Consider the following 72,089-nt stretch of genomic DNA (forward strand, 5'->3'; position numbering starts at 1 on the left):
TTTAAAACTTCTAAATAATATGACCAGGTTTATTTTAAATTTTTAAGTATGAAGCTTGTGTATGCTTTATAAAACTTCAAAATAAATATGACCAGAGTTCTGTTTCCACCATATGTGACTTCCTTCTATGCAGATAAAGAATGGAAAACAATCCAGAGACAGAGAAGCATTGATCAGACTGTCAAACCTCAGAGGGAAGGTAGGGGAGGGTGAGGATAAGGGGGAGAGATCAACCAAAGGACTTGTATGCATGCTTATAAGACTAACCAATGGACACAGACAACAGGGGGGTGAGAGCATGAGTGGGAGGGTCGGGGGGTAATGGGGAAAAAGGACACATATGTAATACCTTAATCAATAAAGAAATTATAAAAATAAAAAAGAATGGAAGGCATGGGGTCAATCAAATGAGTTGGCACTAATTAGGAAAATAGTGACATGTACTTATTCAGTAACTATAGTTGAATTCAGACTATGCTTTCAGGAGTATGAGACCTACACATTATTTCAATGTAGCATGAAAGATTAAGAAAACCTTAAATACACACATAATCTCATAAATCAACTTGTCTTCATGCATGCACACATAGCTATAGTCATTGTGAATCTTCATGTTTGTGTTTTTGCAGTTTCTCTTAATATTGTGCCATGAGCATTTGTCATTTGTAATGCCCATGTAATATTCCACTGGGGAGATATTTCTATAGATAAGGCATGTGGGTGGTGTTGGGTGTTTTTTTTTTTCCACTCTTTCACTATAGCATATGACACTTCATCTTCATTCATCAGATTTTTTTTCATTATTTCTTTAAGAATAAATTCCAAAGATTATAATTAAAGGATCAAAAGGTATGATAGTAGAAAAAACAGTAGCTCTCCAGCCCGGCTGGGTCACAGTTCAATTCCCAGTCAGGGCACATGCTTGTGGACTCGATCCCCAAGTGTTCAGGAGGCAGCCGATCAATGATCCTCTTTCATCATTGATGTTTCTATCTCTCTCTTCCTCTCTGAAATCAATAATTATATTTTTATAAAAAGAGAAAGAAATATAAAATAGAATAGCAAAGTGAGGTCAAATTCACTTATTCGGATTTCCCTTACTTATAACACTGGCCCTGGTAGAAGGATGAAACACGGAAGTCACATTTTAAAAATGTTCAAATTAAATTGCTACACAGAACCTGTAGTCTTTACAGCATTCATGAATCGCCTTATGCTAGAGGTTACCAAATTTTTATATTCCTGGTAAACTTCTGAACACTAAAAATCATGGCTGGACATTTGAAAGCCTTAACTAAGTCATTGGTGGGGATGATCACAGTGCTGGTAAACATATGCATGGTTACCACACACTTCACTTGCTCTTGCTTCCACTCATCATTGCTCTTTAAATGAAGTCTGCTCTCAAGGACTCAAGAAGAAAAACCAAAATGTATTCCAGTAAACATGGGATCTTTTATCCTGAACACTTTTTCTTCCTCTTACCTTACAATCAACCATGTCACAGGACTCGGTCGGTTGAGTCTGGCAGCCATTGTCTTAAAATATTCAAGCATAGAAAAAGTCAATGCTGCCCAGTGGCTCTGACTGGTGGCATGCCCATGATGAATTTGAGGAACAGTGGTGTGCCGTAGCACACTGCTTGAGAACCACAGACCTATAACTCATATATAATTCAGACATTTGAGAAAAAATAATCTAAAGCATAATGACACATGGTAAAGTTATCTCATATTTCACCAGGCTGGTGTATTAATTCTGCTGCATCTACTGAATTTAGGGCATTGCTAGTCCCTCCACAGATGTGGTTCGGATACAGTGAGTCACAGAAATACATTCCCATCCCACTAAGACTACAGTTTCAGTTTTAGAATAACTTGTGCTCTAGAACTACTGGTAACAAACTAAACGGGTTCCATTCAGTGGTTATGTTTGCTATTATGCAAATTAAGTATATAACTGTAACTAACTGATGGATTTTCTTACTTTATTTAAAAGAAAAAGATGGAATATGAAATATCTACTTCTTTACTTCTGCTTAGAAAGATCTACCAGTAAATACCTCTTAAGGTGTTGAAAATACACCACAAAACTCATCCACAGGGGTGAAGCAGAAGAGTGGTTGCTTGGAGCCAGGCTGGGGTGGGGGTGGAGCGTGTTGGACTGCAGAGGGGTACAGGGAACTTCTGGGGGGTTAGAAGTATTCTATATCTTGATGGTAGTGGTTACATGGATATATATAATTGTCAAAATTCAGTGATGCATACACTTAATAACATTTTTTTAAATGTGTCCTACCAGTTGTCAACTTCTTTTTTCCAGGACAGTCAAGAAAGCAACAACTCGTTTTGTCAGTGGCTGCCTTCTTTGTTGGGAATTACAGTCCTTGCCCCTCCAAATCGAACACGATGCCAGTGCTGATCTTTGTCTATATGTCCATCCACCAACACTCCTCTCTAATGCAGGTGACATTCACTCCTGCTTGAGTAAATGATACGGGTTCAACAACCAATAATGTTCATGGTTTAGGTATAGAAGGAAAGAAGAGGCTGAAGGCCCGAACCGGTTTGGCTCAATGGATGGAGCATCGGCCTGCAGACTGAAGGGTCCCAGGTTCAATTCAGGTCAAGGGCATGTATCTTGGTTGCGGGCACATCCCCAGTAGGGGGCGTGCAGGAGGCAGCTGATCAATGTTTCTCTCTCATCAATGTTTCTAACTCTCTATCCCTATCCCCTCCTCTCTATAAAAAATCAATAAAATATATATATTAAAAAAAAGAAGAGGCTGAAGAACATACTCTTGGTTTAGAGGTAAAGCATAAACAGTATATAATGTTCTTTAATACGAAGATTCAATTGGAATGGTGATCATTGATATAATGCTAAAGGCTTAATTTTTAAGGACTTGAATCAGAATGGTGAATGGAAGTTTGGTTTTCAGTAACACCCTGGTCAAATTGTGAGTGGGAAGAGCTCAACCAAAGAACTTGTATACATGTATGCATAACCCATGGACACAGACAATAGGGTGGTGAAGGCCTGGGGTGGGGTGGGAGGAGCAGGCTAGAAGGGGTTCATGGGGGAAAAAAAGGGAGACATATGTAATACTTTCAACCATAAAGGTTTAAAATAAAGTAAAAATTCTGCCCTAACCAGTTTGGCTTAGTGGATAGAGCGTCGGCCTGCGGACTCAAGGGTCCCAGGTTCGATTCTGGTCAAGGGCATGTACCTTGGTTGCAGTCACATCCCCAGTGGGGAGTGTGCAGGAGGCAGCTGATCGATGTTTTTCTCTCATTGATGTTTCTGATTCTCTATCCCTCTCCCTTTCTCTCTGTAAAAAATCAATAAAATATATTTTAAAAAAATAAAAATAAAATAAAGTAAAAATTCAGAAAGTCCCTGGTCTGTGCCTAGCCCACAGTATGCTCAGCTGTCCAAAAATTTAGAAGCAGTTTCATTTATCAAAATAAGGTGAAAACATACTTCTTAGATTCTTATGCTGTTTCTTTTTGTTTGTTTGTTTTTACTACTAAAATTCAAAGGCAATTTTAACCACGGATGTAGGCATAGACTTCAATGTCCAGTTCAATGGTAACATATTTATGTAGAAAGGGGATCTAAGTTCCTCATTAGACCTAAAGAGTAATGCTATTTCATGTGACAGTTTAGGAGGACCTAGAGAGTAAATGCTTCCCTGCTCTACTCCAACACCATTCCTTCCCTCACCCTTGACAATTCCAACTAAAGTTTAGCAAAGCAATTTCATTTCCTGGATGCTGACTCTTTTAGCTGGTTCTTGACAAGAGTAAGGGTTACTTGATGAAATAAGACTGTAGGTCTGCAGTCTCCAAGGTCAAAACATGGAAAATAAAGTCAGTAATGGGGAAAGCATTAAGCTGTCAGAATAGAGGCACTGAGTCAGGGTTTCTTTGAATTTCACTCTTTCCTTAAAATCAAAGGCCAGCTGACACTAGTACAAAACTAGAAGAGTTTAAGAAATCTGTCTCCCTTCAGTTCAATGAGAAAACTGTTCATGGGTGATGTAATGTGACAGGAACATATAAGGCATGGGATGTTGTGACTGGCCCACAGGAGGAAGTTATGGAATCCACATTTCCAGAGCAGGAATCTCCCGAAACATCCTTGACAGATAGCCAACCTACTTCAGCATGAACACCTCTGGGGATGGAAATTCACCAGCTTGGCAAGCCACCTGGTCCATGGCTGGAAGGTTTAACCTTTAGGAGGTTTTCCCTTATACGGAGCTGAAATAGATCCATCTTCCCTAGGTTCAATTTCTCTTCTGCACCAACACAAACACATTTCAATATCCTCCTATAAAAAATTGACCTTGAAATATTTAATATTATGATGCTATCCCCTAAGAGTTCTCCTTCGTAGGCCCAAAATATCTTCTAAAAACCAAATTCTTAACTTTCTGATGTCCCTCCACAAGACATGTCTTTTGCTCAGTGCTCAGTTGGATTCGAAAACCACAGGCAGTTACTGAGTTTAGGGACACTCAAACCCTTCTGCAAATGACCTGTTTTCAAGTCACAGTCCCTCTGTTCTCTGAGGAATTGATTCAGCCCTGTGAAATTCTCATTTTGTGAGTTTCTTCCCATCAGTGTAGCTCACTCATATTTTCTCTGACTCATTCTGTAAGCCAATGATTGAGATGAAGCTTTCTGTAATACACCGACCTAAAAGCCATTACTTTAGCTTTCTTCTCTCAAGTCACTGATATAAATGATAAAGAGGAGAAAGCCAAAAACAGAGCAAGTCTGATAGGTCAAAGGGTAGAGAAAAAGACCACTGAAGACAGGTTAGGAGAATAGGAATTGAAGTTGGTAACTCTGTCACTTATCAACTCTGTAATCCTGGGAAAATTAATTACCTTCTCTGAGCCTACTTCTTCACCTATACAATGACATTAATTCCATCTAGTAGGATAGAGCTCATTGAAAATATGTCCTACATATAGTATATGTCCAATAAATGTGTGTTGAGCAAATGGTAAGAATTCTGGAAAGGATGAAAGGTTATAAAAAATATAATGCAATTAATAATTAATTGTCTCTAGTTTTTACATCCAAAATGTATCAATGTATGTCAATTGCTTAAAGACACTCTTAGAAGCTTCATTTCAGATTACTACAATAACAATTAGTAAAACAATATTGTTATTATAGTGCTTCTTCTCTTTAATTACCTTTTGACTTTAAAAAAAACTTTTAAAAAATATGTATTTTTATTGATTTTAGAGAGGAAGGGAGAGGGAGAGAGAGATAGAAACATCAATGATGATCGGCTGCCTCCTGCATGCCCCACACTGGGATTTGAGCCCACAACTCAACCATGTGCCCTGACTGAGAATCGAACTATGACCTCCTGGTTCATAGGTCGATGCTCAACCACTGAGCCACACTGGCCGGGCACCTTTTGACTTTTTTATAGGCTAAATAATCCCACTTATAAATTTTTTTATAGCTCCTATTTTGTCATTTATCTTAATTAGCACTTTTCTCTGCCTTCTCTCCAAGGCCTCCATATGTTCCAAGATGTGAAACTTAGATTTTGCTCTCTCCCAAGTAGGGAACCATTCTGATTTGGTCTCATTTGTTCTGACATCCAGGCCTTTTCCCATCTGGCCCTAGCCACCACCTCTGCACATCCCTCCTGCATCTCTCCTGCTCACCTGCAAAGACGACAACCTACTTCCAGGGCCCCTGGTGCCAACTCCCCTGACCTGGAGGAGTCATCTTCCACCCAGACTCCTGCATAGCCTCGCAGGCTCCTCCAGTCCTGTCCTCCTGGAAGCCTTGCACACCCATGTTTTCCCCAGCAGAGCCCTAGTCACATTACGTCCCAATGTTCCAGGAGAACCCATTTTTATCCATGTTACAAGATGCTCAGCACATGGCCTGTTTCCCGGGGTGGGCTGAATGAACAGCCCAGAGCTAGAGACACAGGGAAGTTAGGGCATTAGGGTCTCTGAACAGGGTGGAAGGATGCCTTCCTTATGTGGACATCCTGCTCCTACCTTATTCCTGCCGGTATCACTCAGAGCTGGGATCCTCTGTGCAGAGCAGACACTTGACACTGACTCTTTTTTATAGCCATTCACATTTCTTGAAAGGTCTGAGTGCTCCTCCCACCCAAACTTTTTCAAGAAGCCTTGAGTTAGCATTAGTTACCCAGTTAGCATCAGTCTGTCTGGCTACCAGAACAAAAAAGTTGGGTGGGTCTTAATTAACATAAAGAAAACAATTTAAGAAAAAAACCGATTTCTACTGTATGCAGTATTCCCACCTCCCCTTAACCTAGCCAAAGGTAAAAACAAAGATCCTGTTTATTTTTTACTGCTTCCCTAATTATTCATAGAAATAACAATGCCTCGACCTGCTTGACCCCTCCTACCCAGCCGCTACTTCTTTTCACTGGCCTCTGATTTCCACCAACCGAACCACTGTGACCTTAGGAAGGAAATCCGGGTGGCTGGAAAGTGCTACATATAGTATCTGCTTGTCCCCACTGCCCCCCAGGAGCTGCCCAGTGCTGGTCTTGGCGCGCAAGGACACGTCCAAGACAGCAATCACAACATCGAATAAGGTCAAGATGACCTCCCCTCTGTCCCCCGACGTCCCAATCCGTCACCACTTTCCCAAAGGAAAACAATCGGGTCCCTGCACGTGCAGCGCCCTAAGCCTGCCGGGCGGGGGGCGCCTCCGGCGTGTCCCCGCCGCTGGCCCCGACGGGGTCCCATTATCACGCGCGCCCACAGCGCCCATCCAGGTGGCTCTGCGTACCTGGCGGCGGTGCCCTCCGCAGCAGGAGGCCTCCGAGGCGCGGCGGGCTGGGCGGCGGGTGGGCGCGATCGCTCCGGGCTCGGCCAGCGGCAGCTGCGCCCCCTCCGCGGCCGCCGGGCTCCGATCACCGCCCTCCTGCCCGGGTGGGGCTGCGGCGTCAGCGGCCCGGGCTCGGGGCCCTGCCTCGGAGCCAAAGGGTCAGATTTGGTTTCACAACAAAGTCTCCTCGTCACCGCAATCCGAGCGAAGGCCAGCGCCGCCGGCAGCCCGGGCAGGGCGGGAGCTGGGCCGGGACGAAGGTGGCGAGAGCGCGCGCCAGGGGAGGGTGGCCGGCGGCCGGCCCGGCAGCTGGACGCACGGGTGTCCCAACTAGGCGACGCGGGGTTGAGGAACCGGTTCTTCCCAAAAACAAACGGAAAATGGGTAACGGCCAGGGCAGCGCTAAAAGGGGGTCTGTCTCGTGTTTAGGGCAAAAACTGCTCTGGCTTCCAGAAATGCGAGCCAGCGGCGGCTTTCGCTCCTTCTTAAATGCGTCCTTGCCTCCGGGTTGAGGGGCGCCCTTCACGTGGCTCTGAGAGCGCAGCCACACCAGGGCAGGCGCCGGCGGCCAGAGCCTTCTTCCCAGGACCCCTTCCCCGGGCTCCTCCGCGCAGAGCTGAGCCCCACCAGCTGCCCAGGCCCGGGGGTGGCTGGGACCCCGGGGCCACGCGGCGTTTAAAGCGGAGGGAGCCTGGGGGTTTGCTCAGTTAACTGCGAGCTGGGTGCGCAGGAGGTGGACCTGAAGGGAAGGATGGGTGGAGTGACAGGGTGATTTTTTTTTTCTGGCGGGGTGGAGAATATAAAGGAATAAGCAACCCGGCTGAAATTTATTAAAACAACCAGGATTCAAATGTTTTATAAGCGGTTTTAAAGCTATGTAATCCAACTTCTTATATTTAGAGAAACTGAGGCAAAGAGGGGTAAATGGATTACACCAAATCGTACAAGGAAGCTGGGACTAAATGTCCTGTATCCTTTCTCCTAGTTTTTCTTTTTTCTTTTTGCCTTTCTTTGCACCCGGGAACTCCTTGGGGAGGGGAGGGGAAAGTTTCTGTAACCCCCAGGTCCTGCTGCATCTGACTTAATGGGGTCTAGAGAGAATCTTGATTGGGCCTGGGAAGTATTTCAGCATCGGACCCAGCATCCATTACAGGCCAGTAATCTGAGCTGCCCCTGCTTTGGGAACTTCCTCGTACTCCATTTAGGGAATCCAATCACAAGCAGTGACAGATATGCAAATACCTTGATGATTTGCTCTTATAAGGACTCATCACTTCTCAGTGAGCATTCAAAAATTTGCACTTGTCTCCCCCTCTCACATGAAATCCTGTCCCCACCTCCTCTCACGTATTCACATCAAATGAGATAATGTAAGCAAAAGGGCCTCAGAGAGCATAAAGCATGGCATGAATATGGGTATTATCCTACACACTCTTTCAAAATGGGCCAGATTCACACGCTTTGCTGTTGTCTTTATCAGTCATCAAGTATCTGTGGATTTGTGCTAGATACCACGAAGTTAGAGTCAGAACAATGAGACCTAATCCCTCACCTTCAAAGACCACCGATTATAGATTTGGGGATAAGACCAGTTCACAGGAAATAGGCAGAAATCTACACAAAGACTGATTTTTTTTAATCCTAAACTGTTGGATGCATGCAGACCCAGACGCTTTTCAAAATAGACCATGTATATCCTGTGAAGAGAACTTCTTATAAAAGTCAATGTACTGATAAATTATGTTACCAAGGAAGACCACATTACCTTGTCCAAAGAGAAATAGTAACCAAATTAGCCAGTTGATGAGGATGGCTTACCCTTCTTGAACCCGCTGCTTACCCTTCCTACCCATTCACAAATATTTTTTAAGAAGTCTAAACCCAGAGTCTCTTAAAGCATAGGTGATCAAAAAGTTTCATTTAAGGAGGGAGCAACAATAACCCAAAACTACCAAATATGTGTCTGCTAAGAACACCGAAGGCAATGGAAGTTTTCTCTTGTCAAAGACTACAGGCATGGTATTTATTTGAAAATCATATTTTAAGTCAATTTTTATAATTCAGAAATAACTTATAATCTAAAAATTTTTTATGTACTAATACAAGGAGTCTTTTGATCCTTGATCCTGGTATTTCCTTAAAAAAATATGTAGAACAACGCTCAACCCAAATATCCTGCCATTTTATTTTTTTAACCTCTTAAAATCCAGATTCAGATGGCCTTTAGATAAAATTCTAGATTTTGAACCAGCCTCTGAATTTGAAGGGGTGGAGAATTTATTTCATTATTGCTCTTTCAGAAATGCCACGTGTTTAAAATATGGGCAGTATAAGATTCAGAAGATAGAGGCATATTCAGAATGTTTTTATGAAGGGAAATTGTTATTTGGGCAAAGTACATTTATTTTAGCACAGTATACAAATTCTTCATCTTCTCCAAAACAGGAGTAGCAGGAGCCAATTTATCGAGTATAATGTATCCCAGACACTTGCTGGAATAAACATGCTCTTGAGCCCCTCAGATGCACAGCCAATAGGGAGCTGTTGACTACTTGAGGTTTTTACACATCTCTCAGCCAAATCAGAAATCCAAGTCCCAAATCAGTTACAGGCATACAGGGTGGATTTGCAGTCGTGCCTGGCCATAGGATCACAATCTGAAAATGCACTGTACCACCCAAGACAGGTTTATTTTTGACATAAAATATACTTAATTTTTTTATTGGCTGTGAATGCAAGTATGAAGAAATTTTCAATAAAAACTTAAATGTCCCTTGCAACACCAAACCAAAACTCAATAAAACATATATTCATAATAATCCATTTGAGAATATATATAGGAGTTCATATTCATCTATTGGTGTGTGTATATATAGAGAGAGAGATATTTGCAGCATTTCCATGTGAGTAACTAGGAAATGCCATAAGGACTCAATTATGTATCTGTTAGTTTAAACTGGACTTAGAACAGTTAGCCACTTAGATGTCATAAAATGCTAATCTTAACTGCTCTCCTAACCTGCGTTATGTACAATAAAGAAATGACTAAGTTTTTGCACAGGAAGGAACAAAAAAATTTGCTTAAGTGTAGAGTTATACTCTGGTTTATGACATAAACACAGGACATGCGAAAGAAACATGTGTTTAAATGTGGGTCCTATTCAGACTCTCAAAAGAGACCCACAGAAGGCAGAGGGCAAAACTCAACAGTTCTGCAGATCTTTGAGCATTTGTATTCTGCCTACACTGACAGGTTAGGTATGTGGGACCAATCCTGATTCAAAAGAAATGTTTGCTTGCTCTCTCGCTCTTTTAAAAATTCCTTTATTATTTAGTTTGGCAATGTAATTTCCTATAGAAACACTTTCAAATGCACCCAGTGGGAGTTTTCCTTAAGAAGGAGGAGGAAGGTCTGGCCCACCAGCTTAGGTGGAGATTTACTCCTGAGCATCCGTGGGAGGGGGCCAGACCATATGGAACAGTCAAGAATAAAGCCAAGTCCCCAGATCTGAGTTAGGAACTTTCTTATGTATGGGAACAATTTAAAGAAACTTTAAAAGGACCAGTCACTTTTCCCCAACACTGGCCTTTCTTCTTTCACTTAGCTAAATCACTTCATACTGTTAGGAACCACGTTAACTCCTTTGGTGTTGAGTGCATGTGACTGGAGAGCATTAATTGAAGCCACTGGAATAATAATTCCAAGAAAAGCTATGCACAAGACTAAAGACACAGTCCCTATAGCCTAGGATCTTTATATTATAAAAAGTACATGTGCTTTTTAGTCTATGGGACTATCATATCCTCTGAGAGTTAAGTTCATTGCCTATTGCTTCCCTAAAAAAAATGTATGAGGTAAACCAGGGAGAAGTTTACTCACTGAACAGAAACTTATTACATGAGCCATCAATTTTAACTTTTACATCCAATTTCTTGTTACATTAGGACTGGTTTTTAAAACCATCTATTGTTGACTAATGTTAGGAAATACATTTCCCCCTATCAAGACTTCTAAAGAGCATCATCACATTCTTTTATCAAACCAGGAATTTTGGAGGTATGTAGTAAGAGGACCTGAGGTAAAACAAACATGGTTACCTATATCTTCATGCATGTATAGCTTAAGAGACCAGGTGAGGTGTGCAACACGAGGGTTCCTGGCCAGATTTCTATTAAAGAATTCAGGTGAATTTTCAAGCAAGGATTTACCCATCACCTATGTGTAACGAATAATTACGATGGTAAATTTTATTGTATATTTGATTAATTTTTTTAAATTCACCTGTGCTATTGATCTTTTCCTTTTAGGTGAACTTCCCAAAGTTACTGAGATACAATGTTTCCGCATATTTAGTCTAATTTGTACAATTTTTCTTTTATCACTTTCTCTCTTGGCATATATATGCTTTTCATCATCAACTACTTTTATAGGTGGAGCTTTGAGCTTCCAATTTGCTTTTGTCCAGGTCATTCTACTTATTAACCTATCCATTTGTGAGTTGCCTTTACCTTTATAAAGAGATGATATCTAACAAGTACTTTGGGGAATATGATTCCTCAATGTGGCAGTCACTTGTCCCTGCCCCCACCCCCAAAGGCAATGGCTTGATTGTTCTTTTTACATTTCTTTAATATCATATGACAAAGAAGCATCAGATTTGTTCTTCTTTCTCACAAGTAGAGTAATTTAAAAAATAGCACCTTTTCCTCCAAGAATAAAATTGCAGGTGAATTTTTAAAAATATCAACTATCTGTTGGCCAACATAATTGCTCTTCCAATATAGTTTAGATCAGGACTGCATGCTCCTTAACTAACCTCAAATGGCCAGTAGAACAGAAATTTTGGGAATGTGACTCATGAATAATATGGAGTTGGACCTCAAGTTTATAACTTGTAGATTGTATTTCCCCAGACACAGTATTTCCTCATATCCAGGTTAAATCTCATTTACTATTTCCTGGCCATGTTTTTGGCAGATAGCTGATAGTACTTTTGTTGACTTTTGGTTTATAGTTGTAAATGACTATTAAACATTTTCTAAAATCCATTCCATGCCATGAGTTCTGTCATTATGCAAAATAGCACTAAACGGGTTTACCCTTGCTTCCGAAAGGATAGGTTCCAGGCTCCTTTGTCCAATGAAAAGCTTGGGTTCATTGAAAGAGTATTTACTATAAAAGCATAGGTTCTGGGTTGAGGTCCATTTAGACAAAACAATCAACTATCTGTCGGCCAAATAAACCTGAAGAATAAATAGTACCAGAGGTCACTGTGAAGGTAATTTTCAAACTTGCATGCCAAATCAAGCACCATTTAAGTGCCAAAATTAGTACCAAAGAGTAGTGGAAAGGAGAAAGCAAACGATGCATTGTTTGTTTGATAAGCATAAAATATTTAGAGTGAGGAAAATTATGTTTCCAACATGGTAATTGTCTTTATTTCTTAACATGTAACAAGAAGCACTGGAGAGCTGTTCTTGGTAATGAAAACCGAATGTGTCTTTGAATATTAGTCAGATATTCAGAGAGCTGAGTTGCTAAATAGGGCAGGCTTCTTTTGTTTCTGTTTTGTCTGTTTTATTTTCCCCTTGTTTCACTTTATTCTTCGCCTCCGTGTGGCTTCTCTTCTAACACCAGACATTTTGTTTGCTTGCTTTGTTTTGGTAGGGTATTCTATTTTATCCAGCAAATGTTTTATAGCTTATATTTTCATTTAAGGAATAAAACTTAGAATTGCTGTATGCATCATTTAAACCAGTGCTTTTAATATGATATTAAATGTATATATTAACTGAATCATAGCACCAAACTATAGGTAGGAAAGGGAGGAGTCCAACAGATAAATTGTATCATTCATTTTCAGAAGTCACAGCATGCTGACAGCTAAGAGCCTTACTCTGCAATCTTTGTCCCAGAATTTCATTTTTTAATTTCTTGTAGATCCTTAAGTAAATGGCTGGCTCAATAATTTGCCTAAATTTCCCTTCAAATCATAGTTTATTTATATAGGCAAAAGGAAAACTCAAATCACTTTACACTCAGCTAAGGAAACCACTGGTGATCAGCTGTGGAAAATGTTTGTTAGAGTGTAAAAGAAGTTATTCTTCCATATATAAGAAAACAAGATCCTTATGGCCACTGCAGTGAGACCACCTACAGACATTTTTAATTTGAAGTTATGCACAATTTCTTAGCAATCTCAAGTCCTTGATTCAATAGGTTTGGGTGTCCTTGCAGCAATGCGGGGAAGTCTTACATTCAGTCAGATGCAGTGACATCGTGCTGTTGGAAGTGGGTTTCCAGGGAGGCCAGACACAGAGGGTAATGAATGGAGGTTGAAAACTAACCGTGGGCTAGAAATGCTGATCAGACCGTTTGCTTCGGAGAGTGGTAATCCCTGTTCAAGAAATACTGTAAATGTGGCTGCAAGGGTCAATCATGGATAAATCATTTCATGTGGAAATTGATCTAGGAAGAGAAGAGAGAAGAGAAGAGAAGAGAAGAGAAGAGAAGAGAAGAGAAGAGAAGAGAAGAGAAGAGAAGAGAAGAGAAGAGAAGAGAAGAGAAGAGAAGAGGGAGACAGAGAGTATGGGGCTCGCGGGTCTGTGGTGAGATAGGAATTGCAGGACCACAGCCCATGAACGACTTAAGCCCGGTTGGGGTAGTTAAGTGAAATTCACTTCAGGTAGGAGGGTTCTCTTTGATGATATCACTCCCTCGGAGTGAGTTTGGCTTCTTTCCTAAAACTCCTCTTTTTCCTGAAGCCTGAGAAGCTGGCACCTTTGGGTGCCGTCTTGGAAAAGCCCCCGGAGACCCATGGCTGCTACTGTGCAGGCGCGACCGGCGCTCAGCCTGGTGGGTCTGCAGTTCGATTTCAGGCCTTCCCCCCTCGGCATTATTTTTCTGACTACTTGAGATGGGGAAAAAACCAAAACTATATAAGAAACTCGAGAAGTGACTGTGCGATGCAGAACCGAACACGTGGTCCTGCAAATTGGAGTGGAGGGTGGGGGAGGTGGGGAAGCGAGAAGTGAAACTAGAAATTATGGTACAGCTTTAGAATCCGAGAATCTCCCTTATTCGTTTCCAGTATAGATTGTTTTTGGTTCCTCACAGCTGCACTTATCCAATAAAAGTGGAAGAAGAGAAATAATGGGCTCAACAGTGACGTGTCCACGGACATAAACGCACAAACACTTGGGGGAGGGGAGATTTTTGCGGGAACCTCACGGAGGGCTGCTGTTCCCCAGGCTGTTTCATAGCAGGGGATTATTTCCCCCCAAAGATTCCGAACAGTTCCTTTGTCCAAATCCAAGGTACAGAAACACATAAGCTTCCTCCAACAGGACATTCAAATTTCATTTATTCAGAGACACCTGAAGGCCACAGGAGTCAGGCAGCTCTTCAGGACACGTTTGGGGGAGCTGCAGAGGTGGGCAGATACACAACACAGAGTGGTTTATAAGCTGTTTCGCTTCGGAATGTGCCTTCTACTTGCTAAGAGTTCATATTATTGGGGGAAACACTTTTAAAAAACACCCTTTTATCTATGCAGATGCCTCCTCTGATAAGTAAAATGGAACGCACATTTTTGGGGGGAAAGAAAAGGGAACTCAAAGTGCTACCGCTGATATCTCAAGTCAAGAGTTAAGAAAAATGATTCCCTTTATAAGAATGTTCAGTTTTCTTTTTCTTTTCTGACATGTCTTGAATTAAACAAAACATGTTAACAGGATTGTAACGAAAATTCCACATGATGTAAACATCCAGAGAAAGAAATTCTAGATTGATTATATTCTGGGACCACAAAGATTTTATTACTAGATATCACTGAAGTGGCCAACCAAGGGGCCAGGGAAGCTGTAGGATTCTCTTGAGGATGGGCTGGGGGTGGGGAAACTTTAGAAAACCTTACACCAGCTAAAAAACAAAACAAAACAAAAAAATACTTCATAACATGTAAATGCAATAAGTTGAGCTGAATTTTATTTTTCCAGAATTAAAACACATATTTAGTAGGTTTGGAAGGCCAATCGCCAGCTCATGAACGTATTGGAATAAAACACTAAAGGCAAATGCCAAATGCCTGTGGTTTGTGTAAACTACATCAAATCACAGGTTTTTATATGTAGATGGAAATGGACGGATATAAAGTGATAGATAAAAATCGGTTGTTCGGACTTGCCGTGGATTTTCCTATGCTTATTATTTCTCTTACGTTTTCAAATGTTTGCATTTACCAACGCGTCTAACATTTGAAGCTTCTGAAATTGCAGCAGACATTTCCTTATTTCTCGGAAGTACCGGGAATAGATAACCAGAGATGCCTTAAGCGCGCCCTTGCTGCTAGACCTCAGGAGGCGACGGGAAGCCTTGGCCCTCTCCGCCAGGACGCTGGGTGTGAGCGGAGGAGGCCAGGGGACGCCTGCTGCCCTCCACCGTCCCTCCTCCCTCCGAAGCTGTGAATAACGCCCATCTAGCACCATCTTTGGGGTGCAAATAGGGCAAGGGAGAGAGCTTCGGGTGGGAGAAGCGGAGTGCCAGGGCATGTTACCGCGTCCTGGTGAGGAGGGGGTCGGGGGGTCGGGAGTGCCCTCTGGGACCGTAGGGTGGTACGGAAGGTTGGGAGGGTCTGCGCTTGGAGCGGGCGCCCCCGCTGCGGGTCGCCCCAGCGCGCGGTTGCTGTGGCCGCCAGAGCTACCGCCTCAGCCGCGTCCGGGGCTGGGAAACCTGCTCCCTCCCCGGCGGCGCCTATTACCGGCAGCTGCTTCTGCTTAGCCCCGCGACGATCGGTTTGCCCCAACCCACAGCTTCTCCCCCGGCTCGACCTCCTCCCGCCCCTCCCTTCCCTTCCCCGCCTCCCCGCCCGCTCCGCCGCGGCCCCGGCGGGTCTGCGCTACTGTAGCGCTGTCACGCGCGCAGGTTCGGGGCTCCAGGATGGGGGAGGGGGTGGGGGGAGAAGGGGCCACGAGGCTGGGAGCCCACCGGGGGAGGGTAGAGCAAGGCGCAGTGGCGGTGAGATTGGGAGGCCGCAGGCAGGAAGGGCGCCGGGCTAGGCTGGCTGCGGACAGCGGCTCCTCCGCCCGCCTGCGTGCGCCGAAGGCCCGCGCCGGGGCCAGGGGCCAGGGGCCAGGGGCCCTGCCCGCCGCCTGTAGCTTCCGGGAGACGGAACCCGCGGCTTGGATGCCGGGGCGCGGCCACCCCGTCGCCAGGCCCCCGGGGGTTGGGGAAAAGCTTGCCGGGCGCTGCGCGCGGTGATCCCCGAGGCACAGCGCACCCGGGCGGCCCCCTCCCGGCCCGCGCGCTCCGCAGTCAGCGGGGCTAGAATGACACGGGGCGGATGGCGGCAGGCTCTCCCCAAGGTCCGATGGAACCTGGGGCGGGAAAGCCCACGCTGCCGGGGGCGCCACGGCGGGCGCGGGACACGGGGCGGGCGGCGCAGGCCCCGAGGTGGGGCTGGAACAGTGGCTCCTCGGAGCGCCGGGCGGACCGCGGGCCCCGGGCCGCAGGGAGAGCCGACACGGGGGCCCGGGCCCAGGGCTGAACCGGGGCCTAACGCCGGCGGCCGGCGGCAGGCGCCTGCTCGGACCCGAGGGAGGTCAGGCGCGGAAGGCTACGCTTCTGGAGAGAGAGGGCCACCTGCTCGCGGCAGCCTCTCGAAAGCCGCTTGTGTGCCCGGGATCAGCAGATGCCCACACCCTGGCCCAGCCCTGTTTGCCGGCTTAGCGTGCGGAACCGTCGTATCGTGCCTGCCTGGAAGCGACCGCAGCCACCGGGCCTATCGGGGCCTTCTCCCCGCCCCCCGCCCCCAGCCCAGCGTGGGGGGCTCCTCTGTCCGCCAGGGCACACCCCTTCGCGCCCGGTCGGGTTTGACAGCTGGAGGGATCTCGGCGGCCTAGTAGCCTCCCAGCCGGCCGTTCTGCCCGCGGAGAGACTGACATGCCCAGGGGTGGGGTGACCCGCCCGGGATGGCGCGGCGGTGCGCCCGCGGCTGAGATAGTGCCCAGCGCGGGGCGAGCCCTCAGTGTGTTCCATGACCGAACGCCCGACCCGGTGGTCCCGGACTCGGATCCGAACCCTTTACCTAAGCGGAACCACGTGCCAGGCCGTTTTCCTCCCAACCCCGCACACCCCAAGGCCGGGGACAGGGTTCCCAGCCCAGAGGTCCGTCTGCCCGAAGACTGCCTGGAAGCACGCCCTTCTTCCTTAGGTGCTGATTTCTAAGCAGATCGGTGGTCCCCAGCCCCCCAACCCTCTCGGCTCCCACCCCGCAGGCCTGGGACTGTCCTCTGGTACCATTTCCTTAGACTCCAACGCTCCCGCAGGCGGAAACCCGCAGCGAGTGCAGCCTCTCCCCCAGCCCCCCACCTCGAGGCTCTGGACACCCCATTTCTCGGTGGCTTTAACCACGGCCAAGGCTCGTTGCAAGGCAGGGGTGGCGCTCTTCAAGGTCGCTTGGAGGAAGCTCTAGCATCCCGTCCCCAGCTCCCCGCAGGAACATACAGTCTAAGTAGGAAAGGGCTCGCGTGCAGGGCATCCTAGCTTGGAGATAAGACATCTACACCCCACCCCTACACCCCACTCCCCACCCCCTACCCCAACCACGCTCCAAGCTGAATTCTTAGCTAAAGCCTCACTGAATTTCTGCGGCCGCCACTGCTCTGGGGGAACCTTGGGATTCAGGGCGGAGAAGGAGAGGGAGGCAGGAGCCCCCGTGGGGCGGCCGAACGCCGCGGTGTGGGGGTTCTTCCCATGGAGGCACTAAGCTGGCCCTGCTGGGCGCCCCAGCCTACAGGAGACACACCTTTGCTAAGCGTTTGGGAGCTTGTTAGTCTGCGGCCCGTGCCACCTGAAGACCAGTAGGACTTTTCCTAGGTAAAGGCGCCCTCCCCTAGAGGGTGGATGCGGTTTTCCGGAGGTGGGGAGGGATTTGGGGTCACTTTCGAAATTTAGATCAGCAGCTTAGAGCACACGGGCCCTGACAGAAACGGTGAGTAAAACAGGGCATCTGTAGGAATCACCAATTGCCACCCCTAACCCAAGCCTTGGCACAGGGAAGTGCAATGATGGCCAGTGGCTATGCAGTAATACCAGTGACGTCCTTTCCTCTCCTGAGCCCTTGGCCGCTACCATCTTCCCTGGTCCTAAGATTGGCGTGGTACCCAAGCATACGAGTTCGAGTTCGAGTTCGGTTCTAGGATGATCAGACTATATAGCTACCACAGGTAAGGGATGGATAGGGTCTGACACTAGGGTTCCCCCAGACACCATGGTCAGTATTTTCTGAGATAAATTCTGTCGGTGGTGATCTGAGAAACCTGACTCCATGTTTCTTTTCACAAATACAAAGTAACATACAGGTTTTTGTTTTGACCATGGAAAGAAGCTGGCTTCTTTGGAAGAAAAAATGACTGGGAGAGAGGCTGCCAGATCTCTTCGCCGGCAGTGGGTTTGGGCAGAACACAGTCTCTAGGGGACAGCCACTGCAGCAGGGAATTCTTGGCGAACTCCCTGATGAGGCACATAATTTAAAACATCCCCTATGCTACTGTTCCACACGGAACCCCACACCTTTCCTTGCATTAGCACCAGTTCCAGAAACTGACAAATCATTCAGGAAAGAACAAAAATGAATAATGGCATTTCAATGACGAGGACGAGCCATAGACACATGCAAATTTCTCCTTTTCCTGAGGTTAAGCCTGGCTTTCCCATTCTGTTGCAGTTTAAACCTGAGAGACTATTTACAGATCATCTTCAATTCTTGGTCCCGTGTCTCTCAACAAAGAGATTTTGTTTTGCCTCCACCACATAGAACTAGAGGCAAGACATTCTGCAAAATGGGGTGTTCACTTTCACCTGTTCATGCCACACACTGCCTTCCTAGCACACTTGCTAGTACAGTGCAAGCAGATGTTGCCAGTATGTGAGTGGAGGCGATCTAAAGAAAAATCTCCCCCTGGCCAGCCAATCTGTGGGGTCTGCGGGGACGCAGGGGGCTGTTAATTCCTCCCAGCTCCATCTGCGGGAATGATGAAACTCAGCCATTACCGAAGATGATGAGGTTAAATTAATTAGGTTCTTCCATTATACTGCAGTCTTCTGGAGATGGCGGCCATTTTCCCTTCAAATGTCATTATTTCTAGATCTACTGAGCAGCTGATGCAATTAAAGGGAAGATAATGTAAATTTAACAAATACAAATAACACTTGCTTTCATGTATGTTGAAAAATGTGGAAAGAGAAGGGCCGGCCAAATTGTACCTGTCTGCCAGAAACAACCAATGCAACTCGTACTTTAAAAGAATCAAATAAAACCAGTCAGTGTGCACTCAGATTCTTGAGTGAATTCTTGAATCAATACTTTTGTTTCATGTTTTCATGTTCTCAGTAATGTTAATGTATCCAGTTACAAACTGTTGCCAGTAAGAAAGAAAATATGCCCTGCTGTGCACTCTTCTAAACACTTTTTAAAGAATCATGCTTTCTTTCATTTGGAGTTATGGCTCTGATTGTCCGGTGAATCTTCGCAATCCCTATTGGCTAATGAGTAGACACACTTAACTCCCTGCAGTAATCAGCTGAGTTGAAAACCAGAGTCACATTAGCAGACCCAATAATATTTGTGCAAAAGGGCACACACGTAGGCACAAAGTAGCACTAATGATGGTATCTCTTCTGCCATTGTAGACACAGATCAGAAAGACTAGTGGGCTAATGATCTGTACAGCAAGTATTAAAAACAGATGTATCCCTGTGATAAACTGCACATTCCTAATATAAATAAAAGCAATAGCATAATTTTGATTCTTTTCAGCCTGTCAAGGACCATTATATTAGTTTTATAGTTAATAAAAGCTTTGGTAATTAAACATCCAGTATTCCTAGGACCAGCACTTAAACAGAAGCCCTTTTGTCCACAAATAGTTGTGTGTTCTCTGCCCGAGGTATTTTCAGCGTTTGTTTCCTGGGGATGGCTACACAGTTTTAATTGTAAATAAGGGGCATTGCAAAGTACCATACAATTCAGCTTATGAATGTCACGCTCCTGTGGGCGTAGGAGATTGGTAGGTCCTTGGCCTTCTACAGGATTTGTGCATTTTCCTTGACAGGCTGGTGGGCGTCGCAGTCTGGGTCACAAACCGTGTTTTCGGTTCTCAGATTTACGCAACAACGTGACTTCGCCACCACTCCCTCCCCCACCCTGGGGTGCCTGTGTCTGGTCAGGGATCTATCCCACTGGCACATTTACTGTAGGTTGCACAGCTTCTATGGATTCCCGGTGAAGACGGGTAGCAGTCAGGGATGTTTAGGTGCCAGAGAATGCGCGTACCCTGGTAACAGCGGGCTTGGGCATCCACACAGAGTGACAGCCGTAAAAGCTGCCTCAGATACAAGATCTTAAACCCTCATCCTAAGTGCCTGTCAAACCTTTAGGTGGTATCAGGAGTCTGGGAGCCTATAAGCACAAACGTACTTTGAACTGGGAATGTCTCTGGTTTATGGAAATGGATGGTTTAGGGCATGGTCACTGAGAATAGAAAACAGAACCAGTCAGTCGAAAGATGGGAACTCACTAAGATATCTTCACTGGACTATCAGATAGCCTAACGTGTGTCCCCAGTCATCAGAAAGCCATGCCTCCCGTCCCAGTCTTTTTCCCACGTTCTTTCTTATTCCACACTCCCAAACCAACCTTGTTCTTTATTTTTAAAAAGGAGGATCTAGATTTTGGAGCTTTGAAAACCTTATCCTTCCATACCTAGTGGAGATATAAAAGTTAACAGAGACTTAGGTAGTCAGATATGAGAGAGAGGGAGGGAGGGAGGGAGAAGGGAAGAAAGAGGGGAGAGGGAGAGGGAGAGGGAGAGGGAGAGGGAGAGGGAGGGAGGGAGAGAGAGAGAGAGAGAGAGAGAGAGAGAGAGAGAGAGAGAGAGAGAGAGAGAGAGAAAGAAGAGAAGAGAAGAGAAGAGAAGAGAAGAGAAGAGAAGAGAAGAGAAGAGAAGAGAAGAGAAGAGAAGAGAAGAGAAGAGAGAGAGGAGGGGAGGGGAGGGGAGGGGAGGGGAGGGGAGGGGAGGGGAGGAAGAGATATATTTTAACAGAGTTTTGCCTCTCTCTGCCTCCCTCCCTTCCTCTCTTTAGTGGAGGGAGGGGGAACCATAAAATTCTCTGCAGACACGCTATAAATTGCATTTTGCTGAAAGTTTTAATACTTCATTTAAAGTCAAAGGACATTTTTTTTTTTTTTTTTTTTTACCACTTTAGCTCTTGCTGTTCATCTGGGACAAAATCCAGGTGGCAAATTTAATGTAATTCAGTAAAAATTTCCAGCATAGCCTGAGAGGCGTAGGTACTTCTAAATGCAAATCAAAATTCGTTTTTGTTGACATAAGAGGCAATTAGCATTCATTAAAATATTCATCAGTTCAGAACTTTACAAAGTGGATTCAGTGGATATTCTGAGGAGGAAATAAAGTGGATGAATACACCATTAGTCACATTTCTCAAGGCCACCTTCGGACAATCTCACCTCTCAAGCAAAGTTGGCTGGGAGATCAATTGTTGATGCTTTTGTGTTGTGAAAAAATGGTTAACAAAGGCACTAACCCAGCACTTCTGGAAAGACAAGAAAAAATGTAGATTCTGAGGCTCCAAGGAATTCAACACTTTGAAAAGCAAGATGACTCATTCAGAGAAAAGTTCTGAATCTTTTCTTATTTGTAACCTGCTAGGAAATACTTTTAATCATGGCCTCAACTACTTTCTGATTCAGACATATTTTTCATGCGTTATCAAAAATAATCTATGATTTGAGTACATTTTTTAGAGAACTTCTGCTGACTGCACAAGGAATTCACCTTGTTTTTAAAAACAGAAACAAAAATGATCCTAGTGTAGTTCATACTTTTTTTTTCCACAAGAGATGTGATGAAACCAAGCCTCAGAACATTTTTTAATGTTGATAGAGCAGGCTTGAAAAAACTTGTCATATAAATCAAACTGTTCTGGGGGCAAATGCATGTTGTTTTTCAACCACAGAGTGGGTCAGTGGGTGTGGTTATGCACATGGTTGAATGGTGAATGTATAGATTAAAATACGTTTTGCCACACTAGTTTCCAGAGGATTGTTTTGGCCTGGTGTTCCAAACCATGAGCCAAAACTTTGGTCAGTATTTTGACAACAGAGCCAGGAAAAACAAAAAAGGCTTAGCCTGTGAAAAAGAAATGAAGATGTAGTGAAGGAAAACAGTAGTCCCTCTGCCACTGCCTTACTCAATCCATATGTGGGCTTAAACACAGGAAATACCCACCATTCACCGCAATCAAGCCAGAGGCTTGTGCATCAGAAAGTGCCTTGTGGAACTAATTGGACTCTATTAAGATTGTCATTGACATGGGAAAGCATTTTGAAATTTTAAATCAGAACATGCAATGTACATAGAAAAAGATAACAGTCACATTGTTGAGTCCGGACTACAAATGCAGGCATCATACACATCTGGGCATGAAAGACTGGTGCGCTTTTTTTCAGCGCTGACTGTGCTGTGTTCGTTATCATTCAGGAGCATGTTTGTCTTCCTTCACTTTATGTTTGCCTTTAATCTAAGATCTTTCCAGAATAGGCAGATTTCACTGTGTTCTGGCACCACCTCACAAGCAGAGAAAATCTGAGCATTGCCTGCCAATTTAAAACGATAATCAACAGAGTTCATGGTACTTGCTATAACAGCAAAGTTACAGAAAAGAAAAGAAAAAGAAAAAACGCCCCTCACAGTTTGAAATAGGAACTTCTAGGGAAGTTTCTCACTCATGATATTAGACAAAACACATATACCGTAAGTATTCATGATCACAAACAAATATAACTGCCAACAAATCTTTGGGAAAGAGTTTATTTTGGCATTTTCATTACAGAGATCTTTCAAAAATGACCCTAAAATGGCAGAGATTGGGAGTTTTATCCTCTCTTGGTTCTTCTTGCAGCCCATCATATTTCTCTGAGGATCTACAGCGGAGTGTACGTGCTTAGCTTTGACAACAGTCTCAATGTTATGGCTGTCAGCCACATTTGTTTTATAGATAAGGTTAATTTGTTGCTCGTATTTTTGGGTCTAAAATCTATACTGGGTTTGCCTTCTTAAAAATATGATTTCCCACTCTTATGAGGCACATGCTATATTTCATCTATCTAACATTTTTAAAAGGCATCACATGGTATAGTCCTTTGATTCAAGATTTATTTTATGTGAAGGGTGACATAAAGTAACCACAGCCACAATCCATTTCAGAAGATAATCGATGACAAGTATAGATAAGATGATCTCCCACCAACTTTTTCCATCCAGTGCTTACTGCCATTTTTTAGTAGTAAGCCCCTTTATTTCATTAGTTTGAAAATGTCTTCTTTGTCATGGGTCACTTCTAGCATAGTTCAGCATCTCTCCAATTTCAAAAACGAAATGATTGCAACTAAGAAGGTATGTAATTTGTGTTCATGAAACTTAGGTTTACTATGAAGAGATTGCCAAGGGTAAGGGAAAGCTGGGCAAGCAACAAATCAGTGAAAGGCTCTGGGGTGTGTGTGTGTGTGTGTGTGTGTGTGTGTGTGTGTTTAAATGTCTGCACAATCCTTGTATCATCAAAAATTGAAATCTCATAATATCATCACCTGATTGCCAGGGTCTCTATATAGATTCTCAGATCTAATTCCCAATCTTCATATGAATTGACTCAATCCTGACAATAGTCCCCGGGAGTAGGTGTATTTATTATTCCAACTTAATGAGGAAACTGAGTCACAGAGAAGTCACTTGTCTGAAGTCACACAGCTAGAGCTCAGAGCACTCTTTTCGGTGGGAGGGGAAAGGACAAGAGTACCGGAAGGGAGAATGGGAGAACATTAGTTACATCTTTTAAGAGTAAAATAATTGCAAAGGGCAATGGGATTAAGAAGGCAGCCTGGTACAGGAGAAAGAGCTTTGTGTTGAAGTCACACAGGGCTAGGGCCTCAGTTTCTCTGTCTGCAAAATGGAAGTAGTACAAAGGTATAAGTTTTTAAAAACACCATGCGTTAGCAGCCTGGTTGAGGCAGAGGAATTAGACAGCTGAGTCTGAATCCGGATGCTGTGAGATCAAGGTAAATAAAGAACTTAGTCTGTTCAGGCTACATTTCCTCTCCTGCGAAGTGGTTGTGAAGACAACGAACTTACAACATTGTATTGAGAATTAAGTTAGATGATGTACATTAAGCACTTCACAGAATTCTTGGCATAGAATAGGTGCCTAGTGAGTGAGTGCCAGTATAATTACTGACATTATTTGAGAAAGAGTAAAATAAGATAAAAAACTCAAATAATAAATTTCTATTTTCCACATAAAAGAAACCTGGATTCTACATTTGCTGTTCCCTCCTTCCACCCACCCCCCACATTGTGATTTTCACACTTGAACTTCAGGTGTCTTCATCTGTAAAATGGGTATATTCCCACTCTAAATTCTACAGTGGTAAATTTTAAAGACATCATCAGAACATTTTCACATGGAATGGAATTTCTCAAAACAGCATCTCTACGGTACTGCACATAAAAATTATTAATGAACTGACATTTGGTGAGGCATGAGCTATCATTCTGTTGGGCCAAATTCTTAACCCCGGAAACCCAGGGGGTAATTTTGCATCAGTGGCTTGAATACAATGATAATTTATCAAAATGGATTTAATTCTAAATACTAATTTCAGGGCATATCTTTATTTTAAAACCAATTGTGTGCACATATGTATAATTTTCATGCAACTTCCAAGTGCCAGTGGAAAAAAATAAGTGAAAGAAAGTATAAAATAATATTTCCAGACTTAAAGGGAAAGACTGTCAGTTGAGAATGTCGTAGGTGACAGTTACACTGTAAGTCACCAAGAAAAGATCAAGGCACTTTGGACAGTGCCTCTGTGTTCTTTATATCCTGACCTTTGTTATAGTAGACTTGGCGTGATCTTGACTCAGAATCACCCCTGAGGGTACAATGAAATTTGCTCGTTAAACTATTTTAGTGTTTTTTCTGGATATCATGCATAGCATGCTGCTGTCTCTCTGCGGTGGAACCAAAGCGAATAGCTTTTACTGATTCTGCAGATAAATATCATATGTCACCACTTATTAAGAATCTGTTTTAAAACCCAAGTTCCCATTAATCAATGTTGTCTTTGTTTTCAAATAATTAATGCAAAAAAATAACACAAAAAATACAATCTACATTTAGTTATGGATTACAAATGTTATGGATTAAAAATAAAGTAATTTTATAAATTAATACTTGGTTCCTATATAGTTTCTTTGGAAATGTAGTCCTGAGTGCTGTCCTATAACTCAATTATCTATAATTAAATATATTTTCTTTTCCAAGCCAGGATACTTGAGAGAATATTGCCCAGAACAACAGGGATTGTCCTGGGAATAAAGGGAGGAAAAGTCACTTTCTCTATAAGCATAGCTTTAATCAACCTAAGGATTTAATTCTGTAGATATGGAATAAGTTGGTGGTTTCATGAAAAAAGAAAGCCATAATTTTTAATCAATTAGTACCCATTTTGATATCAGAGTATATTGAAAACAAATGTGCAAGGTTCTTTAAAACCTAATAATTTTTCAAAGAAGCTAGTGAGTTGTCAGAAATCCATATTATTCTATAAATCATGGGGATGTAATATACAGCATAGGGAATATACTCAATAAAATTGTAATAACTATGTATGGTGACAGATGGTTACTAGACTTACCATGGTGATCACTTCATAATGTACACAAATGTCTAATCTCTATGCTATACACCTGAAACTAATAAAATATTGTATGTCGACTACAATTAAAATGCAAATTAAAAATAAAGGTAGAAAAGACATTCATATTCTAAACTATTTGCTGTTCTTTGGATCAGATTACATGACCATTTTGGTCTTTTTATTAAATGGCTTTAGTTTTGAGGACAGGCCTACATAATAAAAAAAAATGTTATGGAAAATAAATCTAATATTTTTCTTTTTTGCATTATATTTCTGGCTTTTAAAACAGTATTTTACAGTTACAGGGCTATTCAGTAATCATCTATAGAATGAATGAAAAAGCAATCCAAGATATTTCTGGTTAATCTGAGGTTGTCTGGATAACAGACCTAATCAACAAATGAAAAAAACTGTCCTTATTCCAAATTTCTATATAAAAAGAGGACCATATTCTACATCTTTTTGGAAGGTATACATGTATAAATACGACCATATTACTTACCAAAAAAATGAGAGAAATCACACAAGCCATTCCAAAGACACAGAAGTGTCACTTCTTCACCCAAATCAGCAGCTTTGTTGTTTCAACTTAAGAGAGCAATTTTTATGACTAGGATATTCCTTCAATTCCTTGAAATAATGAGTATCTAATAATGTCCTCATTCCTTTTACCAATGAGACAGTTATTTAGCAGTAGCATTTGTCTCATATTTAAACACTATTTCACATCACACACTGGTTGTATTTTCCAAAAAAATAAGAATTTTGGGCATGTCTCCTTTAAGAAGCATCATGTCCAGACAATACAAAGTCTTCAGGACATCTTATTATCCTAGGATCTCAACGTTGGATGGCCACTTGGAAGTTATTTGTTATAAACATTGATCACCAATCTACCAATCTACCACTCTATAGTCTCTGGCCAAGTGCCCTAAATTTTCTTGTCCTCAGCCCAGCTCTGAGACATGGGGAAAAAGAAGCCACCTGCATAAAGCGCTGGGAAGGAGTGCGGAGGCCCTGGGAGTGGTCTTTCTTCCCTGCTGCTTTCAGGTTATTAGGCATCTCCTGTTGGAAGCCCATGCCATTCACTTAGGCCCTTCTTCTTCTAACTGCCCAATGAAAAGCACTGGCTTTGGCTTATCGTCCTCTTCAGCCCAAGCTCTGCCATCATCTTGAGATACTTCAGTGCCCACAGGTTCAACTGCCATCACCAAGGCCTCTTGGTTCCTCCCACCTCCTGGCCTCCTCTCTGCTCTGTTTTAGTAACTCAGGTCATAGCCTATGCTCAGATATTGTCATTATCTGTAATTTCTCCACTTCCACTATCACTATTTTTGAAGCCCATATCTAACCATGACCCTCCTGCTTTCCCTTTGTCTGTTCAACTACCTCCCCCACACCCCAAACCCCTACTGTAATGTTTCTTTCACCTCAGGTCACTGACTATTTTACTTTATTTTTTAAAAATATGTTTCTATTGATTTCAGAGACGGGAGAGGGATAGAGAGATAGAAACATCAATAATAGAAGAGAGTCATGGATCGGCTGCCTCCTTCATGCCCCACACTGGAGATCCAGCCAGCAACCTCGGGCATTTGCCCTGACCGGCAATTGAACCATGACCTCCTGGTTTGTAGGTCAACACTCAGCCACCAAGCCACATCAGCCAGGGCTGACCATTTCACTTTATACAAAAACATTAGCCTTTGCTGTTTTTATTTCACTCTTACCTAAATTAGAGCTGCAATGCACATCATCATTCCAGTAATTAAAACAAATTTTTCAATAACCTCAACTTAGTCTACAACTTGTCTTTTGACTCTGTTTACTTACAAATCATTGTTTGATGAGCCCAACTATTTACTGCCTCTGTGTCATGTAACATGGCAGCTTGGTTCTAGAACATTCATGAGCAGCCTCAAATGGGACCTCCACACTGTGCATTAAATCACCTTGATCATTAAATTACTAAATCAGGTCAAATCATTCTCCTACTCTCCTTAAGCCTCTGACCTTGAACCTCTGCCCCTTGCTCAGCAGATTACCTCACCTCCTAAGTTGCAGAGAAAATAGAAGGGATCAGAGAGAAACCTTCTCATGTTTTTGAATCAACACTAAATATACAAAAGTTGCCTTTATCCATAGCCATTTTATATCCCTTCTCTATTTCAAAATAAAACCTGACTTTTTAGCTAAAGTGAACTCCTCTGCCATTTAGGAAGTTCCTGTAGTTATCTATGTGGTATATGATGTTGGCTTAGAAAAGAGTGATGATGATTGGTTATATTCAACATATATTTGGAAGGTAAAACCCACAACTTTGTCTAGTGGATCAAACCTAGGTGTGATATAAGAGAAAGAAAAAAATCAAGTCTGGCTGCAGTGGCTCAGTGGTTGAGCATCAACCTATGAATCAGGAGGTCACAGTTCAATTCCCGGTTGGGGCACATGCCTGGGTTGCGAGCTCCAGGCCCAATTGGGCATGCAGGAGGCAGCCAATCAATGGTTCTCTCTCATCATTGATATATATATCCCTCTCCCTTCCTCTCTGTAATCAATAAAAATATTTTATTTTAAAAAGAGAAAGAAAAAAATCAAGATTGACTTCAACTTCTATGGTTCTGCTCTGAATATGGTGAATTAGAGTCTATCAGAACACCTACTAAGAATTGGAGAAGCTGGATAAAATATTAAAAGCATGGGTGCACAGGCATTACTAGAACTACCAAGACAGCCAAAATGTCAAGTTTCAAGAAACACTCTCCTTCCCCGCAAAAGGGTAAGTACAGAGAGTGAGCTCAACATTTAGTGCTGCCTCTCACCTTAAGAGAGAGATTTGCAGACCCACACGTGGTGATGCAGAGGCTGGAAAACTGAGCAGAACTCAGCACTCTCATGGGCTGGGGAGACAAAGATTGGGGTTCAGGGGTCCTTAAGATAAAGGGGTCCTGGTAAACATCTCAGGTTTTCTGTTGGGACCACTGAAGGCTATAACGTATGAGCAAATGTGAACTATAAGTGGACCAGACTTCCTAAACAGTAAAAATCAAACCCAAATCAGTATAAATTCTGATTTCTTTAAAATTTTCTCCTATTTCCAACTAACTGCAAAAGTAAATTCTCTGGAAGGAAGTAACATCACCTAAAGTCTAAATGTCTGACATTAAACCAAAATAAACAAGCATGTCAGGAAACATGATTAAATAACTGAAAACCAAGAGAATCCTATCTAATAATAGAAAAACATGGTAATTAACCATACCTCCGCTACGCTTCCCATTGGCTAATCAGCAGGATATGCAAATTAACTGCCAACCAAGATGGCGGCCGGCAGCCAGGCAGCTGAAGCGAACAGGAGGCTTGCTTGCTCCAGTGATGGAGGGAGCCAAGGTTCCCTGCCTGCCACAGCCCAGCTCTGAGCTCTGGATGCAACAATGTTGCAATTATAGAAGCTAAACAAACCCCAGGTACCTGCTTTCAGCTGGCAGCGGGCTCAGAGCTTAGAGTGCCAGTGATGGCAACAGAGTTTCAATTATAGAAGCTAAAAAAATCCAGATACCTGCTTTCAGCCAGCCATGGCCTCAGAGCTGGAGCTGGCTTTCAGCTCCAGTGACAGCTATAGAAGGTAAATAAATCCCAGAGTAAAAAAAAAAAAAAGAAAAAAGAAAAGAGGCTGGGAGCATCAGTCACCTGCCAGTCTGAAAACACCCCTAAGCCCCTCACCCAGACTGGCCAGGCACCCCAGTGGGGACCCCCACCCTGAAGGGGGTGTGACCAGTTGCAAACAGCCATCAACCCGTCATCCAGGCTGGCCAGGCACCCAAGCGGGACCCCCATCCTGATCCGGGATACCCTTCAGGGCAAACCAGCCGGCCCCCTCCCGTGCACCAGGACTCTATCCTATATATTAAAAGGGTAATATGCAAACTGACCCTAACAGCAGAACGACTGGGAATGACTGGTCACTATGACACACACTGACCACCAGGGGGCAGATGCTCAATGCAGGAGCTGTCCTCTGGTGGTCAATGCGCTGTCACGGGGGGAACTCTGCTCAGCCACAAGCCAGATTGACGGCTGCCAGTACAGCGGTGGTGGTGGGAGCCTCTCCTGCCTCCTCAGCAGCGCTAAGGATGTCTGACTGCAGCTTAGGTCTGCTCCCCACTGCCAAGTGGACATCCCCCGAGGGCTGCCGGGCTGCCAGAGGGATGTCTGATTGCCATCTTAGGCCCAATCCCCCGGGGAGCAGGCCTAAGCCAGCAAGTGGTCACCCCCGAGGGGTCCCAGACTGCGAAAGGGCACAGGCCGGGCTGAGGGACCCCCTACCCTGGAGTGCACAAATTTTTGTGCACCGGGCCTCTAGTCTAATCTAATAAAAGAAAAACATGCAAATTGACCGTACCTCTGCTACACCACAAGCCACGCCCACAAGCCAATCAGGAATGAATATGCAAATTAACCCAACTAAGATGGCGGCGGCCATGGAGCTGGAGTGAGCAGGAGGGTTGGGTTGCCCCAAGCAATGGAGGAAGCCAAGCTTCCCTCCTGCCCTACCGGCCCTGAGCTCTGCTCAAGGCTACAAAGTTTCAATTATAGAAAATAAATAAATCCCAGATACCTGCTTCTAGCCCCCGGCTGTGGCCAGCCTGAAAATGGCCATCAGCCCCTCACCCAGGCTGGCCAGGTACCCCAGCAGGACCCCCACCCCGATCCAGGACACCCTTCAGGGCAAACCAGTCGGCCCCCACCCATGCACCATGCCTCTATCCTATATAATAAAAGGGTACTATGCAAATTGACCCTAACAGCAGAACCACTGGGAATGACTGGTCACTGACACACACTGACCACCAGGGGGCAGATGCTCAATGCAGGAGCTGCCCCCTGGTGGTCAGTGTGCTCCCACAGGGGGAGCTCTGCTCAGCCACAAGCCAGGCTGATGGCTGCCAGCACAGCGGTGGTGGTGGGAGCCTCTCCTGCCTCCTCAGCAGAGCTAAGAATGTCCAACTGCAGCTTAGGCCTGCTCCCCACTGGCAAGTGGACATCCCCCGAGGGCTCCCGGGCTGCCAGAGGGATGTCTGACTGCCAGCTTAGGCCTGATCCCCCGGGGAGTGGGCCTAAGCCAGCAGGTGGACATCCTCCGAGGTGTCCCAAGCTGCGAGAGGGCACAGGCCAGACTAAGGGACCACCCAAGTGCACAAATTTTTGTGCACCGGGCCTCTAATAATAGAATAAAAGCAGGTCCATTGGAGATCCAGTTATTTGAATATCTGACATGAACTTAAAAAAAGGAAAATGACCACTATGATTAATGTGTTCAAACAATAGAGGACAAGATGGTAAAGTTTATCAGATAACCCTATATAAAAAAGTATTATATAGAAGTTCCAATGCCTAAAATAAAATAATTAAAATTAAGGACTTAATAGCTGGGTTTAACAGTACTTTAGATATAGCCTCTACTTTTAGGTCTCCAATTGACTGTATATTATTAGGCCAAGTCACTGAACTCTCTGTCTTTCACTACTTTGATATTTTTCTCACTTTTTTTAAATCACTCCATGCTTCATTATTGGTAGTTTATTCTCAGCTATTATGAAGTTTACTGTCTCTCTTTTTTTCCTGAGTTTATTTTACTCTTCAACTTAGCCACTGCATACTCAGTTTGGGTTAACATCATGTTAGTACTGAAACTTCTGTTTGGTTCATTTCACATGCACAATATCCCACTTTAGTTTAAAACTTCTTGCTGAATTTAAGTGTAGCTTTTATTTCTCTAAACATCATAATCATAGTAAAATGTTTTGCAGTCTGTGTCTGGCTGGTTCTTCCACTTCGTGGAGTCTCTACTATTTTACATGGTTTGTACTTGTTCTTGTTCATGTTGTCCTGACTTCTCATATGCTTAGTTATAGCTGATTGATTTGGTGGACACTTTATTTGAAAAATATTTTTAAAACATGACTTGAGACCTAAGATGATATTCTTTTCCTCCAGAGATAACTTTCCTTTTACCCACATTTTTTTAATGTTCGAAAATACTGAAAATATTTAAAGAATTTTACAGTGAATACTAATATATTCACCACATAGACTCTACCATTGTGTTATTACTCAAAACACAATTTGATTATAATGAGCATTATACTTGTCATGTGTTTTTGTGTTTGGTGTTGTTGAGCTTTAAGAATCTGTGGGTTAACAGTTTTCATCAAATTTGAAAAAATTTTGGCTATTATTTTTCAAGTATCTTTTATCTCCCTTTCTCTCTTTTCTCTCCTTCAGAGATTCCAATATCATGTATATTTGGTTGCACAAAGTTGTCCTAAAGTGTAATGAGTACTGATCCCTTGTAATTTTTTAGTCCTTTTTCTCTCTGTGTTTCATGTTGAATAGTTTCTATTGTTATGTCTTCAGGTTTACTTATGCTTTCTCCTGCAATGTCTAATCTGCCATTAACCTAATGCAGTGTATGTTTTTTCTTAATCATTGCGATTTTCATTGTAAGAAATTTTATTTGTGTTTTTTGTAGATCATTCCAGTCTTAAGATGTTCAATCTTTAACATAATTTTTTAAAGTAATTTTCTATTAATCCTATTATTTGTGTCATTTCAGAGTCAGGTTCAATTGGGTAATCTTTCTCATTATGAATTAAATTTTTCTGTTTCTTTTCATGCTTGGTGAATTTTTATTGGATGCCAGTCACTGGGTATTTTACCTTTTGGGGTGCTAAATATTTTGTATTCCTTAAGTTTTCTTATGGGATTTGGGATCTTGTTTTGGGGATCTTGCTTTACCCACAGCATCTAGCGTGTGGTTAATTTCCCCCTATACTGAGCTGAGATTCTTTTTAGTAACCAATGAGTCAATAAATTTGCAGTTTTCCACTCTGGCTGTTAGGATTTGCTTTAAGCAGGTATATAAGACACACAAACATGGAAATGACTGTTATAAAAGAAGATGTTTTTACTGACAGTTTCTTTGAAATAAGAGGCATGTCATGTCATGCAGGGCCACATGGGGAAGCACCAGGGTCAGTTAGGAGGCAAAAGGAGTACGGGGAAGCATGGGCAAATCTTTATTGTGGTTTTCATGGGAGGGAATAGATGAGGCAAGGCAGCAGCTGAGCAGGCTTAGGACTGGATAGTGTGAGTAATTATGCTGGGCTGTGGGCTAGAGGGTACCCCCTAATTGTCTGGTACCTGGCCCTGGGGTTATTAGGGCACAGGAATATTGCCTCCTGGACTGTGGGAGTTTAGTAGAGAATATAATCGGGGGTCTAGACTCTGAATCGGTTGGTTTGCATATAAAAAAAAATATGCTTCCTGAAGAGTCATTTGCTATGTCTAAGAATCAACTAGTCTTGGGAGGGCAGTTTCTCTTTAGTCATGAAATACAGAAATAGAGTTAATACAGGAGCAGGTGCTATTCCTGTTCCTGGTGATTTGAGTGCACTGTCCCCTCTAATATTCTGGGTGCTTCTTTCCCTGGCCTTGTGTAGTTTCCTTATATGCATGTGTTGATTATTACTCAACTGAATACTTAAGACAAACCTTTGGCAGATTTCCAGAATTCTTCCTCTGTGCAGCTCTCCTCTCTCCAGGACTCTGCCTTAGAGACTCTACCAAATCTGCTTCCCTTGACTCCCAGATGCATCTCCACAACTGAGAAATGTCACCTCGTTTTCCTTGGGGTCCCCTCTTTGCATCACAGCCCCTAGAGGCTGACTGCCTTTCTCCAGGTGGTGAGCAGAGGTAATTGCAAGGCCCAACTCATTGATTTCTTGCCTCTCAGGGATCATAGTCCTTTAAATGGCTTTAGAGGTATTTTTCCCTATATTTTGCCTGTTGTTTTTTTGTTTTGTTTTGTTTTGTTTTTTTAGTTGTTTCAGGTGAGAGGATAAATCTAGTCCCTGTTACTCAATTTCAGCTAGAAGCAGACATCTAACATCAGATTTTGATGAGTAAAGGGTACCTATTATAATTCCTAGGATAAGAACTAATAAAATATCCCCCAAACCAAATAATTTCCAAACCAATAAAGAAATTAATGGAAAAAAGTAATTAATGTAAAATAAGGCAAGAATGGAATGAAAGAATACTAAAGAGGAAACAAAAACACAAAGACAGTGAAATTGTAAATTTAACGTTAAATATGTTAGCAATTACATTAAAGATTAAATATACTAAACTAGAGGCCCGGTGCACAAAAATTTGTGCACTCGAGGGCTAAAGGGGGGTCCCTCAGCCCGGCCTGTGCCCTCTCGCAGTCTGGGACCCCTCGGGAGATAATGACCTGCTGGCTTAGGCCTGCTCCCCGGTGGCAGAAGGCAGGCCCAATCCCTAGGTGCAGCCCCTGGTCGGGCTCAGAGCAGGGCCGATTGGGGAGTTGGGGTGCCGCCCTCTGTCACACTCAAGGCAGGGTCAATAGGGAGGTTGTGGCGCCATCCCCTGTCACGCACAGAGCAGGGCCGATCAGGGGGTTGGGGCGCTGCCCCCTGTCATGCACGGAGCAGGGCCCATCAGGGGGTTGGGGCGCTGCCCTCTATCACCCACAGAGCAGGGCCGATCAGGGGGTTGGGGCGCCGCCACTGTCACACTCAAGGCAGGACCGATGGGGAGGTTATGGCTCTACCCCGTCACACACAGAGCAGGGCCCGTGGGGGGAGGGGGGGTTGGGGCGCTGCACCCTGTCACACACAGAGCCGCAGGGCATTCAGGGGGTTGGGGAGCTCCCCCGTATCAGGCACAGAGCAGAGGTGATCAGGAGGTTGGGGCGCCTTCCCCATCACGAATAGAGCAGGGCTGATAGGGAGGTTGTGGCCCCGCCCCCTGTCACACACAGAGCTGCAGGGCGATCAGGGTGTTTGGGCGCTGCCCCCTGTCACGCTGATCCCGGTGCCGGAAGGCCTCTCAGCTCCACTGATCCCAGTGCTGGGAGGCATATTACACTTTTACTATATAGGATAGAGGCCTGGGGCACATGTTGGGGCCAGCTGGTTTGCCCTGAAGGGTGTCCTGGATCAGGGTGGGGGTCCCCACTGGGTTGCCTGGCCAGCCTGGGTGAGGGGCTGAGGGCTGTTTGCAGTTGGTCACACACCCTTCAGGGAGTGGGTCCCCACTGGGGTGCCTGGCCAGCCTGGGTGAGGGGCTGATGGCTGTTTGCAGCTGGTCACACACCCTTCAGGGTCGGGGTCCCCATTGGGGTGCCTGGCCAGTCTGGGTGAGGGGCTGAGGGCTGTTTTTTCAGGCTGGCGGGTGACGGAAGCTCCCAACTGCTCCTTTTTTTCTTTTTCTTTTTTTAATTCTGGGCCAGCTTTAGCTCTGAGGCTCCAGCTCTTAGGCCTCTGCTCCTGAAAGCAGGTATCTGGTTTGTTTCGGTTCTATAATCGAAACTCTGTATCAACTCCAGCTCTGAGATCCCGGGCTCGCTGAAAGCAGGTTTCTGGGGTTTTGTTTAGCTTCTATATTTGTTACTATGTTTCTTAAACTGCAGGGTCAGAGGCCGGCAAGGCAGCCGGGGAACGTTGGAGCCTCGGTCACTGAAGCAAGCAAGCCTCATGTTAGTTTCAAGCTGCCTGGCTGCCGGCCGCCATCTTGGCTGACAGTTAATTTGCATATCTCCCTGATTAGCCAATGGGAAGGGTAGCGGTCATACGCCAATTACCATGTTTCTCTTTTATTAGATAGGATTATGCAATCAAAGGGCAAACACTGGATTAAACAAAAACCAATTACCTGCTGTTTTCATATATATATTACAATAACAAAAGTTGAGAATGAACTAACATTTTCTCAAGTAGTTAGAAAAATGACTCCAATTCAATCCAGAAAGAAGAAAATAAAAAAATAAGACTAGACATTAATGAAAAAGCTACAATTTTAAAAATTATATTTAAAAAAACAGCCCTGGCTGGTTTTGCTCAGTGGATTAGAGCGTCAGCCTGCAGACTGAATGGTCCTGGGTTCAATTCCCAGTCAAGGGCACATGCCCAGGTTGTGCGCTTGATCCCAGTATGGGGCGGGCAGAAGCAGCCAATCAATGATTCTCTCTTGTCATTGATGTTTCTTCTCTCTCTCCCTCTCCCTTCCTTGCTGAAATCAATAAAAATATATTTTAAAAATGATTTTTAAAAAACATAGCTATTAAAGAAGTTAATTCTGTAATTTTGCAACTTCAATAATAACCAACAAATAAACAAAATGACCACCTGGGACTAGATGAATCATTGGCAAACTCTACCAAACATTTAAGGAAGAATTAGCACATGTACTTTTTTAGATCATTGAAAAAGAGGGAACGCTTTCTACCTCATTTTTCAGCATAACTTTAATACTAAAACCTGACAAAGATATTATAAAGGAAGAATAATGTAGGCCAATATTACTCAAGAGGATAGGTCTAAAAATCCTAAACAAAATATGTGCAAGCAGAATCCAGCAACACATAAATGAGACAATATATTATGATCAAATTGGATTGGTTCCAGAAGTACAATATTACTTCAATGTTTGCAAAATGCATCAGTGAGGTTATTAATAGAACAAAGAAAAACATGTATGGCTATTTCAACAGATGCAGAGAAACCATTTAATGCAATTCACATTCATTATGACAAATATTCTCAGGAAACTAGGGCTGGAAGGGAACCTCCTTATCTACAACAGATCTGCAGCTAATAGCACATGGTGGACCACATGATCAATAGGAGTTGGCAGTAAGATGTAGCTGCCAAAGAACTTGATCCAATCTTAAAAGGAAGCACAGTGTTCTGCTCAAGAAAGTCCTGCTCTCCTCTACTTAGGATATACAGCACCTGGGAAATTGTGCTGATTTCTTGAGGCCCTACACTAACAAGGACATTGACTTACTGGAGAGGCCTAGAAAAGATGCTTAACACGTAAGTCCTGGAAAGTGAGCAATGATGAAACAGCAAAGGAGAAGACATAACATGCAGCCATTGTTTCTTGGGGAGAAGGTCTAAACTTTGAGTGTCTAAAGGAAAGTATAACTGGTATTAGAGAAGGGTACGGGAGTGCAACATTTACTGATGGGACACATTCTGAGAAATGCATCATTAAGGCGATTTCGTCATTATACTAACGTCATAGAGTGCACTTACACAAACCTAGATGGGTTAGCCCCCTACACACCGAGGCTCTATGGCATAGCCTACTGCTCCTGGGCCAACACACCTGTACAGCAGGTTACTGTGCAAAACAAAACAAAACACCCCCCAAACCACACAAGAATAAATCAAGCTCAAGAGAAAATGATTCAATGAAGAGACTTGGTAAACTCTACATGTTTGAGGCTACAACTGGTGTAACGCGACATGCTGAATTATAGCGAATGTGTTTTTTTAAAACAAGTATGGGTTTGTTTTTTTTAATTGATTTCAGAGAGAGGAAGGGAGAAGGAGAGGGGGATAGAAACATCAATGATGAGAGAGAAACACTGATTGGCTGCCACCTACATGCTCAGTAAACTTTTTTGTTGTAAAGAGAAAGCATACACTCTAATTGAAAATTATGTGAAAAATATAATATGGTATTTGATTGCATAAGTCAGTATATTTAATTTTTAATGTAGTTGCTAACATATTTAGGGTTAAATTCATGATACATAAACCAGTTATTATCATTATCGAATATTTATACTGTACACAATTATATGTGGTATACTTTTATACCACTCGCAATACGGTAGGTTTGTTACACCAGCACCACCACAAACATATGAGTGATGTGTTGAGCTCTAATGTTATAATGGCTACGATGTCACTAGGTGGTAGGAATTTTTTTAACTCCATTATAATCTTACTAGAGGCCTGGTGCATGAATTCGTGCATGAGTGGGGTCCTTTGGGGTGGTTTGCGGGGATCAGGCCTCAGCTCACGCCCCCTGTCTCGCAGTCCTGCAGCCCCACCTGGCACCCCACCATGGCCTGGCACTGCCTGCTCACCTGCTCCACCATCCCACTGAGGTCCCTCTCTCATCAGTGCCCATCAGAGCAGGCAGCACCTCCACTGCCGCTCCCTGCCAGTACCACATCGCCAATGCCTGCCACGTTCCGTGCTGCCCCCCGGTGGTCAGTGCATGTCATAGTGAGCAGTCGAACTCCTGGTTTCCCAGTTGAACTCTGGTCGAACAACTGCCCCAGGGGACAATTTGCATATTAGGCTTTTATTATATAGGATGGGACCACCTTTGTATATGCAATTCCATGTCGACTAAATTGTCATTAAATGGCATTAGTTAGATGCACTTAGGAACTCTATAAGGAAGAGCTTTTTAACAAGTAAAACTCTGAAAATGAAAACTATCTGCTAAGTTCTCTAATGCTGTTCTTGTTTTTTCATCAGCTGGATGTGCCTTCAGCAGGGATATTGCAGAAAGAATGAATTAGCAACATCTGGGATGACTTCTAACCCTAATATTCCATAATTCAATAATTAAAGATCAGAATTTTAATGCTTTTTACAAAAACACCCTTGCAAGTTTACACCACGATGCTTATGGCACCAAACAAAACAGCCATACCAGAGTAGTTCCATGTGCTAATTGCCTCATAGCTTTTTTTTCTGAATTACATTGGAAATCACTGATAAAACTTACTCTCTACAAGGGCATTTTGCCTATCTCATCCTTGGTAAACTCTGAAGTTATTTTAATAAGACTCTAGGTCAGTCACCATAATGTCGTATACGGTACTTAAAGTCCATCACTTAGCTTCTACTTTTGGAGTCAGGGTGCTTAATGAATAAAAAGCTTGAGGAAGTTGAACTGGTTTCTCCACATCCCTGGATTTACTCATGACTTCTTGAACTTTTCTCATCCATTATACTCAGTTTACATATCATGTTTCCTCTCCAGAGACTGCCTCTGTTTCTAAACTGCCTTTCCTATTTCTTCCCAATTTAACAGATTTTAAATTAAATAACAGCAAAAATGTAGCATTTAAAAAACATTTCTCATTTCAATTTCTCGAAAATCCTCACCTTCTTAATGTACTTGTTTAACTTATCGGCCTTAGTATTTATTATCTCTTACTTGAGTTGTGTCCCTTTAAAATTGTATCTCATTTCTAAAGGTTCACAAGTATATGAATACATCATATTCCCATTAAATTTGTCTATATATCTGTACATAAAAATATCTAAGTGGTTCTAATGTCTTGATGGAGCATTTGTGAATTCCTTTATTCCCCCTCCACACATCCCCCTTCCTTCCCCCCACCCTCCACGCCCAGCCTCCCTCATCCATGATTATTTGCAAGCAAAGGCTTTGTTAGCTGAGAAGGGAGAGAGGATGAGTCACAAAGTCAAGTCCTGAAAATCACTCCCGTCAGAAGACCTTGGAGGCTCTGTGTCTCATGTCTGAAAACCACTGGTCTCCTGTTTGATCTCTTCAGAAACATGTAAGCATCGAGACAACGGTAAATGTCAAGGCTAGCTCTCTCACATCTGAATCCTTGTCATGTGTCAGAAGGATTTATGCACGTGGGTATCAGTTTTGGCCATCTTTTGAGATTTATGGTTTGTTCAGATTATCATGTTTAATATCACCCATGTTTCCCTAGTTACAATTCTTATTGTATTTCATCTATGGTTGAAAAGAGCTTAAGCAAAGAAAATATTTGCTCTCTTCTTTTAAATATGTATTTTTATTTTAGCAAATAGATATTTATGACTATAATTTTTATTATTTATCACATCAAACAGATTTTATTATGGCAAGAATAGAGTAATTATATACTATTAATACTGATATCTTTCAAGTACAATTACAGATACTTTTAAGGATTTCTTCTTTTTAGATTAGAATTTGTTTTACTTACACATAAATTTTAATATTACCACAGGTATATGTGTAATCTTAAGAAAGCCTTCCTAATTTATTTTTAAATTAAAAAAAGAAAAAAGATAAAGAACTCATGTACATGGACAACAGTGTGGTGATTGCAGGGGCGATGGAAGAGAGTATAGGGGGGATAAGTGGTAATGGAAACATTAATATAAAATAAAGAAAAAATAAAATAAAAAAGTAAGTTTTCCTAAAATTTTCAGTTAATTATTTTAAAGTATGCTAATATAATGGTTACACTAAATCTTAAGTGGTGCATAATATTTTAAACAACCCACCTAGAAACCCATCAAACAAGATTGGTAGAAAATATGAACATTTAAAATCTCATATTATAGATTTTCACATGGTTGAGCTCTATAAAATTTTCACAAATTGAAACATCTGAATTACTAAAAGCAGGTATTATAATGATACACATACCTAACTACCTCCAAATTCCTCTGTTTATGATTTCACAAATTAGGTCATAAACACCTGTATTATAATTTTGCTAAATGAAGTTAAATTGTATATAATAAATTATAAAGCATTCAAAAAGACATTACAAAATGCATGGGTGTTTTATTGTAACCCTACATTGTGTGGAACTGGTTTAACACTAATATGTTTTGGGTTCCTTCCAAGAGAGGTTAGTTGCTAGAAAGGATAGAAGAAATTTATTGTGACCTGGTCCTACAACGTGGACCCTGAGGGCACTCTTAGGGCAATAAAGAACAATGAAAAGTCTAGAAGTGGTCACAAAGCCAATACAAATAAAGGTGATGTCCCAGTCATTGTATGTTAAAGAGACTAAAACCATTCTTAGCGGCTGGGTTTCCCAGAGCAAAGTTAAAGCCAGGCTTTTTCCTATCTTCACTGAATAAATTTTGTTTCCTAGGTAAATAAAAGGTGAATCAACTTTAAGCAATAAGGTTTCTAGAGAGACTGATGTGGAACATTTTCCCCATTGGATATGTAAAAAGAATGTAATCTAAAATTTTTGTACAATGAAAATTGAAAATTATGAGTAAATGTAAATATCTATGAGTCTAATGGATATATAAAAAAATGAACTAAAAATTACATAACCCGAGACTCTGGAATGGCACTATCCAAAACTGTCAGGTGTAGCTACTTACATTTATTTTTTAATTAATCAAATGAAGCAAAAAATGTATTTACTCCATTGCTCTAGAATATAAGAGAGGAAAGGTGTGTATATATTAAAGGGGAAAGAGCCTAAATCTTGTGCATGAATAGCAAACATTTCCCAGTTAGTTCTTCTTTTCCTCCTTCAATTTTTACTTAACCAGAAAATCCATACATTTCAAAAAGTAATTCTCTGGTCTTTTGAAAAAAAAATTGTATATTTCTGCTAAGAACAAGCATTGCTGACAGAAACCAATCAGTTCTTAAAATATACACACACACACACACCAGACCCAAACTTTACTGATTGGCAAGCCACCAAAAAGGCGTACCAGTATTGGAGTAGCAGAATTTAGTTGTAAGGGAAAAAAATAATTGGTACAGAATGTTTATGGGTACCAAGATAGGTAGCTAGGCCATGGAGAATGGGCTGGATCTGTGTAGACTGGACTGCCCTAGTTCCCACTGCTGTCTTCAGGAAGAGTTCTACATGGTCAACAGAGGGAGATGCAGCCAAATGATTCTGTGGGTAGTTCATGCTGGGACATCTCAGGCTCTGGACTAAGGAGAGCAAGTGAACCAGAGAATGGCTGGTCAGAGTGGGGGGTTGAAAAGACAGCATGCTTCTTTGAGACAGAAAAAAAAAAGTTAAACCATCTAAATTCCAACTCCGAAGCCATGAAAACCACAGTGACTCAGCAGGAAAAGTGCTTATTTGAAGAAGTATCTCTAAATTGGAGACTCTTAAACTCTGCATTTAATCAAAGCATTTAAGAAGAAAACACCCTCATTTTGTGTTGGTCTATTATCTTCAAATAATTAAAATGATATCATTACCACTTATAAATGCAATATCTCCCGTAAAGATTACATTTAAAAACACTTACATGATACCACGCTGCCATAGAAGGCAGTTTCTCCTCTCACTGAACTAATATTCCCTGAGGGTCAGATCTGCATCTCAGGCAACGCCATGGGAGAATTAGACTCCAAGAAAGCGGAGAGAATCCTCATAGAGTTACATAGGATGAAAATTTGGCGCAGACATTATTTTTTAGATGAAAGCTGATAAACAGAATAAAAGTTAAAATATACAGAAATGGGGATCCGAGGTAACAATGCCAAAGAAAGGAGCCTTTTGTTGTTGTTGTCTCCGGCTTGTTTTCCCCCCCTCTTTTCTTTGTGCTATTTGGACCAGTTCTCCTCTGGCCTCTTTTATGCCTGTGCTATTAGAGGTTGCTAATATGAAAAACTAGGCATTCAAAGATGAAGAAAATAGTTCCTCGTCCTATTTACCTTTCATAAGAATGAGCTCTGAGTTGCATATTCTGTGTGTTTCAAACTGAGACCCAAAAGACCAGCTTCCGGGCTGAAATTATTCCATGGGACATGCTAAGCACAGGGCAGTGAGTACACAAAATGCCTCTTCTCTCTGCAAGAGATTTCACGCTGGGCTGTGGCATCGTCATGTTTAGAAAACCAATGAGGTCTCACGCTTACTAGAATTGCAAACGTGAGCCTTGAGATGTGTATGTTACAAGTATACAAATGATGTAGTATTTCATTTCCTTTTCCTTACAATCACTGCTACGCTTATATTTCCTTTGCTTTATTTCTATCACAAAATATTCTAGTATATTTTCTGGGTAATTCCAAGAACAGATGAACTATAACTCTATTTCACGTTGTATAACAGCTCTTTCTAATTTAAAAAATCCAGACTGTACCGTTCTCTCGCACACTGTGAAAAATACAATTTATTTTCGATTTGCATGCAATATTTCTATATTACATATTTTGCTCTGCTCCTATATTACTTTTTGATTGATATTATTTGGCTGAAATTCAATCCACAGCCATAAACCACCATAAAGAATGTGGGAAATGTTATTTTTATACCTGCATTAGGCATATTTTCAGATAGTCCTAAAAAGCTAATTGCTGATTTTAGAGACATAAAGCTCATTAATCCCATGATGTCTGTAAAAGAGTTGTATGTAGCTCCAAACACTGCCTGATTTCTATTGCTGCGGTATCTGTGTGTGGTTTCTAGTCTTTGAGCTATGGTTGGTACATTTCAAAATTCCACGTGTTTTTCTGATGCAGACGCCAATTCTACTGCAGCCTGCAACCTGAAAAACATACTACTGCATTCAGAGAGTACGCACACGTGCAACACTGCTCTACGCTTTTCAATGCCTTATTGTCTTCTTTAACTACCATAACCACTCTCTTACTACCCCATTTTGCAGAAAAAGGAACTTAGCCCTGGAGACATTAAGTACCTTGACTGGGGTCTCACAGCTATAACATGGCAGCCCCAGAATCTGGATCCTAGAGTCTATCACAATGAGGAGAAATGTACATGTGGACTTTGAAACCATTATGGGGAGTAGTATGGACATTTTTGTATTAAGTTGCTAATTACTATTTAAGTCTCATTGACATCCACAACATCATGATGGCTGGCTTATTTAAAAGGTTGAGAGGAATAATGCTAAACTTACCAGATTCCTGCCATGTGCTCAGCACTGTGCCAAGCACTTCATCTGTCATTTCATATGACTAGCAAGAAGGTTTCAAAACTACGGTTTGATCTCTTAGTGTGCCAAAAGAAAGCCACCTTTCTTTTAGTATTCAAGTTTCTTAAACGAAATGGTGTTGAAACATGTCTGAAAGAAGAGACTGTTGTAACTAAGACTAGAAACAAATGAATATTGAATTGAAAAATTGCACACTTTTAACATTTGTCACAATATGGAGACATTTGAGATATATACAAGCACATATATATTTTAAAATATATGTTGTTATTGATTTTAGAGAAAGGAAAATGGAGAGAGAGAGAGAGAGAGAGAGAGAGAGAGAGAGAGAGATCAATTTGAGAGAGAAACATTGATCAGCTGCCTCCTGCATGCCCCTTAGTGGGGATCGAGCCTGCAACCAGACATGTGCTCTGACTAGGAATCGAACTGGCGGCCTTTTGGCACATGGGACGACACTTAACCAACCAGTAGTTCTCAACCTGTGGGTCGTTACCCCTGTAAATCTCTGCATATCAGATATTTACATTACAATTCATAACAGTAGCAAAATTACAGTTATGAAGTAGCAACGAAAATAATTTTATGGCTGGGGGTCACCACAACACGAGGAACTGCATTAAAGGGTCGCGGCATCAGGAGGGTTGAGAACCCCTGAAAGCCATGCTGGCCAGGGCTATTAGCATATACTATTATGGTAATATAAATTAAAAAGATGACAATATTTTTGAAAGGAAAAATACATAAATCTGTTATCTGTCATCCATCCATCTGTGCATATATCCCATTCATTGTTCCAACTATACATTTTATTTTGTACAGGCATCTTTGTAGAGAAGCATGGTTTGTCAAATAGGGCCGTGGGTGTGCCATAGCTTCGATCTCTTCCTATAGATAGACTTCTGTCCCTAATAGCTAAGCGATGTGCTTAAGCTTTTTTCTCTGCTTGATAGCTGCCTCAGGGAAAGGTGACAGATTAGGAAGTTGTTCTCTGCAGGGACAATAGGGCTAAACTTTCCTCTCAGTTTCCCAGAGTCCCCCTTACCCTCAGCACTGAGCCCTTGGGCTTTCTATCTATTGACCCCAACGCAGCCCCTGGGCAATTCTAGAGCCACTGTCATGCTCCAGTTAAAGGTTCTTACTCCACACCAGCAGCCTGGCTGACCCGGTCCAGCAAGTGTGGATACCTGCTCTTGTATAGGGGATAGTGTGGAGGAGGCCATGGATGTGGTTTCAACCAAAGGCTTGATTGGGTGGATGAAGAGACTGAGGGAAATCCGAGATGGTGGTGGCATGTCAGATAATGTACACATTTTTCAGGAAGAGAGGCGGCACTTTTCTTCTGCCCAAGGGCAGTAGGCAGCCACTCTTACCCCTCACTGTGGAGAACTACAAAAGGCATTATCCATCTCTGTTAGAAAGTTTACCAGACTTGGTTATTTACTCTAATATAACCTTAAAAGCAGAAATGCTGAAATACTCATATTTGTATCTGCCAGGATACCATTCAATCCAACATATTGTGGTTGCTCAATATGTGAATACATAATGAATAGCAAGTGAATAGATTAATTTGAATGTTGTGGGGATGCTGGATCACAGACAAAATAGAGTAGGAGATTGCCATAAATGAATTATCACAGGCAGGGCTGGTGTGTGTGCACACCTTGAGGGAAAGCCTGAAGCAGAGGTGAATGTGGATGTGGTGTGTGAGCAACAAGACCCTGTATTCACACTATGCCCTACCCAATTTTAGAGGACAAAAGATGACAATCCAGGGGTCACCTGGGTGTGGGCAGGACTATCACAGAAAGAGAGTAGAGATTTAGAGATATCCTAATGTATCCATCCATTCACTACTTCCCTCATTCATTTATACATTCATTGATCTATGACACATTTATTGAAGATCTACTGTGTGTTCTAATAATTGTTCTAGGGACTAGTGTTACAAAGGTTAATAAGATGCTATCATTGTCCTTAGAGTGCAGTCAAGTCAGGGAAATAATTATAATGGAATATGATAAGTGCCAGGACAAAAAAATGAAACTGACAAAGGGTATAATGGCACCACAAAGTGGAGGCACCTACCACAACTCTGGGTATCAGAGAAGACTTCCCAGAGGAAGTGATGCCTGAGTTAAGTGCTGAAGGTTGAATCTGCTTTAGTCAGTCTATACATATAAAAAGCCAGAAACCAGAACACTGAAACAACCAGGACTGGTCGCTATGATGCCCATTGTGGCCTGCAAACTGGCCTGATTCGGGGGGTGGGGCTGGCCAACCAACCACCTGCAGCCCCTCCCCCCAGCTAGCCCTGCCCCTGATCGCCCCCCCCCCCATCTCTTATCAGGGGCAGGGCTGGCTGGCCAACCACCCATGGCCCCTCCCCCAGGCCACTGGCTCCTGATTGGGCCCCCCACCCCAACTGGGGGCAGGGCCTGCCAACCAATTGCCTGCTGCCCTTCCCCCCAGCTGGCCCAGCCCTGATTGGCCCCGATTGGGGCAGGCCAGCCGGCCAACCTCCTGCCATCTTCTCCTCCCGACAGGCCCAGCCCCGATCCGCCTACTGGGGCCAGGCTGGCTGGACCCCACTCATGCACAAATTCGTGTACTGTATATACCTGTTATGTATATAAGAGGAAAGAAAAAGTAGGTGGGTAGAAGAGAAGAGCAGCCCACATAGAAATTAGACTAAGTACAGTCATGACATAGAAGACATATTTAGAAAGTGACATGAAGTTCAGTCTTGTGAGAAAAAGGTGTTTGAGGTAGGAAATAACAGGAGATCAGGATGAAAAAATGGGCTGGGATCAGAGAACCTCATATTAGAAACTTGGCATTTAATTTCTAGGGCAGAGGGAAACCATTGAAGTGTTTAAGAAATTGAATTTTCATTCAGAAGGCTCTCTGGTGTCTGTGTGGAGAATGGGCAGTGAGGTCTTTCCAGTGGTCCTGTGAGAGATGATGAAGACTTTCCATGGGGATCAGGTAATAACAGGAAAGCAGAGTGGACAAGGTTGTCTCTGCTGTCTACCTGAATGCTGAGTCAATGATGGTGCCTCAATCTGGGCAAAAAAATTTACAAGAAATAAGTTCTGGAAGAAGGTGGCAAGTTCAGTTTGGGATACATTGAGTTTGAGGGCCATGAGTTAGTTAGATAGAAGCATCTAGAGAGGAAAAGAAGTATTGTTTGTAAATAGTTCGAATGTTCCCCCAATGAAATTGTGAGTGGATTGTACAATCCAGGGACAGTATTGTTAGAAGAACCTTAAGCAACATTGAGAGAAGGAAAGGGAGCTCTCCAAAGACAGAAAGAATAGTCTGAGAAGCATAAGGAATACAGGGGTGGGCAAAAGTAGGTTAATAATAATAACAATACAATAACTAATAAATAATACTACACAAATACACTCTGCTTCGCTTACTCATAACTGCAAGCGTACTTTTGCCCACCCCTATATAATAAATGGTAATAGGGGAGTCTTCTAGAACCTCCCTTTAGGTGCTTTTATTATGTACTCCTGTAAAATCAGAAGCATATTTTTTTATAATATCTCCTACATAGTTTTGATGATATTGACATTCTTTCTATTGCATCTTTTACCCCTAGAGCATCCTACTGAATTGGGACTACGTCTTAGTCATCACTCTATTGCCAGCACAGAGGACACACTTAGTATTTAATAACCATTCACTGTTAGACATTCAATACACACACACACACACACACACACACACACACACACACAGTCATGCTCCTCTGTCTCTTACTGGAGACTATTGTGTCTACAAGTTATAGAAACTCAACTTGAACCTGGTAGAAACTGCTCATGGCATCCAAGGAGGAGTTGGACATTTAAACTCTGCAAAAAAAAAAAAACACAACAAAAACAACGCAGACTTTGAGAACAATAGGAATCAGGCAGCAAAAGCCCTCAAGACTTCTTTATCTTTTATTTTTTTGCTGCATTCTCTCTATATATATTTTTTAACATACTGGGAAATGTAACCACTGATAGCATTTTGCATTTTATAGTTTTGATGACTGAACAGAAATTGATCTGAGACTTTCATTTATTGCAAGTCCAAAATTCCTGGGGTATGTATTTACTGGTCTAGCTAAAATGAACTGACCATCTTTGGACCAATTGACTGTGCCTAAGGGGTCAGGGGGAGAGTCACCTAAATGTTTACAAAATGTCCAACCTCACTGAAACCATAAAAATGAAGGAAATTATTCTTATAAAATATTATATTGACCAAATTTAAGTTTTTAGTGCTCATAGGTAGGAAGCCACCAGGTAAAAAGTTGGTCCATAAATCCCATTTGTTTGTAGCCCTATCATCTCAGCCTGACTTCACTGCTGTCTGACAGCCAGGACCCCAGGGACAGCATAGTTGGAAAGCTGACTAACCTGAGGCTCAAATAGCCCAGGCCACCATGTTGTCATGGCAAACAGATCAGACCTGTGCCTCTCCCTTAACTGTACTTCAGATACAAAGTAAAAACAGGCTCTTGACCCCTCCACCTTTGGTCTTCAGTCTTCAGACAAAGATGAGATTTTCCCTGAGTCCAGGGCTGTGACTGGTTTGATAGCATGTGGTACTTTTCTAGGGTGGAAAGGACTGCCAATTAGTGCTTCTTTGCAAATGGAGCCTAAGTTCATGACATGGGAAACTGGCCAGCCCACTTTTGCAGGTGGGCCACCCCTTGTTTCCTAAGCACCCATTTGTGGCTTCCAGCTTCAAACCCCATCTTCATGAAAGTATGATGACACCTGGATGCCAAAGACGCTAGGGTAGGCTTGACCGGCAGCACCACCAGGAGAATCTGCCCCAGAACATTCTTTCAAGTGTCTCTGAGTGACCACCACGTGACTTTGTCCAGGACCTCAAGTGAAGAAGGGTGATTTAGGTCAGTGGTTTTTCTGTAGAGCCCTGAGGGAGAGGGGCTGCCACGCCTGAGAACGCTGGGCCTCCTGCCTCTATTTCAGCCTCAGCAGCTCCCCAGTTTCTTTCTGCTTTATAGTTTGGGGTTCGGAATGAGGTTACATGTGGAACTGCTGGAGCAAAAACATGTTGGCAAAGCACTGTTTAGATGACTAGGCCCAAGACTTTAAAAACTGGGCTAACAGATTTGATGGGGCTTTCCCCTTAACCTGCATTTCCTTCTGATACATCTGCAGAGAAGTGAAAACAGACCTGAAGGCAGAGGTGAAGAAATACTGTTTGCGCTCTTCGTCTACGTACCATTTACGCCTGGAAGTAGCATAAAAAGTAATACAGACGGAACCACTTTAAAATGGAGTGGGAGCAGCCATCCCAGAGGAACTGCCTTGAAGGTCTTACCCCCACACCTTCGGAATGTTCAAGCTGGGCCCAATGACCTTTGCAGTGGGCTGAAAGCAACACTATTCCAAACTGCTTGCAAAGATAACAAAAAAGCAGATATTATGACTGAAAATAAGACGTTGGACTGAAATTATAAAACATTGTTTAGAATTAGCATCACTGTATTCGCTTCCCTGCACCTATAGAAACGCCTTCCTTGTACTGATGTAATTGTTCCCTTCCCCTTCTCAAATACCTCTCGTCCTGTCTCCTAATCTGAACACAATTTGGGTTCTGCCCCAACCAGTGCTTCCCAAATAGCTGTTCTTTTGGATCTCAAATAGACGCTTGTTGCCTCTCACTTGGGCCTTTTACTTTTAGCTTAACAGTAGGAAAGGAAGATTAAGGTATCTTTCTACATGTGGCCTGAATTTTTAAAATGTCTTTTAGCTCTGACTTAGGTTAGAATCCTGGTCAAGCCCATTTGCTCTTGCAGAGAAAATATTTAGTAATTGCTGCTCTGTAGTTTACAAGTTTTCTAACCACCCTTGTTGACCTATGGGCATGCAGCAGTGGTTCTCAACCTTCCTGATGCCGCGACCCTTTAATGCAGTTCCTCATGTTGTGGTGACCCCCAATGTCATTGTTACAAATTGAACATAATGAAAGCATAGTGATTAATCACAAAAACAATATGTAATTATATATGTGTTTTCTGATCGTCTTAGGCGACCCCTGTGAAAGGGTCATTCGACCCCCAAAGGAGTCGCGACCCACAGGTTGAGAACCACTGGCATGTAGTAAGAATAGGTAGAATAGCCGAGGGTTTTTATTCTTTCAAATTGCTGATGAGTTTTCAGGATCACAGCTCAGAACTCATCAAAAAAAAAAAAAAATGTTCCCTCTGGTTATCTTTGTTTGGTCAAGATGGACATCAGCTTGTGGGTTTATCAGGATGAGTTGTTATTTTCTGTGGAAAACTAGAGCCTTCGGTCAGGCCAGCAGCTTCCTCCTGCCCCTCTCTCCTCCCTCACTCCAGCCCCGCCATTGTGAAATGGGGCTTAAAACAAGAAGAAAGAAAAAAGAAAAAAAAAACATGGAAAAGTTTCTCAACTGCCCTAACACATGGGGAACGTGTACTGCATCCAGAAATCCAGCAAGTCCTTCGGGAACCTGGCAGACAGATTCTGGCGTCAACAGGGCACCGAGCTCGAGATCCAGCTAAAGGTCTGCAAACAATGGAGCTGTCCAAAAGGCTGGGAGGCTCTGCTACCTGGACCTGCTACAGATACCGCTCCGCGTCTGGGCGGGCTCCTATCAGTTGCATCTATAAGCCACAGTTAACAAGGCCACTGTTAATGAGGTTCTGCTGGGAGCTCGAGGAAGCCCTTTTATTTTTATTTTTCTCCCAATTTAGTTTTACTGGGCTGTGCATCTTAGGCTCATTATGCCCTATCCAAGCTGCTAATGGGCTGAACTAAAGTAACCTTGAAGAAACAGTATAAGTACTAGCAAGGCCCAATATTAACGGTTTGGACTTCAAGGAAAAAGTTTCCTCTGAATGCGCTCCCTCTAAAATGACTGCTTGATGCTCTTTCCCGCTTTTCCCAGGACCCCCCTCCTAGTCCATGTGGTTACTACCGGAGTTTGTCATGTGCTAATATGACCCCCACCACTGGTGAGAGATAGTAGGCACAGGGCCCATCCAGGGAGCCCGCTCACTAGATGCAGTTGATTGAGTTCGAAATAGATGACCAGACGCAAGGCTGTTCATTGAGCTAATCAATTGAACTTGAAATACTCAGAGACACAGAGAGGTCCCTCCTCTGTGAAGGGAACGTAGACCACTGGGGAACTACTGGTGGCTATGATTTATGTCATTTAAAGAAGCTATTCTGCAGCAAGAGAAAATCGATGTGCAGGGAGCAGCAAAGGTTGGGGAAAGTGAGGAGAATAGTTTCCAGTGTTTGGGGACCAGCTCCATCTCTACCTCCCTGGCCTACTGTGTTCAATTTCCTGTTTTGTTTTGTTTTGTTTAAGGTAGGGGTGTGTGTGTGTGTGTGTGATTAAATACATCTCTTTCAGCTAACTGGAGTTTTGCTTCTGTAACTTGCATCTGAAATGTCTTACTGCATATAGGTCTAGTAGCTCTTTGCGGGAACTTCTTTCAGAGGCTGAAACCAGGCAATTATCAGTCAGACAAATTTGAAGTGAAGCAGTCTGGGCAAGAAGAGACAACATAGCCCGGCCCGTGTGTCTCAGTGGTTGAGCATCGACCCGTGAATGAAGACGCCCCCAGTTCAATTCCTAGTTAGGGCACAGGCCCGGGTGGCGGCCTCGATACCCAGTAGGGGGTGTGCAGGAGGCAGCCAATTGATGTTTCTCTCTCTCTATCCCTCTCCCTTCCTTTCTCCCTAAAATCAATAAACACATATTTTTAAAGAAAATAGCATTATAAATTGGGTGAAGTTTAACATTACATTCTATACTCCTTTCCTTTAAGAAGTCCACTTTCCTAAGCACTTGACCTAGGCTTGCATTACCAGCAAATGACTGAAATGGACTTTTCAGCATCTTTTGCCTCAGGCTGTATGTCATCTGAAGTGTCTGATTTGGTACAAGAAACCTAAATCAAAAAGACTTAAGCAAAGCAAGGAATTTATTGTTGTGCAACACTAAAAAGTCTAGGGAATATCTAGTAAGAAAAGATCCTAAGTGCTCAATTGTTGTTATCTGAGTTTATCCATCTCCCGGCTCCTTTTTTCCGTATTGGCTTAATTATCAAGCAGGCTCTCTCTTCTTGATGGCAAGATGGACACAAGTAGCTCTAGGCCAGAGGTTCTCAAGAATTGGTCAATTCGCCCTCCAAGGCTACATTTGACAATGTGTGGAGGCATTTTAAAAAATATTTTTATTAATTTTTAGAGAGAGATGGATAAGGCAGTGGTTCCCAACCTTCTGGCCCTTTAAATACAGTTCCTCATGTTGTGACCCAACCATAAAATTATTTTTGTTGCTACTTCATTACTGTAATGTTGCTACTTTTATGAATTCTAATGTAAATATCTGATATGCAGGATGGTCTTAGGCGACCCCTGCGAAAGGGTCGTTCGACCGCCAAAGGGGTCGTGACCCACAGGTTGAGAACCGCTGGTATAAGGGGAGAGAGAGAAGCATCAATATCAGAGGGGAACATTGATCAGCTGCTTCCTGCATGCCCCCCACCAGGATGGAGCCCGCAACTATGCACGTGGCCAGACCAGGAATGGAACCTGCACTGCAACCTTTCAGTACACAGGATGGTGCCCAACCACTGAACCACACTGGTCAGGGCTTTAAAAGTTTTATTTTTATTGATTTTTTTAGAGAGAGAGGAAGGGAGAGATAATGTGTGAAGACATTTTAAAAAATATATTTTTATTGGTTTCAGAGAGGACGGGAGGGAGAGAGAGAGAGAAATATCACTGATGAGAGAGAATCACTGATTGTCTGCCTCCTGCACTCCCCACACTGGGAATCGAGCCCTGATGGGGAATAGAACTGTGACCTCCTGGTTCATAGGTCGACACTCAACCACTGAGCCATGCTGGCCAGGCTGGAGACATTTTTGATTGTCACAACTGGGGACCAGCAAGGAGAATGCTACTAGTATCTGGCAGGTAAAAGCCAGGAAAGCTATGAAACATCCCCCACTAGTCGGCCCCCTCCCCCAACAAAAATTATCTGGCCCAAAATGTCAATAGTGTTGAGATTAGAAACCCTGTTTGAGGCATTCTATCACCAATGACAGAGAACTTCTTTTTCTGGAGAGTTCTACTGAAAGTTCAGACTTATAGGCCCTGGTTGGCTCAGCCTGGGTAAGATGGACATCCCTGAGAAAATCACTGTGGCTGGAGGGTTGTTGTGTGCTTATAGGCAGGTCTGGCTCTAATACCCCTCTGGTTAGGGCAGGGAATTATTTCCACCCAAATCTCATGGATTAGGGTGGAAGCAAGGTAGTTTCCCAAAGGAAACTAAGAATGTTTTGCCAGAAGAAAGGTAATGGATGCATGACAGTAAAAAACAAGAGCTGTCTACCAGAGTGTCCTAATTGGTAACCAGCGATTCCATTAGATCAATGCCTCACAGGCATGCCCATGTGGGAGAACTGGAGAAGGATGCTCCTACTATTGTCTTCCTTTTCCTCTTGGCCAGCATGTGGCCTCTAGTGATAGTGTCCCTTTGTTTGTTGGTTAAATTAGAAGAGTAATACCAGTGGAAGAACTTCAGAGTTAGGGATGGTAGGTCAGTGGGGGTAGAGGTTAAGGGGCATGTGGTAGTTTAGAGGGGCTTGTTAATTGCCATTACCTTCTCTGTCTACACTAAGCTGAATCATAGCCATTGAAGTGGCTCATTGTGGTAGGTAGAATTCTAAGATTCAAGATTCTAAGGTTCCTAATATATCCCACGCTGTTGTACATACACACCCTGCATAATTCCTATACATAGGATGGATTTTACTCCCATATTTAGTTTATATTACATGCACAATTGACCTTTAAATAGGGAGATTATCTGGATGGCCCTAACCTAATTATATGAGCCCTTTAAAAGCAGGGAGTGCTTTTCAGTTGGTGGAAAATAAGTCAGAAATTCAAAGCATGAGGATTTGAAGGACTCTTGCTGGCTTGGAAGCAGAGAGGACCAGGAGGCAAGGCCAGTGTGTGGCTTCTAGGAACTGAGAATGTCTCCTGCTTGAGAGCCAGCAAAGAAATGAGGATGTCAGCCCTACTGATTCAAGGAGATGAATTCTGCCAATAATCATGAACTTGGAAGGGAACTCTGAGGCCCAAATGAGAACAGCAACACTGGCCAACATCTTGACTTCATCCCAGTGAGACCCTGAGCAGGAAGTCCAGCCATATAATTTCTGGACTTCTGAAATAGAGAAATTGTGAGACAATAAATTCCTATTGGTGAAACAGCTAAGTTTTTAGTAATTTGTCATATAGCGATATAAAACAAATATACTACTGTATGAGATCAACATTGCTCATTTCCATCTATAAAAGCCTGAGCAACCGTCCGACCGTTTGACCATCCAACCGGTAGCTATGATGTGCACTGACCACCAGGGGGCAGACACTCAATGCAGGAGCTGCCCAGCTGTGGTGACTTGGCAGCTGCGGTTCTCAGGTGACACACCTGGAATCAGAAAGGAGGGAGCCCGATTCTGGGGTGTGTCACCGAGAACTGCCCTCTCACAATCCAGAACCCCTTGGGGGATGTCAGAGGGTCAGTTTCAGCCTGATTCCTGCAGGCCAGGCCGAGGGACCCCACCGGTGCACGAATCTGTGCACCAGGCCTCTAGTCGTCATATAATGCTCAAACATTGTGTGACAGAATGGCAGATGTAGCAACCCAGCAAGAGCAATAAAAGTTGTAGGAGGGCAGATTAAAGTATGTAAAATGTTACTTGATTTGTAAAGACAACACATGGACTTCATGTAAGGAAGGACAACAGGTATTTTTCCCAGCCATGAATCCACTAATGGACCATTAGCAACATTGTTCTAATTCCATTTTGCCCTTTTCCTTCACTAGACTTTAGCCATAATAAGTTGGCCTCAACTCTCTGGATTTGTCTTGCAATCTCACACCTTCCTGCTCTAGGTCAAGGTCTTTCCTCTGACCAACTGCACTTTTCCTTTGAGGTTTGGCTCAAGTGTAATTTCCTCTGCAGAGAATTCCTTCAGTGCTCTAGCCCTGTATACAATAAATGTCTTTCATCTCTCTGTGTTTCAGATCTCCTTGGTGAATAATAGGAATCTTGAGGGCAGGAACTCTGACTTTATTGCTTTAGGTAATTCTCTTGGCCCCTGAGCACAGGCCCTGCACGTCATGGAACTGATGAATAGAAGTCTGCCCCAAGTCTTGACAACTTGTCCCTATAGCAGGTCATCATTTGGAATGGCTGAGGTTAGGATTTCTCAATTAAGCTTTGCTTTATCATGTCTCTTGGCAGCACTGGGTGAAAGACCTCATGTCCCTGGTGGTTTCAAGGTCTCACCATCCCAGCTGGTAGCATTCACAGTGGCACTAACAGCTTGGATGCCTTGTTGGATCAAGTACTTTTTCCCTGGCCTTCACTGACAGTCAACAAAATTAGATTTTTTCTGCAAAAGTTTATTATTCCTGCACATCAATTTCATCACAAGGCACACAGTGTACACAGCAACCAAGTTGTTCAATAAGTAAAAGACGGCAAAGCATGATTTCATAAAGAATTTCCTATGCTTGCTTACCTGTCAACACGATGCCAGTATTTACATATTTGGAAAGTGTAGTGTATATGCCCCAGGGGACTGTGAGCAATAGGGTGCCCTCCTGAGAAGGGCTGAGAAACCTGCCAGACCCAAATATTATTGTGGGGATCCCAAGCTGGCTTGCAGGAGGGATAGTTACTCTCGTTTGCTTTGCCATCTCTTGACTACGCCTCAGATAGTCCTACTTGTGAGGAGAGACCCAGCTCTCATTCTTGGTACTGGAAAGACTTGTCAGTTTAGGTTGTTTAACTGCACTTGGGACTTACCTCAGATATATTAGCAAAGCCTAGCATTCCACTTTTTAATCCATGAATTCATCATTCAATAATTATTTATTTACTTATTTATTTAAAAATATTTTATTATGTAATGCTTTAAACAATAAGGAATTTAAAAAATACATTTTTATTGATTTCAGACAGGAAGGGAGAAGGGCGAGAGAAGAAACACAATGATAGAGAGAATCATTGATCAGCTGCCTCCTGCACACTCCGCACTGAGGATCGAGCCCGCAACCTGGGCATGTGCCCTGACCGGGAATCAAACCATGACCTCCTGGTTCATAGGTCGATGCTCAAACACTGAGCCATGCGGGCATGTCTTGGTGATAGATTCTTGGCACTTAAGAGAGTCACCTGCATTAGTATAAAGGTGCTATACAACAGACACTAGAGAAGAGAGGCTCCCAGGATTTGAGAGAGCATAAGATTTGACTGAGTCAGGGAGGTGAAGGGGAGGACGAGCATTCCAGGCGGTAGGAGAATGCGCACGGTCTATGCAGCAGACAGAAGGCAGCAATCTCAAGGAGCTGAGAGAAGGCTGGTGTCCTGGAGTCCAGGGAACGAGCAGAGCCTGAGAAGGGGCCGGAGGGGCCGGACCTTGTTACGGGGTTTGGGTTGGTCCTGGGGGCAATGGGAAGCCTTCAAGTGTTTTAAACAAAGTGACGTGATCAGATTTGAACATCTAATCACAACATGATTAGAACATCTTCTCTGGCTGCAAGGTGGAAAGTGGATGGGAGGAGGCCTGAGTAGATGTGGTAGAGTAGGTGGGGGGCTACGGTGGCCCCAGTGAAAAATGGTGGTGGACTGGACAAGGGTGATAGTAAGAGAGATATTTTCAAGGTGGGGGATTTGAGAACTATTCATATGGAGATGTATATCTTCCCAGAGAAAGCTGGAGAGAGCATTTGTGTGGTAGGATCAGTTTCTGACCCTTATATTGGGAACTAAAAGTATATTAATATGGGGGGGAAACAAAATAAAAATAGTAATTAAAATAATAAATAAAAATAAGACATTGTACTAGGCAGAATTATCAGAATCATAAAGGCACAAAAACAATCCTAACTCCTGGGGCTTGTTCTAAATACTAAAACAAGGCAGAAAAGGTTTACAAAATGGAGACTTTACTGGGATGCAAAGCTTTCTGTGAATGTGTGGCCAGAATTTAATGTGCCTGGCGACGCTGACTGTTTCTCACAAGGGACTCCTCATTGCTAAGATATTTTTTAGGGCAAATGACCATTTCTCTCCCTGAACATAAAATCATTCTCGTCAAGGTAACTAAGTACAGTCAAGGAAAAGGGGGGTATTTGAAGTAGTCAGCTTCCAGTGAAAGCATTCCAAGCCCAACAAGCTATTCTGTTCCCGTGTTTATCCCTGGGACTCCGCTACCACACCACGGAGACACGGGTCTCCTGTGTGTCCCTGTGCGGAGGTTTAATTAACCATGAAGGTGCTTGATGGGGAGGAATCCTGCTTATTCACGGTGTTTTAACATCTATGAAAAGGAAATACCATGGTTTTCAGGTCTGGTCACGCAGCCATACGTTTCCATTCAGAAACAGATCTGGGAAGGGGCGTGCTCCTTAAATAAATAAACTGCCCGAAACTACGTGCCGCTGCAGGAGACACCAGGATGACTGACAGAGACTGTTCCTGGACTGACCAAAGGGACCCAAATTAAAAATAAATATGCATAAAAGGCAAATGCCGAATAACGGAGGCTACAGACTGACCCTACCCTGAAGCAAATATTTGAATCAGGACATATCTTAGAAAACATTTGAAAAACTTGAAATCACAGGCTCAAGTCAGACCCCTGGACGGTGATTTCAAAATATGCAGTATCGATTTACCGACCCCCCCCCCACGACCCCTCCAGTGCAAAGTTATGTTTCGACAAGAATCGCCCCAATATGGATTAACTAGAGGGCTGGAAAAGCGAGACAGAAAATCCATATGTGCCTCCACCAACTGTAAAATATAAAAGAAAAACTATAAACGCCAAGACTCGGTTTCCAGTGCTTTCAACTTCTGAAACCTGTTTGAAGGAGGCACAATGCCACGTCTCACGCGGTGCCATGTGTTACCTGCTGGTAATGTTTCCCAGCCCAGGATCCGCTTTCAGCGGCGGGAACTGGTAACTTTTGTTTGTAGCCTTCAGCGGTCTAGACAGACAATTCTTCTGAGCTCCATTCTCTTTCGATAGGTTTATCAGATTTCCACCCCCATTTTTCCTTTATCATTTTCTATATCCTCCGGCCTCTCCTGCTGGCACATGTGGGGTAATGACATTTACTGGCAAAGGTCATTCAATGGCCTAGTCCCCAACAGCAGCAGAAAGAGCAGGAGAGAGAAGCCGTGTCTACTGTGTGCTGCGTGCCTCCCAAACCTTCCTGTTGGGAGTCATTCCCCCTTTACTCACTTCCATAAAAATACCATCCCCTACCTCATTCTCAGTTGCCTAAAATATTGAATAGCCGGGTTGGCTCAGTGGATAGAGTGGTGGTTCCCAACGTGGGGCACACTCCCCACAGGGGGGCAATTTGATTTTTAAGGGGGGCAATTCGAGAATGAGTTACTACCAGTGAATTTTTTGCATTTCTTATGGTTCTAAGGGCCTCATACAAAGTATATAAATATGTATTTTGACATATTTATGCATTTCAGTTCTCTATTATATGTTTCGAAACTTTATTTGCTATATTTTCATATCACTTCATATTATTATTGTTTTTAACAATTTCTTAGTGATTTCTTCCTCAGTACTTCCAACTATCCTTTCGTTCTTTTATTTTTCTCTTTCATGGACGCCATGTTCTTTGGAAGCTTGTTTAGAGCACGTTAATGGCCTTTTAGGCTTCCTCCATGTGAATAGGAGTGCACTTTGAATAATAAGAATTATGTGTCATGGACGGGGGGCATCAGGATTTTAGAGATGCTTAGGTGGGGCGTGGCCAAAAAAAAGGTTGGGAACCCCTGGGATAGAGCATCAGCCCTCAAACTGCAGGGTCCCAGGTTCAGTTTCAGTCAAGGGCCTGTACCTTGGGTATAGGCTCAATCCCTGGCTCTGGTCAGGGCTCCTGTGGGAGGCAACCAATTGATGTGTCTCTCTCACATCAATGTTTCTCTCTCTCTCTCTGCCCCTCTCCCTCCCACTCTCTCTAAACAATTAATGAAAATATAGCCTTGAGTGAGGATTGACAAAAAAATAAATAAAAATATTGAATACCAAGCAAGGTCAGGTCACCCAAGAAGCAATGAAATAAAGTAGTCAGGATCACACTGTCCTGATGGTCAAACACCTAGGTCCACGCCCTAATCTTGTCACTGCTAAACTCGAAACCCTGGGCAATTACTAACCTCCTTAAATTCATTTCCCACCTGCAAGGGAGAGCATAGCTTTTGTGGGTGAGGGTCACAGAGTTTTGAGGATTGCATGAAGAAAGACAACACACACCAAAAACACCTGAAAAGGCACTGCACTATGCCCGGCATGCTGGCACCAGCCAATCAAGTTGTATTCGACCCCGGGGATATTTTTGTTTGTTTTCAGAGTGGGAATGCTCTGCTCCAGTAGCCCCATCCTGCCGGATGTGAGAGATATTTAAAAATCAATTGCAGAAACCAAAGCGGCACTGTTCAAGATGCAGCACCGGCTAGGTTTGAGCCACGTGGTCAATGTAAATAACTTAAAGCATAAATCACACTTTATGGTGAAGTCCAGCAAAATAGAAGAAGGTAAGCTCATGAAATAATTAAAATTAGTGGAAAATAACCAGTTGGCAGCAAGAAGCCCATTTCTGTAGACAGACCACTTAGCTCTAAATATATATACACATTCATATATGATGGCTACAAATGAGCTTGTGATTTTCCTCCGAAAGTATTTGAGCAGGAAATAAAACCTTTTCCCAGTGGATGAAATAACAGTCGTTTCTGCCAATCTAAGCAAGGCAGATTTAAATTTTATATGTGTCCAACGGCTTGTTCCCCCTTAGCTAATAACCTGCAGGCTGGAAACATTTCAAATGAAAGCGAGTCCACAGCCCCACAGCCCGGCTCCAAATATATCCACCGCGCATGTAAACAAGTAAACCATTATGTTTCTTATTGAGATAAAGAATACAATGATAAGTGGGGACTTTCACAAAACAAAGAGCTTCCTATTGCCAGTGTGGATAATCTTCCAGAAAAGCCTGTGTTTTGGCAAATCGCACCAGATTAATCTATTAGGCATCTCCTTTCATTATCAAATTTCCGCTGCCTATCACACTGGCTGCCTTATCAAGCACCCCTTTTTCAATAGCAGCCCCATTCCTAAGATTTCAGATGCTGGCCTTCCCTGCTCAGAAAACAGGTGTCCCCACTGTTCGCAGGCAGCAAAGGTCCCTGCACAGAAGCCTGGGAAAGGGCAGGGCTATCAGCTCTGTTCTACCTGAAGGAACAGGTAACAGAAAACTGTTGATTCAATGAATAGAACTTAATTGGCACACATCAGCCAGAAGTGAGTGCTTTTTTTTTTTTTAAGAATTGAAATTCCTTAAAAAATTTCCCACTGACAAGACAAGCTTAGGGAAGACAAAGGCAGAAGATTGTATTGTAACAATCAAGTGGACAGCTCTGAACAAGGGACCTATTCTTTGTGGAATTCCTTTGTAAACATAATTATCACCCAAATTTACTCCTAAAATTAGGTATTGCAGTTTATGACCACTTCACAGAGTTACCTCTGGGGCTTTTAAGCTGTTGGGCACATGGTCTGTATTCAGGAGGAAACTGATTTCATGGCTCTACAAAAGGCTACTATTCCAAGGCAATTAGTATGATGTCTCGGGTGCTCCCGTTCCAGTATCTCCACTTGCCAGGCGGTCTTCTTTTCTTACTTAATAAAATCGGGCATGTGGTTTCTGACCAGATCTTGTGTGTGCAGGGCCAGGGTCACCCACCAACATGGGCCAGTGAAACCCACTGCTAACGAAAAGCTCAGCTTTCCCGGTGATATGCCAAAATATGCACACAGAAGCACCTGGCTGCATACAGATAACATTTGCGGTATAGCCATGTGTCATGCTTATGTTGAAATTTATTTGCAAGCGGTCATTCAGAGGAAGACAGTCATTTTCCATAGTCGACACCAGGATTTCTTGAATTTCTTCTTGCCACCTCGGTACCCAGCCAGTTCTTGTCTTGCTGGTATATCTGTGCCCATCTTGCATTCTCCGGCCAGTAGAAAGACTTCATTCTCTGCTCTGAACTCAGCTCTTAAAAACTTGGCTGGTGTGTGCTTTACTGTAATAAAATGAAGGCATTCAGGAAGGCCACCGTACTGACAACCGGAAGATCCAGTCTGCCTGCAGCTCCCCTGCCTGCCCTGCCGGCAGGCCGGGCCGGCTGGGCTCAGGGATGGGTGCTGGCTCGGCAGGGTGGGTAGGAAGCAATTGATAAGCGCATGCCTCTGCTTCCGGCCCTCCACAGCACCAGCTTTGTTTCACCTACAGATGATTAAATGGTCTACAGGGCAATTATGAACTGGAGGAAGGAACAGCCAACTCTCTCCAGGTTTCCTCAATCAGCGTGATTGAATTTCTCAAAGGCAGAGAGCAGTAGCAGAAGCAATTTCAATGCCTTTTCCTGGAAAATGTTTGGCCGCTCAGAATTGAGCCTTTCATTTAACTACTTGCTGTTTTATTTTATTATGTGCAAATTGTGGCTTAATAGATTTACAGTCCCTATAAACTCTCCACAGTTAGGGTAGCCCAAGTGGCTAGTACTTTTTAAAATGACTGATATGGACCCAAGAAAAGTAATAGTTGCAAATTCTAGCCAGAGGTCGAATAAATGCCATTTTAATGAACAGCATGCTGGCGTCCTCCACTATTTCAATCAAGGGGTAGTGTTTTTATTGCCCCTGATAAGTGATAGAAAAATATCAGGTATTCACGCGTGGAAGAAGCACATGAAAAAAGTTGAAATAGTTATCATGTCCCCGTTGAAGGTAAAGTGCTATTACTCAAAGATATTGGTTTAGAAATTTACACAGTAGGTAAATACATAAAGAAATACAAGGTTTTTAAAGTCTTATTTCTTTTTTAAAATCTGTACCTATTGGGATGAATTCCTCTCTTCTTTGCATATAAAGTAGCAGCAAAATAAAACAAAAAAAAGTCATCCTGTAGTCCAGTGTGCGCATTACTCTTTCTGTGGGAGCATCTTCATCATGGGTTCCCATCAACCTGACAGGTCAGAATTCCTATGGTTGATGCACTTACCTCATATGAAGGATGTTCATGGGTATGTTGAAATAATCTGTTTCCCAAACAGGGCTTTTGAAAATAGCTTCACTAAAACTGAACAGATCATTTGCACAACTGGCTATAAAAGGAATCCCTGAGCAGGTATCATGATGCTTTCATGGTTCCTGAAGCACAGTAACTTGCTGTTTGACCTTAGCCTCAGCGACTTGGGCTTGACTTTGAACCTTTGGGACTCAGGTTTTTCGTCTGTTAAATGGGGTTCTGTCTTCCTGATTCGACTCATGCCAATCCAAAGAAAGTGAAGTAGCTTTGACAAATGTAAAATGGTACATGACCAAAGGGTATATTCATGTCAAAATAACACTTTGTCATAAAGATGTCACTGAATGGGTTGGATTGGTTGTCTAAGCTGACTAGTTGCCAATCACGAGAACCATCTACAAGGGCAGGGATGGCGACACTCAAAATGTGGCCAACAGGAGGATGTTAACAATTTGATGCGATAACATCTTTTATATCATGACTTAGAAAATCATATCAGAAATGGCATATATTCATGATTCTCTATGAGTGTGCAGCCATTTCAAGTGTGAGCAGCCAGTGGGTTAGAGACTGCTGTTGGGATGCTCAATCCCAGGGGCAGTTAAGTCTAGACTATTTCATGACTGGGCAGAACAAAATGAGCCCTAATTTTACATGACTTGTTGAAAAAATATACACAAGTCAATAAACACTGAATGATAAAAATGTCATATGAAGCCTTCACTAAGACAATGTTATTTTTCTTGGTGTCATTTAGACTAAGAGACTCTTTCTACCCTAAATTGTATGAAACCTATGGTTAAATGCTAATCTTAGGAATCTGAGTGCAAACCACTGATTTAAGTGAAATGATTTTTAAATATTTAAATAATATATTTCACCACAGAGTAATTTCAATGACTAATTTATTTTTCCTATGAGTGTTTTCCAAAGGAAATCAACTACTTAATCTATTAGAGACTGGATTAAGTAATTAGCAAATTAGCTAGACTGCCAACTATCTATTTCAACTTTTAGCAAAATCAGTACAAGAAGGAAAAGGATGTGAAATTCAAGTCAATTAGATTCCTACCTTTTTGAAATTGGTAAAAGGCTTGAAGCAAGGTGGGCGGGAGGATGTTACTTAATATATTTTATGTCAGGGAAAGGATCTGAAGTTGATTTTAATAAATTTAAATTTATTACTATGCTTATTTGAACAGAGTTTGCATTCTGTAATTAATTTGAAATAATTAATAAGATGGATACATGACATACCCAAATGGGGCAATGAGTTAATTAAAAATTGGGGGGTTAAAATGGGTCAAAGCAAATACCAACTGTATAAAAAGAGATATGTAAAAATGTTTGCTGACCAACTGTAATTGAAAAATTAAAAAAAATAAAGTAAATAAAAATGTTTGCTGAGAAACTCACTTTATCCACATTTCTTTAAATTAGACTCAAACTCCCCAACGTTACTTGAAATGTGTACATAAGACATTTAAATATTAAAGTTAATGTTTTCTTATGTTTATAAATGTCCCACTTTCTTAAAACCAAAGAATATATAATTATTCACTGAGTAACATCATTTGGGGGAAAAAATTTCTTTACAATATGCCCTTGAAATAACATCTGTTTTGTATAATGTAGATAAGAGAACAGTCTTTAATTCATCCATCCACACAGCCACTTAGAGTGTAAGAATATATAAAGTATAATGTGATTTGCTGCATTTTTGTTGTGAAACATAATATTAAAATGGTTCAGAAGCTCCCGAATGTAATTTTAAAATTGCATAGACTTCTACACTTCATTAGCAAAGTACAGATGTATAGATAATAGGGCCCTTTATTGGAGAATATGCTATTATGCAGCTGTTAGCACAATGCAGTGAAGGGGGCCAGTTGCAAATCTCATCAATAGTGCTACCATTTTCCACCACTTGAATGAAAAGTGATAATGTATAGATCTCACAGTCATTAAGAACTTTCTGTGACTCCTTTAGGATTAATTTGCGTTGACCCAGAATTTTGTATTTGCTTAACACAAGCCGTGGGTTACTTTGATGTTATCTGCTTCTATAAACAGTAATATACAGTCCTCTCCTGGGCTAAAACAGCTCTTATTCCAGTGAGAATTGACGGTATTAATCATTCTGAAGTCCAAGAGTGCTGATCATAAATTGTATGTGGGGCCTCAATTAGTACCTCCCAGGACTCCCATTCATCAGCAATTCCTCTTTTCCACCTGGATATAAAGCATATGAAGAGTAATTTATCTCAGAACGGAGGCTCTGTGATCTTCTTGATGTCTAGGTGACACGAGAACCATTTTGTCAACAAATAAATGTTTATTCTCCTATCTGTTGAAATAAAGATCTAAAATACCAGCCATTTCTAAAGTCTGATTCCCTCAAGTGGCCAGAATGGAAAATGCACATCTTGCCTTTAAATTTCCTGTATGTGAAATAAACTGGAATGACAGCAAATAAAGGAAATCATTTTTCAACGATATTAAAAATAAAAGATAGTAGCTTTAAATCATGACCAAGATATCAACACAGACTTATTTTTACCATGTATTAGGGCTAAAATTTCTAGCTTGCAATTTATGAACTGTCAGGCCTGGAAAAATGTCTAGAGAGCATTATTTTCTTTTACAAAATGCAAACCTGCAAAGATCTTCAAAAATATTTATCTTAAACAAAAAATGGAACAAATAGCTCCAAGAGCAACAGAAATCAAAAGAAAACACAGATAAATTTGTTATACACACATTACTAGCAGAGTCTCTGTTTCACACCACCCCCATCAGCTGTCAAATCTGAGAAAGGGTAAGTTAGCTATTTACTTTTTAGGAGAAAACACCCTCACAATTTGTGGAAGAAGACAGGCAACTAGAACAATAACTAGAAAGGATATTTAGAGATGAGTTGCAAACCTATAATGTCAGGAGGTGTTCATTTCTCCAAATGACCTCATTTTGTAGTTTTTGGGATTTTCCATCGCATCAGTGAAAGAAGGCAAACCAATACACACAGATTCAAACTCTGGAGCACAGAGATTTCTGACATCATCCTAAGCTTAGCTTGGATCTGTGAATTTTAAAGTTCCCCGTTTCATTGTGAACATATGGTTTTCCAATTTTTGCTGGCCTCCAAACTTATCAGTGCATGAGTTTATTTTCTGTTAAGCGCCTTAAAAATCCAATCCTTAAAATGCCAATAGAAACAACGAAAACATAAATAAATCATTGCGATGAGCCAAAAGATCTAATTTAAGAAGGTAAACCTAAAAGATTTTTGCCAGAATATAAACAGAAAGGATGAAAAATTTTGCAATCTTTTTCTTTTTAGTGAAACTTATAAACTTCATAACTTCTTAAAAACATGATCCAAAAATAAAAAGGTAGTTTAAAGATGTGATTCCCAACATTATTCCAGGGACTGACATACAACAATATCTTTTGGAACATTAATTTAATTTCTACAGAGTTCTGCTGTCAGAGCCCAACTTCCTTAGTTATCACTGCAGTTCCTCATCAGATGGGCTGAAGGAATCTTGTTCCCATGTCTAAATGTGTTTGAATTTGTAAAATGCATTGTTCACAGACTTGAACATTGAACTAGTCAATCGTAACGTGAACATTCTTGTTCCTATCTGGGGCTGCACAGTGTTTCCTGGAGGTTGCAATCTGGATGATGCAGAGAGCCTTGCTCACCAAAGTGTCTCCCCTGAGCAGAGGCTACGGCATTTGACTTCCATCATTAGGAATGCCACCTTTTGGGTTTTCCCCTCTGACACTGCTTTTGCAGAGCACACCTCCTGGGAGGTAGAGTACACTCCATTGATGTGCCCCAAGATGCTGGGGGGAGGGACGGAAGATACCTCGTCATATATGTCAATAAGCTCTTTCCGCTCCAGCCCCTCTGCCTGCACCCTATGCTGGTGCCAGTTCTTTTCCTATATTCATCTAAACATCTCATCTCTTCTGCCTTTCCCTGCACATTTGCATAGACCTTCACATCCACACACACACAGTCACACACACACATAGGCAAACACAGGCTTTGTCTTAGTGAACTTCTCATCACACCTGGCTCTTTCACTTTTTTTTTTTTTAACCAATTCTTAACTCCTTATTCTTTCTGCCTGCAGTTCCCTGTCCTGCCTTTTTTGCCTGTTAAATTCCTACCCTGTCCCTTCAGGATTCAGTTCAAATGACACTTTCTCAGTGAACTCCTTCATTTATTACTTATTCATTGATTTAACAAACTAGAGGCCCGATGCAAGAAATTCGTGCAAGAGTAGGCCTTCCTTCCCCCAACTGCTGGCACCAGCTTCCCTCTGGCACCTTGCTTCATCCAGAAGGTCGTCTGAAGGACATCCAGAAGGATGTCTGGTTTAATTAGCATATTACACTTTTATTATTATAGATATTTACTGAGTACCTCCTAGGTGCTAACAAGGCTATTAGGTGTAGGGAATATAATGGCAAGCAAAACACAGATCCAGGCAAGTTTTCGAGGAGCTTAAAGTAGAGTGGAGAGACAAATATTCATGAAATAATCACCAGATCAACGAAAACCTGTCGCCGGGTCAGTGCTGTGGAAGTGAGGTTCCTGTGCCTTCCTTCCTGTGGGGTGTGACCTATTGAAGACATCAGGGAGATTTCCCGAAGCAGTAATGCTAGTCCTGAGAGTTGAAGGATGGGTTCAAGTTAATAGGTGAGGAGGAGGGGATAAATCGAGTGTCCCAGGCTGAGGGATAGCATATAACGGTTGTGCTGGGGGCAGCGGTGGTTAAAGCAAGGAGGAGGGAATAAAAATAAGCCAGAGTTGACTTAGGTTTATGATTTCTAAACATCAAAAGCACACAGAATAAAAGAAAAAATACATTGGATTTCATAAAAATTAAAAACTTTTGCCCTTCAAAGGACACCATCAAAGAAGTGAAAAGACAACCCAGGAACGGGAGAAAATATTTCCAAATTATCAATCTGATCAGTGACTTTTATCCAGAATACTATATAAGGAACACTTATACATCAATAATAAAAAGATAACGCAAGTGAAAACGCACGAATGACTGGAATAGGTATTTCTCCAAAAATGATATAAAATGCCCCAGAACTCATGTGAAAACATGTTCAACCTCATTAGGGAAATGCAAATCAAAACCACGGTGAGATACCACTTCACACCCACAAGGATGGCCACAGCAGGCATTGATAAAGATGTGGAAACATTGGAACTTTTATATATTGCTGGCAGGAGTCTATGAAATTATAGAGCTACTTTGTAAAATATTTTTTCATAAAAAGTTAAACATAGACTTAATATATGATTCAGCAATTCCACTCCTAGGTATCTACCCAGGAGCAGTGAAAATACAAATCTACACAAGGACTTGTACATGAGTGTTCATAGTAGCATTATTCATAATACTCCCCACCCCCAAATAGAAACAACCTAAATATCCATCAACTGAGAAATGGATGAACAAAATGAGCTCTATCCATACGTTACAATACTATTCTACCATAAAAAGAAACGAAGTATAGAGATATGCTTACAGCATGGATGAACCTCAGTGAAAGAAGCCAGTCACAAAAGGATGCATATTATATGATTATATTTGTATGAAATGTCCAGAAAGGCAAGTCTACAAAGATAGAAAGTAGATTAGTGGTTGCCTGGGGCTGGGTGTTGGGAATGAGGAATGACTATAAATCACCTATAGGGTGATGGAAATGTAGATTGCGGTGATAGCTGTATAATTGTAAATATACTCGATAATTTTGACCGGTATAGTTAAAACAGATGAAGAGTAATTTTTATGGCATATAAATTATATCTCAATAAAGCTGCACAGAAAAAATGTAAGCCTATGTGGCCAGAACCCAGAGAGGGGGACACCAGAACTGGGTCTTATAAGCCACTGTATTAAGGAGGTTTGTTTTTATCCTCAAAGGAATGGAAAACCATAAAAGGATTTCAATAATAAGAGGTGAATGATAGTGATGATGTAATCAGATTTGCATTTTTGAAGAACACTATAGCTAATGTGAACAAAATGCTTAGAAATAGATAGGCCAGGTAGATTGTGTGTGTGTGTGTGTGTGTGTGTGTGTGTGTGTGTGTGTGTCCCCTCACCAAGTCAATGTCCCTAACTCCTGTGCTATCATATTCAGTAGTGATTTATCCATTTACCTACAATAGTTTACCCACTTACCCTATCTTCCTGCATCATCACTATAAGTTCTGGAAGGTAGGATTGATGTCTTATTTAACCTTATATTACCAGGACCCAGCACTCGCCTGCCATTCAACAGGCTCTCAACATTCACCAGATGAATGATGTTGAAAGGAGCACAGGAACACGGAGGCAATGCAGTCTCAGGTCTGCCGCTCTCTGCTAGTTTGATAAGCTGGTTGTCTTTTGTCCCAATGGGTAGTTTCACAAATGGAATAATAGTTTGATCTCTAATCAGAAGACTCTGTATCAATACCATGCTATCCATTTTTGTCCTAAACTCTTTTGGAATCAATAATTTAGGTGAAATTAATAAAAACTTACTTGTGATAAGAACAAATGTGTGTGTCCTACTGCAGCTGTGTAAACATTTGGCAACAAATTTCTAATTTAGGTTTTTCCCAAATTGTGTACTTTCTTTTTTTTAAAGTTTTTTTTTGTGGGTTTTTAAAAAATATATATTTTATTGACTTTTTTACGGAGAGGGAGAGTCACAGATAGTTAGAAACATCGATGAGAGAGAAACATCAATCAGTTGCCTCCTGCACACCCCCCACCAGGGATGTGCCCTTAACTAAGGTATAGGGCCCTTGACCGGAATCGAACCTTGGACCCTTTAATCTGCAGGTCAATGTTTTATCCACTGAGCCAAACAGGCTAGGGCAACTAATTGTGTACTTTCAGCTTGAAGTCTTAATAGCCTGCTTTGATAGGTTGAATATGATTTTCTTAAACTAAATAAAATATTGGTAAAACTGATTATGCTACCTATTAAATAGGTATAAAGATAGATAAACTAATAATATTACAGCAAAGCAACTTTGAGAGGCACATATAATTGTACACTATAACTCATTTTTAAAGGAAAGAACGGAACAAGATGGAAACAAACTAGTACCATAGAATATGTAAAAACAAAGTCAAATCACAACAACTCCCAGCATTCAGATCACCTGCATTTCAAAGACACATGTGCTGTTTTGAAAGAGAAGGTAAAACATAAAGAATATAGTCAACGATACTGTAATGCTGTCTATGGTGCCATATGGGCACCTGAATTGTCAGAGCGAACATGTTGCAACCTACATGAATGTCTATCCACTGTGTTTTACACCTAAAACTAATACAAAAAAAAAATTATTGAATGCAAACAGTAATAAAAAATAAAATTTAAAAAAGGAAAAAAATAGAACTCAAGCTCAGAATTATGATCATGAGACCCTGAATGATCCTAAAAAAGAAATAGAGACTGTTGAATAAAGGGTTATAAACAAAGGCAAACAAATAAACAAAAAAAAACTTTATGAAAATTAATTGGCCAGAACTATTTCCTATCATTCTATTTATTTCAAAATCTATTTCATATGAATTTGATAAAAATTGTATTAAATTATTCAAAACAAAATAATTGGCATCAAATGAATTGCCTGACGCACTTCTCTGTATTCTCTGCATTAACTGTTTTGCTAGAACCTCTATTGAGTCCAAACCCCTGGAACTGAGGAACTGGAGTTCAGCGTGGCATACATTACCTAGATAAGTTACTGTTTGCCAATAGTAACATGTGTAATCTAGATAAATTGCTGGTTTCCTGTAGTAACATGCATTACCTAGTTAGTTACTGGTTGCCTGTAGTAATATGTTACCTGGATAAGCTACTGGTTGCCTGTAGTCACATGTGTTACCTAGATATGTTATTGGTTTCCTGTAGTAACATGCATTACCTAGGTAAGTTACTGGTTTCCTGTAGTAACATGCATTACTTAGATAAGTTACTGGTTGCTTGTACTAACATGTGTTACCTAGATAAGTTACTGGTTGCCTCTAGTTTTTATCTACACAAGATTCTTGACCTATGGGGCCCAGATAAAGCCAGAAAGACATTGAAAAGAATTGTCCAACAACCATTTCAATCAATGTTCTGTTTAAATTTTTTTAAGTCTAAATTGGCCAGTTATCTAAATTGACTGTTTTTGCATTCGCATCTAGGGAGTAACCATTGGTGAACTCTTTGATTTGCTGTCATAAACTGGGCCAAAATCTTTATTGTTTTAGCCAAAACAGTCTTCTATTTCATATAAGTAGTCTGGCATTTTCAAACCACTTCATTAAATTTTGAAAAACTTTTTCCAATTTGTTTTTCTCATCGAGTTCTACCTATAAGGACTGCCTGATGTTCTAAAGTTCAGATGATTTAGAGTAATTTGAAAGAAAAAAAAAAAGCAAAGAAGATAAAAATACGTTTCTTTCATGTTGTGATCACTCAAAATAAAAGCAGATCTCTCTCAGACTAGACCCTTACCCACAAATCAACTTTGGGAAGCATCAAACAGTAATTTAATTTCAAAAGAAAATTTCTTAGAAAGAGACATAAGCCATTATGATTGTGTTGCTAAACAATTCGGAATCCATCTATAGCATAGAATTTTTATGAAGTCCAGGTGTTGTTTTAGACATTTGAACTTGTAAGCAGTGAATTTTCTTCTCACAGCTGGCTTGTTCTTAAATTCTGTAAGCCAAAGGGACTAGCTTCCCTCACCATGTATGGTAGCCACCTTTTGTAGCAGACTCTGAAATAAGAATAATGTTGTGCAAAGTTGTGTGATGTGGCCCTAAACTTTAATAAATCTGCTTTGAATTCTGTTTAAACATCAGCTCTACTGTGTATTTTAAACTCAAGTAGTGGTAGTTTAAAAGTCAGGAAGATTTTATGAAGACCCCATATATTGGATTACAAAGACTAACATTCTCAATCGTCATAAAAGTTCATATTTTAGCCATGTAGAGTAAAAAAATCCACTAACAGGTGTTGAGAATAGTCCACTGAAACTTGGCAATACCTCAGGCTACTTGAAAAGGCACATTTAAGTACCTTTTTAAAAAATTGGATTTATTGGGGTGACGTTGGTTAATAAAAGTATATAGGTTTCAGGTGTACAGTTCTCTAATACATCATCTGTATATTGCATTGTGTGTTCACTACCCCAAGTCAAGCCTCCTTCCATCACCATTCATCTCTCCTCTACCTTCTTCTACCTCCCCAACCCCCTTTCCCCTCTAATAATCACCATACTATTGTTTGTGTCTATGAAGTGTGTTTTTTCTTAATCACCTTTTTCACTCAGCCCCACAACCTCCCTCCTCTCTGACAGCTGTCAGTTTGTTCTCGATGAGTCTGTTTCTACTTTATTTGTTAGTTTATTTTGCTCATGAGATCCCACAGATGAGTGAACATATCCTTGAGTGAGTGCTTAAAGGTGCCATTAGAATTGGTTGTGGGGCAGAGATGACTCAGTCGGTGACAGGATCTTCTCCTGGCTTGTGCTTTACAGCAGGTAGACAATTAGCATGCTGAGATTGCAAGAGTCAGCCCTTTTAGAATCTCATTAGTATCCAGGGAGAAAAAGGGAAGCCAAAACGGTACTCACCTCTATAGCCCGAGACCACCTTCAGCAAATAGGAGACAAGTCTTGTGGAGCAGAATAAGGCTTCTCAGGATACAGCCAGGTGTCCTGGAGAACACTTTAAAAGAGGAACAACCAGTGTCAGCAAATGGAGCAAAGGTGCCGTGTCAGCATGTAGAATCAGCAGGGAGGCCAAAGTCACCAAGAGTGGGAAGATCTCAGAGGAGAGAGGGACAGCCCTCGCTGCCATGCTCTGCCTCTCACAGCAACATCAAGGTTCTTGGTGGGCGTGGCCAGCAGATGCTCCTCCTAAGAGGTACTCATGAACTTGTTTTTTGGGTCAGATAGGAGCACGGACCAAGCAGGCACTCAGCAATGTTGAGATCTGTGCGCTTGTGTAGTCCTGTATCCGTGCATCTCTCTCTGCCAGACACTGCAATTTCAGGCAGGCGAAAACAAGACTGTTAAGTAGAAGGTAATGTCTCCTGGAAAGAACAATTCAGCGACTTTCTGCGATGATGAGTTAATTTTCACATGTGAAGGGGAAATGATCTAGTTATGCATGATAAAGCTACTTTTACAGCTCAGTGGAAGCTCAGTAGGTAGTGGCCGACAGCAACCTGAACAAGGTCAGGTGCATGAAAAGACAGCCAGGTGCATGTCTACTGCAGAGAGGCAAGAGGCGTGGGCATCTCAGTGATCGCTCACTGCTGCCCAGAGAGCCCAACAAAGACCATGACCATGTCCTGTATGGTGATGGCACCCTGGTCCCTGGTTAATATAGAAACTAAGACATTTTTGTGCCATGTAATGTCATCACTGTATATGTATATGCACACATACACACGTGTGTATACACACTTTAATGATTTTTAATTAGAAAATACATGATAGAGCTGAACTGATTGGCTCAGTGGATAGAGCGTCGGCCTGTGGACTGAAGGGTCCCAGGTTCAATTCGGTACAGGGCATGTTCCTTGGTTGCGGGCACATCCCCAGTGGGGGACGTGCAGGAGGCAGCTGATCGATCTCTCTCATCGATGTTTCTAACTCTCTA

The sequence above is a fragment of the Myotis myotis genome, unplaced genomic scaffold, assembly GCF_014108235.1.
Source record: "Myotis myotis isolate mMyoMyo1 unplaced genomic scaffold, mMyoMyo1.p scaffold_m19_p_16, whole genome shotgun sequence".
NCBI classification, from domain to species: Eukaryota; Metazoa; Chordata; class Mammalia; order Chiroptera; family Vespertilionidae; genus Myotis; species Myotis myotis.